Source organism: Phoenix dactylifera, unplaced genomic scaffold, assembly GCF_009389715.1.
Source record: "Phoenix dactylifera cultivar Barhee BC4 unplaced genomic scaffold, palm_55x_up_171113_PBpolish2nd_filt_p 001435F, whole genome shotgun sequence".
Lineage (NCBI taxonomy): Eukaryota > Viridiplantae > Streptophyta > Magnoliopsida > Arecales > Arecaceae > Phoenix > Phoenix dactylifera.
In genome coordinates this window covers 21,536-92,772 of record NW_024068756.1, presented here as the reverse complement: position 1 = coordinate 92,772, position 71,237 = coordinate 21,536, and the positions used below count along the sequence as shown (strand labels likewise).

The following is a 71,237-nucleotide window of genomic DNA, read 5'->3' as shown; positions in this document are numbered from 1 at the left end:
GGGTACGTGCTCTCATGAGAAAAGATGTACAAGGGGAGCTACTTAGGCCAGGGTTGACAAGATTTGCCACTAACTACATAGCATTGAAGAGCCTCCTTGATAATAAGCTTGGTTTGAGGGCTATGATGAGTTCTGATGAATGGAGGGCTTCTAAATATGCAAGGGCCAATAAGGGATGATGTGTTGAGGGTATTATATTGAGTAATGATTTTTGGAACAGATGCTCCAAGGTGGTTAAGGCAGTAGAGCCCTTGTATGTAGTGCTGTGGGTAGTAGATACTGAGAAGTTCTCTCAGATGGGCTATGTACATGCCAAGATGTCAACTTGCAAAGAAGAGATTATAGGAGCAGTAGGACAAAAGAAAGCAGCATCATATTTGTGTCACGACCCAAATCTGGACACGATTTGCCGCGCCCCAGATTCGGCCCGTGGCACGACCGTGCTACTACAGGCTATTGCCCGCAATAGCACGAAACCACAAAATCAAGTCATGACAAAGATAGTATTTATTCATAAAATGTTTTATGAAGGCATTGGTATAGAGCTTCTAAAAATCATCCGGATTATCCAAAGTACACCCCAAACCTTAGACTTCGGGTTCCCTGCTCCTAGCATCTTACTGATCTGAAAAAAGGAACTGTATTGGGTGAATGAGTTTTATGACTCAATAAGTAACCATGTACTATCTTATTGGATCAAGTATAATATTTCTCATGCCAATGCATCATTTAAAGAAGATAACAATTATAACAAAGTAAAGCATTTCATAGGTAATATACTCAAAACAAGTCATAAAGCAATGCATGCTCCAGCCATGCAAGTTCATAAAATGATAATGCAATTCTTATAAAATGCTGCCATCTATCCATGCTTTATAAATCATGCTCTCAGACGGATGTGCTGCTATGGTCACTATAATCCCGTGACATGGCCGTATTTGTAGTCGACGAGTTTTCATAAATCATATTCGTTACCAACTTTAACCCATTGGCAGAGGGCCGTATACGTTGGATGCTAGCTCCAAAGTGTCAACTGGCCTCTATTTCTAGAGGCAGGCATAGCTATCTGAGAGTTCATAAATTATTATTCTTTTTCATAAATCATACCTTCATAAATAAGTTGAAAAATGACAAATGACATCGTAAAGTTTTAAAATGCATAATCATACCAAAAATATCATTTTCATACAATTTATCATAACCATAATTCATACCCAATTCGTAAAGAATGCAATTTAATCAAATTCATGAATCACATGCAATCATATGCTTGATCCTACTTTTGAAAAAATACATCATAACAATATATATTTTTTTATTTCATACTTACAATTAAACAGTGATTTGAAATCAATAAGATTTGTACTATGGTTACTTTGGTTCGTTCACAGAACCCTAATCTCTTCCGACAAATCTTATGTACCTATCAAATAGTTCAAAATGCATTATTCATTATTCGTTAAATTAAAACCCCGAAATGGACTTGAATAGATCTCAAGTCCCGACCAGGTAGTTCGAACTAAAACCTACTTATTGTAGAGAGAGAGGAGATACACCCAAAACGTGATCTCTCTCTTAATTATTATTTTATTCACTTATTCTATTATATATATATATATTTATTTATTTCTTTTCTCTTTTTTTCTTCTTTTTTTTCTTTTCTTCTTTTTCTTTTTTTTTTCTTCTTTTTCTTTTCTTTTTCTTCTCTTCCTTTCTTCTTCCCGAAGCTTCCTTTTTCTTCTCCTTTCTTCTCCTCCCTTCTCCTTTCTTCTCCTTTCTTCTCCTCCCTTCTCCTTTCTTCTCCTTTCTTCTCCTCCTCTCTTCACCTTTCTTCTTCTCCTCCTGCAAACACAAAAGAGGGGGATGATCCTCGTCGGAGAGCTTGGGAAGGGCTGGGCTGAGGCTGGCAGCACCCGCGGTTGAGCCTGCGGCCACTTCTCGTGACGGCCGCAGCGCTCACGGCCGGGCTACCTGCAACCGGGCCGCCGTGACCGAGGCCAGCGGTACCTGCGACACTCGCGGCCAAACGTGGATGAGCCCCCCCTCGTTTTTTTTCTTCTTTTCTTTCTTCTCTTCTCCTTCCGTCTCCTTTCTCTTCACCGAGGCCCTCTGGCCCACTGAAGAGAAAGAAGGGGACTAGACTTCGGTTCGACTGGAGCCCCCGGCCGAGAGCCGACAGCGACTGCTGCCGAGCACCGTGGAGTCCCTCCTCTGTTTCATTTCGGAAACAAGAAAAGGAAGGCAGGGAAGAAGGGAACAAGATCAGACGACTTACCTAGCTCCGAGAAGAGTTGCGACCTCCTGCTCTGGCACCTCAGTTGTGGGTTCAGGAAACCCTATCCTTGACGGATGCCATTTAAGAGGCCACGGCGTCTCCATCCCCGTAATGCACGGGCAGAGGATGACGATCGCGATCCTTTGTTTTGTATTTTTTTTTTTTGGGGGGGGGGGGGGGGCCTTGGCTGGGCCTATCGGCTTCAGCCCTTTTTGGGGCCTATTCTCATATTTTTTTAAAAAAAATTTGTCCTTGAAATTTACATATCCGAGTCTTCAAAAAGTTGTGGATGCCTCACTCGCATTTCATCTTCAAGTTTTCAGGTTGCCTTCCTTTTCGAATGGTCACTCCATTGAATCTTCACAAAGGGAATGGTGCGGCGTCTCAAAATCTGCTCCTTGCGATCAATGCTACGTAGAGGAATTTCTTCATAAGTTAAATCTTTTTCAACTTGCAATGGCTCATACTCCACCACGACTTGAATCCGAAATATACTTTCACAGTATAGAAACATAGTAGACATTGTGTACATTGGATAGCTCTGGTGGCAAAACTAATCTGTAAGCAACCTCTCCTGCTCTGTTCAGAATCTCAAAGGGGCCAATGTAGTGAGGACTCAGCTTACTATGTCTCGTAAATCTCATGACACCTTTCGAGGGTGAAACCTTTAAGAAAACAAAGTCACCCTCTTAGAATTCCAATTCTCTTTTTCTTTTATCTGCCCGACTCTTCTGTTTGTCTTGAACTGGCTTGAGCTTTTCTTAATAAGTAAAATCTTTTCTCTAGTATTTTGAACTAACTCAGGATCCAATAACTTCTCTCCAACATCATCCCAATGTATAGGAGATCTGCACTTTCTTCCATACAGGGCTTCATAAGGTGTCATCTGGATGCTAGAATGAAAACATTATTATAAGCAATTTGCACCAAGGTTATATAATCATCTCAACAACCTCCAAGATCAATTGTACATGTCAGCATATCCTTCAAGGTCTGGATCATCCTTTCTGGGTAAATATATACTTCAAGCTTTTATGATCAGTGAATACCTCAAATGACTCCCCATACAGGTAATATCGCCAAATCTTTAAAGCAAAGACTACTGCTGCCAATTCCTAATCATGCGCCGGATAGTTTTGCTCATAGGGCTTCAGCTGTTTAGAGGCATAAGTTACCATTTTATCATTTTGCATCAGTACACAACCCAACCCTTTCTTGGAGGCATCAGTATAAAAGGTGAAACCTCCAGCACTTGACGACAGAGTGAGAATAGGATCAGATACTAACCTTCGCTTTAACTCCTGAAAGCTTTGCTCACAATCCTCGCCCCATTCAAACTTTGCTTGTTTCTGAGTTAAATGAGTCAAAGGAGCAGCTATCCGAAAAAATCCTTCCACAAACCTTCGATAGTACCCAGCCAAACCCAAGAAGCTTTTGATCTCGGTCATGTTTGTCGGACGAGGCCAGACCACTACTGCTTCTATTTTCTTTGGGTCCATTGACACCCTTCTTTGGAAATCACATGCCTGGAGAATGCGATGCTGTCCAGCTAAAACTCACATTTGCTTAACTTGGCATATAGCCTCTTCTCCTGTAGAGTCTGGAGCACCACTCGCAGGTGATCATCATGTTCTTCTTTGCTCTTAGAATAGAGCAATATGTCATCTATGAAAACATTGACAAAATGATCCAAAACTGCTCGAAGACCCTGTTCATTAAATCCATAAAGGCAGCTAGTGCATTGGTTAGTCCGAACGGCATAACCCAAAATTTATAATGCCTATACCTAGTTCGAAATGCTGTCTTAAATAGGAGGTAGCCCAAGTAGATCCTCCGAAAAAACATCTGGATATTCCCTCACAACAGGAATATCAACCAGCCTTGTTTCTTTTTGAGTATCAACCATATAGGCTAAATAGGCCTGACATCCCTTTCTTAACGCCTTCCTTGCACTCATAGTAGAAATAATGTACAAAGAGGGCTTCATGGTGGGTGCATCACCTTGATAGAAGAATTCCAGCTCACCAGGTTTCTAAAACACTGCCCTTTTTCCAAAGCAGTCAATATGAGCATAATACTCGGACAGCCAATCCATCTGAAGGACAACATCAAAGTAATGCATATCTAGTTTCATCAGGTCTGCTGACAACTCTCTCCTATATGAATTATGCAGTTCTTAAAACCAGAATCTACCACTACTATCTTCTTGAGAGGAGTAGCAACATGCAATGGCTCATCTAACTTATCAGGCATATAATTCAAAGATGCAGAAAAAGATGCAATGCCTTCTCTGCTCTCTTCCACTCAACCTTAACCTTCTGAGCTCTTTCTGGTACATCTCCATAGCTGGTGAAAAGATGAGATGACAACTGGGATCGTATCCCATATCTCCGGTCCTGCTTAAATCTATTTGCCTTACTCTTTTCAACCTCCATGAGCTGGGGACAAAATCGACCTAACTCATTGAGCTTCTTAGCATACTCCAGTACTGTCATATCTTCTGTCTGCCTCAAAGACAAGAACTCATTCTTTTTTGATAGCCTTACTGACTCAGAAAAGTACTGATCATAGAATATTTCCTTGAACTCATCCCAGGTCAGCTAATCATCTTCATTTTCGGTTGCAACTTTCATGGCCATCCACCAGAATTCTGCATTTTCTCTCAGCATCGGTACAACCAATCTAACCTTCACATTCTCAGAATACTGCAATGCATCAAGCATCTTCTCCATCTCTCGAATCCAGGCCTCTGCGGCTAGAGGATTAGCTCCACCATTGAACATGGATGGATTGAGCCTCCGGGATCTCTTGTAGTAAGACTCCATAGGTGGTGCAGGTCGGGCAGCGACCTGCATCTGTTGTTGCTGCTGAAAGAGCTGAGCCACTATCTGGCAAACACCGCCTATGTCTGCCTGGGTGGCTGCAGAGTTAGGAGCTTGCTCAACTGGCTGGCTGGCAGCTCCATTCATAGTAGCTCTTGCCCCTCTTTCTAGCTGCGATCTCGGCCAAGGTTTTAGTAAGGGGCAGTTAGAATTAGTTTAGCTAGATCATTTTCATTGTTTAATAAGAATGGAAATAAATAATTAAAAAAATCTTAATTACTGTCCTTGACAAATATTGATATTTGGGATAGGCAAAACAATGAGCTCCATGGAGTAGGAGACCCTAGCCAAGATTGCGGCTAGAAAGAGAGGGGCAAGAGCTACTACGAATGGAGCTGCCAGCCAGCCAGTTGAGCAACCTCCTAACTCCGCAGCCACCCAGGAAGACATAGCCGGTGTTTGCCAGGTAGTGGCTCAGCTCCTTTAGCAGCAGCAACAGATGCAGGCTGCTGCACAACCTGCCCCGCCTATGGAGTCTTACTATGAGAGATTCTAGAGGCTCAATCCATCCATATTCGATGGTGGAGCTGATCCTCTAGTCGCAGAAACCTGAATTCAAAAGATGGAGATGTTTGATGCATTGCAGTATCCCGAGAATGTGAAGGTCAGATTGGTTGTATCGATGCTGAGAGGAAATGCAGTGTTCTGGTGGACGGCTATGAAAGCTGCAACTGAAAATGAAGATGATTAGCTGACCTGGGATGAGTTCAAGGGAATATTCTATGATCAGTATTTTTCTGAGCCAGTAAGGCTATCAAAAGAGAATGATTTCTCGTCTTTGAGGCAGATAGAGGACATGACAATACTGGAGTATGCTAACAAGTTCAATGAGTTAGGCTGGTTCTGTCCCCAGCTCATGGAGGTTGAAAAGAGTAAGGCAAATAGATTTGAGCAGGGCCTGAGATATGGGATATGATCCCAGTTGTCATCTCGTCTTTTCACTAGCTACGGAGATATACTAGAAAGTGCTTTGAAGGTTGAGGCTGAGTGGGAGAGATCAGAGAAGGAAAGGGGTGACAAAAAGAAGCCCAAAGTGATAGAGAATTAGATTAGCCGGTCGAGGAACTCTGGAGGCAACCCAAACAAGAAGAAATTTGAAGCTTGTCACTACCGTGGTAAGTTTCATGCTGGACCTTGCCTGAAGAGGATGGGAGCCTGCTTCACATGTGGACAGCCAGGACACTTGGCTCAAGACAATCCGGAAAGAAGAATGACACTGCACCTACTAGGCCGGCTGATCAAAGACAGAGAGGAGGTGCACGGGTTTTCGCACTGACTTGGCAGGATGCTAGTGCCAGTGACAGAGTTGTGACAGGTATGGATCCCATCAACTCTGTAGATGCTTCTGTACTGTTTGATTCTAGCTCTACTCATTCCTTTATATCCTCCAAGTTCTCTGCATCTTTGAATTATATGCCTGATAAGTTAGATGAGCCATTGCATGTTGCTACTCTCACGAAGACAGTAGTGGTAGATTCTGGTTTTAAGAACTGCATAATTCATATAGGAGAGAGTTGTCAGCTGACCTGGTGAAACTAGATATGCATGACTTTGATGTTATCGTTGGGATGGATTGGCTGTTCGAGTATCATTTTCATATTGACTGCTTTGGAAAAAGAGTAGTGTTCCAGATACCTGGTGAGCTGGAATTCTTCTATCAAGGTGATGCTTCCACCATAAAGCCCTCTTTGCACATTATTTCTGCTATGAGTGCAAGGAAGGCGCTAAGAAAGGGGTGTCAGGCCCATCTAGCCTATGTGGTTGACACTCAAAAAGAAACAAGGTTGGATGATATTTCTATTGTGAGAGGATATCCAAATATTTTTCCGGAGCATCTACCTGGGCTACCTCCTGATCGAGAGATTGATTTCAAAATTGATCTCATACCGGGTGTTGGACCAATCTCCAAGGCTCTTTATCGGATGGCCCTTGCAGAGCTGAGAGAATTGAAGATTTAGCTATAGGAACTCTTAGAGAAGAAATTCATCAGCCCAAGTGTTTCTCCATGGGGAGCTCCTGTCTTATTTGAAAAGAAGGATGGAAGCTTGCGGCTATGTATTGATTATAGGGAGCTAAACAAGGTGATTGTAAGGGATAAATATCCTTTTCCTCGGATTGATGATTTGTTTGACCAGCTGAAAGATGCCCAAGTCTTCTCAAAGATAGATTTGCGGTCTGGTTATCATCAGTTGAAAAGCCAAGCTGAGGATGTGCCTAAGACAACATTTCGAACTAGATATGGGCATTATGAATTCTTGGTTATGCCGTTCGGACTAACCAATGCACCAGCTGCCTTTATGGATTTAATGAACAGGGTCTTCAGGCAGTTCTTGGATCATTGTCATTATTTTCATAGATGATATATTGACCTATTCTAAGAGCAAAGAAGAACATGAAGATCCCTTGCGAGTGGTGCTGCAGACTCTACAGGAGAAGAGGCTATATGCCAAATTGAGCAAATGTGAGTTCTGGCTAGACAGCATCGCATTCCACGGGCATGTGGTTTCCAAGGAAGGGGCATCAGTGGACTCAAAAAAAATAGAAGCAGTGGTGGTCTGGCCTCGTCCTACAAACATGATTGAGATCAAAAGCTTCTTAGGTTTGGCTGGGTACTATAGAAGGTTTGTGGAAGGATTTTTCCGGATAGCTGCTCTTTTGACTCGTTTAACCTTGAAACGAGCAAAGTTTGAATGGGGATAGGATTGTGAGCAAAGCTTTCAGGAGATAAAGTGAAGGTTAATATCTGCTCCTATTCTCACTCTGCCGTCAAGTGCTAGGGGTTTCACCATCTATAGTGATGCTTCCAAGAAAGGGTTGGGTTGTGTACTGATGCAAAATAATAAAATAGTGACTTATGCCTCTCGACAGCTGAAGCCCTAGAAGCAAAACTATCTGACGCATGATTGAAAATTGACAACGGTAGTCTTTGCTTTAAATATTTGGCGACACTACCTGTATGGGGAGTCATGTGAGGTATTCACTGATTACAAAAGCTTGAAGTATATATTTACCCAGAAAGGATGATCCAGACCTTGGAGGATATGCTGAGGACATCTACAGTTGATCTTGGAGGTTGCTGGGATGATCAATAGCCTTGGTGGAATTTGCTTATAATAACGTTATCGCTCTAGCATCCAGATGGCACCTTATGAAGCCCTGTGTGGAAGAAAGTGCAGATCTCCTATACATTGGAATGATGTTGGAGAGAAGTTATTGGATCCTGAGTTAGTTCAAAATACTAGAGAAAAGATTTTACTTATTAAGAAAAGCTCAAGCCAGCTCAAGACAGACAGAAGAGTCGGGCAGATAAAAGAAGAAGAGAATTGGGATTCTAAGAGGGTGACTTTGTTTTCTTAAAGGTTTCACCCTCGAAAGGTGTCATGAGATTTGGGAGACATAGTAAGCTGAGTCCTCACGACATTGGCCCTTTTGAGATTCTGAACAGAGTAGGAGAGGTTGCTTATAGATTAGCTTTGCTACCAGAGCTATCCAATGTACACAATGTCTTCCATGTTTCTCTACTACGAAAGTATATTTCGGATCCAAGTCATGTGGTGGAGTATGAGCCATTGCAGGTTGAAAAAGATTTGACTTATAAAGAAATTTCTCTACGCATCATTGATCGCAAGGAGCAGATTTTGAGGCGGCGCATCATTCCCTATGTGAAGATTCTGTGGAGTAACCATTCGGAAAGGGAGGCAACCTAGGAACTTGAAGATGAAATGCGAGCGAGGCATCCACAACTTTTTGAAGACTCAAATATGTAAATTTCAAGGACAATTTTTATTGAGGGAAGAATAGGAGAATATGCCCCAAAAAGGGCTGAAGCCAGGAGGCCCAGCCGACTTCAGCCCAAGGCCCAAAAAAAAATAAATAAAAGTATAGAACAGAGGATCGCGATCCTCTGCCTGTGCGTTATGGGGGCAGAAACGCCGCGGCCTCTTGAATGGCTTTCGATTCTGCTCAACCACCGCGAGCATCACAACGGTGAACGTGCCACGGCCATTTCAAAAATCCGCCTATAAAATAAAAAAATAAAATATAAATAAATAAATAATATATAATAGAATAAGTGAATAAAATAATAATTAAGAGAGATCATGTTCTGGGTGTATCTCCTCTCTCTACTTAATATGTAGGTTTTAGTCCGAATTATCCGGTCGGGACTTGAGATCTATTCAAGTCCATTTCAGAGTTTTAATTTAATGAATAATGATAATGCATTTTGAACTATTTGATAGGTACAGAGGATTTGTCGGACGAGATTAGGTTCTGTGAGCGAACCAAAGTAACCCTGGCACAAATTTTATTGATTTCAAAACACTATTTAATTATAAGTATAAAATAAAGAAACATATATTTGTTATGACGTATTTTCTCAAAAGTAGGATCAAGCATATGATTGCATGTGATTCATGAATTTGATTAAATTGCATCCTTCATGAATTGGGTATGGATTATGGTTATGATAAATTGCATGGAAATGATATTTATGGTATGATTATGCATTTTAAAACTTTACGATGTCATTTGTCATTTTTCAACCTATTTATGAAGGTATGATATATGAAAAGATTAATAATTTATGAACTCTTAGATAGCTATGCCCGCCTCTAGAAATAGAAGTCAGTCGTCACCCTAGAGCTAGCATTCAACGAATACGACCCTCTGCCAACGGGTTAAAGTTGGTAACGAATATGAGTTATGAAAACTCGTCGACTATGAATACGACCCTGTCACGGGATTATAGTAACCATAGCAGCACATTCATCTGAGAGCATGATTTATAAAGCATGGATAGATGGCAGCATTTTATATGAATTGCATTATCATTTTTATAAACTTGCATGGCTGAGGCATGCATTGCTTTATGACTTGTTTGAGTATATTATCTATGAAATACTTTACTTTGTTATAATTGTTATCTTTTTTAACTAATGCATTGGCATGAGAAATATTATGCTTGATCCAATATGGTAGTACATGGTTACTTACAGAGTCATAAAACTCATTCTCCCCATATGGTTCCTTTTTCAGATCAGTAAGATGCTAGGAGTAGGGAGCCCGAAGTCTAGGGTTTAGGGTGATGTACTTTGGATATCCGGATGATTGTAGAAGCTCTGTACCGATGCCTTTGGAAAACATTTTATGAATAAATACTATCTATCATGACTTGATTTTGTGGTTTCATGCTAATATGGGCAATAGCCTGTAGTAGCACGGCCGTGCCACTGGCCGGATTTAGGGTGCGACAAATCATGTCCGAATCAGGGTCGTGACATTTAATGGTATCAGGGTGAACCCAGCTCATAATCTATGTGGACTAGGGACACAACAGCACAGATCTATTGGGGCTGACCATGGGTTGATCGTGGTACTTGTAATTAGATTTGAATAGATTGAACCCTTAGCCTGACGAGAACGTCAGAGCTTAAATGGAGTGAGTATGTGAGGATCCATGCGGGTATGTGTTTAGTCCCACATCGGTTATTCGCTGGATAGATCTTGGGCACTTATATAGGATCAAGGAACCCAAATAATACTTTTCGGCTAGCCATTTTGGATGAGGTCCTGGGTTGTTACAATTTGCACGTCATCGAGGATAGGTGGGATACTCAAATGGGGAAGAAATTGCACTTGGCAGGTAAAACTTGCTTGAATCTCAAATCTCATTTATCCTTTATCAATAATCTGTTGATGTCTTTGCTCTTAATCAATATTGTCCTTATTTTTTGTACAGCCTACTATTTAAATCCTAAGTACTAGTATGACAATAATGTTGCCTTGGATGAGGAGCTGCTGATGGCTCCGAGGAATGTGGTGTATACTGTATAGGCTACAAAGTGATCCAAACTTGGTTGCAGAAGCTATAAGTGAGGAAATAAAAGAGTACATGCCTAAGTAGGATTGCTAGTGTATTTTTGAATTATATAAGTTATTGAAATTAAATGACCTCCAATGAGAAGTCTATTAATTGGGCAGATGAAAATTTTTCATGAGAGGAAAGGGAGCTTTGGAGAACATGGAGCACACAGATCCATATCTAAAATGTCACCCGGTATAATTATGGGACTATTTTTTATTATCTTTCAATCTATGTATAGCTGAGGAAATAAGCATTTATATAGATACGTATTATTTACATGGGAGTGGTGGGTCCAATGGGGCACATCCACACCAAATCTAAGAAAGATTGCCATTCGGATCCTATCGCAAACTGTCTCATCAAGTGGATGCGAGCACAACTAAAGTACATTTGCTCTGATCCATATGAAAATTGGAAACCGCCTAACCTCATAAAGATTGAGAGATCAGGTTTTTATCCACTACAATATGAGATTGAAGCTCAAGTATGTGAATAAGGGGAAAGAGCCTAAGCAAGATGACTTATTCGAGGAGGATTTTGTCCATGATGAAGAGGATCCTATGCTGGGCTGGGTTGCAGCTCAGAAAGCACGGGACCCACCGATGTTGGATGAGCCAAGAGATCCTCCCCAACCATGCAAAATAATAGCACATAAGGCAGGGGTACAAGATGGGGTTCAATGTGTGGCCTCTCATTTATCTCCGGTTCAGAGTGGAATGCAAGATGCTGAGGAGATGATGGTAGCATGTAGTTGGCGATTTGAGAATTCTAATCAATGATTTGATTGCAGAATGTTTTTAGTGCAACACATTACACATGGGTCTCCAGAGATAGCCAAGGCATTGAGAGCAGTAGTAGAGGTAGGGTAAGTCAACAGGTAAAGGTCAGTCAGAGCTTGAGAGGGAGCCAGAGTTGCAGTTAAGGAGAGTTGTGGGAAGTCCGAATCAAAGGGAAAGGCAGCAATTTATCCAGTAGGGTAATTCATGATAGCGAGAGAACTGAGCCGTCAGATCCTAAATTGCCTAGATCATCTCATGATAATAGCGATGATGATAATGATAGCACGAGTGATGATGGATCTGAGGAGCATGATGGTCAGGGTAGAGGAGATGGTGAAGCATATGGGATCAACCTTTTACTAGAGGCATAGAGTTTACTCATAGGATTAATACCATGGAGCCCGACCTAGATCCAGATATCAGAACGAGGAGTTGCTGGCCTATAGAAGGGGGAGAAGAATTGTTGCAGGACGTGGCACACAAGCTGCGGATATTTTGAATCCTTTTCATAAGGAGTTGAGAATAACTGAGGAACGTTGACATCGAGCATATTTGGAGTTTATGGCATGGATGGAGCAAGTTGTTCCGAGAAGCAAGTTGGAGTTTGATCAAGTTAGGTCGTCATCATCATCAACTAGAGCAATCCATTGGAGAATCAGATAGTCAAAGTGCATATTATAGCCCTTCTCCTACATATGATTCAGATGTATACTCCCAATAATCATATCCTGAGGAGTATTCTCATATGCAATATCCATCTTTACATAGGTACATTCCAAGGCCACAGTATGATACTGCCTCTCATTATCCTGAGCAAGGATGGCCAGTCTCTTACCCAATGTACTATCAGGAGGGTTATCTCGGACAATATCAAGTACAAATGAGCAATAGGGATGGGCTCAGTATCAAGATTGGCATCATATTTGAGGACCTGATTATAAGTAGGACCCAGATGTTTACGAGCACCATAGGCATTCCACCTGCGATTAGCAGTAAATTTGATATGTTTATCTTAAACTAATGAATCTATTTTTTGTAATATTGAATATGATTATTACATAGTATTAGCATAGTTATATTTTCATTTACAAGAGACCAAGCTCAGTATAGTAAAAATTGCAACTTTTTCATCAAACTTCATCATTTTGCTTTATCAAGTACTCGTGCAACACCAAATATAAGAGATCGTTGCTTAGTAATCAAAAAAGGATTTCCATTCTCCAATAACCTGGAAGACCATAATGTGTTATAGTGTTAGTTTTAAATAGAGCCAATTTATCATAAATATATTACTTTAGAAGTTCAAATATGTTTAAACAACAAATAAAGCAGTAAAACTTTGAGATAAATTTTAAAAAATAAAAAAATAATAAATATATAAAAAAGGGCATCGTGGGCATATATTGGGATGCTCGATCAGGATGGCCACTGAGATGGGGCGGGACACAGGGTGTCCCATTATGTGGGAAAAATTGGGACGCCTCCGTCCCACGGGATTTAAAATCTTGTTCTTAATTGATCAACTGTTACTCTGTTAGAGGGACCTATAAGAGCCTTGCCTGTCAAGCATGCAAATCTTTTATAAGGATTTTTTCATGTGAAATCTGCATTTTGTTGAATTTCTTTCAGGGATCATCAAGACTTGTGTTTTGCATTGGTGGTCCTTATGGTCATGGGCAGCAAGTGCGTGATCGTGCTGATGTGATCATTAGATTGTCCTCCATGGTTTTGAATCACCAGATTGCATTAATAGTGCTACTGGAGCAACTATATAGGTAAGCTTCTGTATTGTTATTATATTTTTTCTGTTGAGTTCTTCATGTGGTATTGATTATGTAACAAAACATGAAACAATATTTTATACTCTTGTAAGAGGGTGCAATGGGCCAAACATGGTAAACCTATCTAAAGTTTTAATTTCATGACCCACTGTCCTTGTCGTTAAATTCATGTGATCGTGTAAATTCTAACAGTATTGTCTGAACTATTGATCTCTCTATCTCTCTATAGCAATTGCAAAAGCACGAATCCTTTCTTTTCACTATATGCTTTCGAAGGTTTTGTCTTTCTTTAGCTGAAAGATAACCAGATTGGATAGGAAAGGGCTTGTTCATTATAGTTATTCCTGTGATATAATTCTGTACTTCTACTAACCTCTCACTTTAGGTCGACTTACAGACTCTTCCGCATTTGCTTTTCAGAGCATGGACTATTATCAAAGGGCAGAAGTACCACCACTAGTACAGGCAACAAAGTCAACTAAAAGCCTGTGGTCTTTTCTAGTGCAAATGTCGAGCATGCCAACATAACATTCATGCTAGCTATTTCTCAAAAACATCTTGCTAGCTGTCTTTGCAGGTGAGTATGCCAATTATAGTTGCCATTACCATTCGTGTTTATATTAATACTATCTCATGCTTTTCCACTACAAAATATTTTGTTAACATTATAAGTTTTAGTTAGTAGTTCATGGAATTGGCCCCACAAGTTAACAAAAATATAAAATCACTTTAGCAATTGGTTATCCTATTATGGTTCATGTGCTACTTTGCACTAGAAGAGTTCCCAGCATCAAAGCATGCAAGTTGTAGATTGATTAGTGTATTGTTAGAAGGATTCATTCACTTTTTTACCATTCATACTTCGAGGTTGCTAGTGCTTACATACATTTAGGCAAACCTATTCATGTATCCGCTAACAATGTCTTGAAAGTTGCATGAAGTGCTACAGAAACATTTAAGAAAAGTCATTTTTTCTAATTCCCACCAAATACTTCAATATATAGTTCCAAATTCAGAGGCATAAGTAAGACTTTTCATTCTGGTCTAACAGATTTTCCTAAATATTTTCCCCTTTAGCTGTAATTGATCATATTATACATTTTTCCTCTTGTAAATGATCACATCATACTCTTCCTTGGCATTAAGATACATACCAGAATGAAAAGGTTAAGATCATTTTTGTTCGTAATGTCATTAGGCTGAGTTTTTTTTTCCTGATATGAGGTTTTATAATCCAGTTGCATGTGCTACCTGATTAGTGCTGCATGGATACAGATGCAATAGTCAGATTTCGACACATGTTGGAGCATCTAATTAGGCAGAAGGAAAGAAAAAAAATGTTGAAAAAGGGACAGCATAATTTTATGTAAATTGAAATAAATAGTCTTTTTTCAATATAAGCAAAATATACACTAAGACATATTATTTGTTAAAGACTTGTCATAAATATGTTTCAAACTCCGAATTTACCTTAAGGATATAAGTAACACGACATTGGAAAGCTATTTTTATACCCATGTACTTTACCAACATCAAAAATAGCAGAAGCCCACTTCTAGTGACATTATGGTTGGTTGAACTTATAGTGGGGCACAGACTGGTGCATGAGAGCTGAATGGCTTGAGACATGTCTCTACAATTATGATCGAGCATTAAATCATGTAAACTGGATTTATGGAGCAGGTTAGTTTTCACTCTAAATTGATTTGCTTATGTTTTTGTATAAGGGGAATAAAACATTAGAAGTAGGTTTCATTTGTTGGTCATTAAATCTGATATGATATGTCTGTCTGTAAAAGGAGTTGGTAATGACCCAAGAGAATATTGGGATCTAGTGTCTCAAAACAAGCAATCACAACCTGAGATTATTTTGATGTTCAGATCAATGTTTTCTTTCTCGTTCTAAAGTATAGGATATTGCGAACTTGTCCTACGGCACTTGTACCAAGCTTTGCTGTACCAACCTGTACAGACTGTGCTATATCATATCAATAAGGTACCAGTATGGTACTGAGGCTCAATTCAGTATGAGTCAAACTAGTCCGTACTAGTCTAAATCGAGTGGACCCGCCCCAAACTGCCTGGTATCGTCCGAAACCAGGATGTGTACCATAAGTCACACCAACTTGTACCGCTAGGTTTGGGGCAGTACCATGATAAAAAGAAAAAAGAGGGACGGGAGTTAGAGAGTACTTCGGTAAGGGGTGTGTATGGTACTTTACAAAACTAGTAATATATCAATATTACCAGTACATTTAAAAATAAATTTTTCCTAGATTATTTCCTACTGAAGAAATTGAGTTTTAAATAAAAAATGTTTTCATAAATCAAGTTCACGTCTCAGACTTCAGAGAACCAAGATTTAATTTTGACAATTTTGTGTAGGCAAAAACCTATGATCCTGAAGCTGAGTTTGTTGCATACTAGTTTCCAGAGCTATGAGCTTCCAAAGGAGAGCTTTTTTCCCAGGACAATCATATATCAAGCAAGTTATACCTTTAAAGTTTGAGAGCACAAATCAGAGGAATGATCATGCCAAAAGAGGGGAAGATGGAACAATATGAGAAGCTCAATACTGAAATAATAAATGACAGCAAACTTTTTTTTTTCACTAGAATTCAGAATTATTTGGACAGAAATTGAAACGAGACAATTGTTTATACTACCTTTTCATTGAATATAAACTAAAACATCAGTAGTTTCTGATGATTCATTACCAGAATTCAGAATGATATATCATCATGCCAGGACATAGAAGAGTCTGATGATTTCTTAACTTGGTATGAGGTACATAAATGTAGAACTGACTTCATTACTTGTACTGATGGATTAGCTCTACTGCAGTTTGTCTGCAGATAGCTACCAATCCAATTTGGATCCTGATAAGGATTGAACCATAACTTGGTTGCAGAATTAAGTTTTCTGGAACTTGAAAAGAAAAACATCCTCTCATTAGTCAGATAAAGAAAGAAAACATTTCTCCAAAGACTTAAAAATAAATAAATAAGTAAATAAATAAACAAAACAGATTATGGTAGTGAAAAAATAATGAGGCATAGATAAAGTTATAGTGGAATTTAAACAGAAGACTAGGCAGAAGAGAGAAGTGAGAGGGAAAAAAAAGAGGTACTCAAGTTGAATACATGCTGATTATCAAATTTGCAACTGGAAAGCCCTCCTTTTGCAGGATTAAATAAGTGCCCCCTGTATTTTGTACTCTTTTGTTTTTATGCTTCCAGCTCCTGTTTTCTACCTCAAACTTGTGACAAGCTACTTTTTTAAACTAGAGATTGAGCACAGGTTTGTTAAATTTAAGACATGAAGCAGCCTGCTGTTTAGTTGCCAACTTTTATGAAACGAGGCCGACACAAAATATAATGGACGAAATTAGCATTACAAAAAATAATGTTTGATCGCTTTTCTTTAAGGCCAGTTTAACAAAATGACAAATTATAAAACCTGGATCATTAACCAGAACTATAATTGGCACTTAGGAGGCCTTTTTGCACCCTTGGCTCATGGAAATATCTCAGATGAGAGGATTGCTTGCTCTGATTGGTGGAGAACCAGCATAGCAGGGAGGTGAAGCGTGCAGAGTACTGCAGCAAATATCTTCAGCTTATTATCTAGCTTTTCTAGTGCTTATGTACTTGCTGATCAGCCAATGCAGACAAAATTTAGAAAATTAAGAGAAATACTAATAATTCCAACCCACATATATGGGATGAGGCTTGTAAGTCTTCCTCTTTTTTATTTTTCTCAACATCGCAGATAACTATTTTCCAATCATATAGCATATCATAATTTTCTTTAATAATGAAATCCATTATTCTGTAATTTAGTGACAAGGAATTTACAAAGAGATGGATCTAGTGTTTTCCTGTTCTTCTTGATAGATTATATACCTTGATTTTTAGTGCCAACTCCAAATATAGATGGTTCATCCTGTGCATCTAAGTTAAGCTGCAAGCAGCTTGCTTCGGATCAATCTGTGCCTCGATCTCAGGCCATGAATCAAAGATTCCTCCTAGCGAGCAGGACCATGAACGTGAAGGAAACGGCAAAACAAGGTTGCTTGCTCTCAACCGCAGCCTCCTTAACAAAATAGAACGTTTCTTCTGTAACACAAGGCTGATATGTTTCGTAGCAGCCAAGAATTAGTTGATCTATTAGGTTCTTCGATTTTTTTCTTGTTTGGAGAAGAAAGATCCAAACAAACAAAAAAAAACATCTTTGATTATGAGGAAGGCTCCCGTTTCCGATTCATGTTTGGACCTTCACCATCAATCATGAAGCAATCTAGAAAATCCTTGCTTTTAAATTTCTGTCAATTATGTGACGGTTGCAAAAAGATACACCTGGTGTTTCTTTTCTTTTGTACAGGACAGATGACGACTTCATTCCTGCTCAGGCATTTTCCCATCATAATGGCTGTTCCCAATTCTCCGAGCTCCTTCGTTTCACGCTCACTAAGTAATCCATTGCTAAAGAGCAGCAGGACCTAAAATACGTCTCTAGGAAAATACCTTGTGGCAAGAGTGCATCACTTAGAGCATCAAAAACTATAGAGGAGAAACCATTCTCCACAATTAAGGGAGATAGCTGATAGTATGAATTAACATTCTTATTATTCCATCTCCAGAAATTCGAGTCCAACCCACGGCCTTTGAAATCGCACAAATTAAATCCTACTGAACAAATTTTCAATCAAAGAAAAAAAAATCCTACTGCACAATTCAATAAACTGTTTTTTGATGTTCCAAATCAGCAGATTTTTACCATGAAAAAAAAGAGAGAGAAAATATGAAGAAAATGAGATGCCATCACTAAGAAAAGGTACAGCATGTTCCGAGCAACTCCAATCCGGGCAATTAAATAAACTTACCTACACGATACATAGGGTATTTCTTTTCTAATTTCATCGGAGAAACCTAATCTCTAATTGCCTCATTTTAATGGAAGTAAGTTACAAAAATTTTTTGATGTTAGGGATAAATTATATTTTTCTTCAATAATTACAAAATCTATGCTTATCTTTTTGAAGTTTATATTTATCTAACATTTTAATTTACAACTTAACAGAGTATTAGTTAAACCGTTAATTTCAAATGAAATATAAATATCATATTAGAAAAAAGTTTCAGAAATGATCAAAATAATCTTAGTGGCATAACAGCCACTCAAAAACATAAGAAAATATGCACATCTTCCTAATTTTAATTTTTCACATAAGGTAAATAGATCCACTACCATCATTAATTTAATTCGGTGTAAGTAAAAATTTTACAAACTATTAGATATAAATGCAATGATTATAAATCTTAAAGAATTTTTGTAATTGATTTTTTAAAACAATTATAGGCTTTGACCAGAACTCTATCTTCATGTAACGGGCGATTGATTATATGGTGGGTAAAAATCCCTGAGCAAAGTTGCGGGATCTGGAGACGGCTATTCGAAGCACGTATCGTGGAGCTGCATCAATTCCTAAGAATGGCATTGAATATGCCTGTAAAGGAGGATGGAAGTGGAGGGACACTAAAAGGTGAAACCATCGCACTATTGTTCGTACCACAAGGATTTCCTTGTAGATTTAGGATCCGCATCAACAGTTGTTTCGTCGCAGTTTCTTTAGGATCTCCCTGCAGATATAGCATTTTGATCTGGACGATTGATAATTTTTTTTATGCATATTTCTTTATTGTTTCGGTTTTAGTTTCTTGTGATATGGTTTGATGGTGTTAAGGTTTTGAGGATTTGTTAGTTGTTTTAACAAAAACAAGGTCATCATGTAAACATCATCATCCCACATAACACAAACATCAAACTCTTATTTAATATCCATACTGCTTGTCAAAATAAAATTTTACGATCATGGTTAAATATATATTTGGGCATTGTTCTATCTCATGGGTAAAATGTATCTGTGCATACGTACTGCTTCTTTGAATAAAATAATATTTAAAAAATCAAGATTATTGCCAATTTTCTCTCTAGATGAGCGTATACATCTGAAAAGGAAAATAATATTTTCTTATTAAAGTGTCATTACTTTTTCCATTATTTTCGATTTTATAACCAACTATCGTAAGAACTATTATTGAATACTGAAACATATGAATCATGTATATTGTAGGACAAATAACAGTCATCATAACTATTATAGTAATCAATGTTAGACTATAATAGGTGAATGTGAAAATAGGCTGCAAAATGACCCACTTGAAAGGGTGCTTCTTAAAAGAGGTATGTCTCTTCAAAAGAGTTGCATCTTTTCATTGATGCATCTTTTCATTGCATCTTTGTATGAATGCATCTTTTCATTTAAAAGACATGACTATTAGCATGAAAGACAATTATTCATAGGGATGTGTCTATTCATTTGAATAGAAAAGACATGTCTCTTCACTTGGTGTCTATTCTGAAAAGTCACCATGAACTCTATAAATAGAGCTTTCCTCCAACCATTCTACACACCGAATTTTTCCAATTCATCTAGTTCTCTCATTCTAAGAGAGCATAAGTGAGTTCATTTTTTTTTTTTTTTTGGTAAACCGGCTTCTCACTACATACGACGATGAGAGAGCCCAGAACTGTCACAAAGCAAAACACGATCAAATGCCTGCGGCACATGGTCGGAGGAACCCCAAAAAACAAAACCAGAATGGTGAGCTGCATAGAAGGTGACCCAGTCCGCAGCCCTGTTCGCCTCCCGAAACACATGTGAAATCCGGAGTAAGTCTAGCTCCTCCCCCATGCTCCGGATGTCCCGGAGTAATGGGTGCAAGTCCGACCTGGCATGTCGGCAGCGAATCCAGTCCACTACTGTGGTCGAGTCACCCTCTAGAAGAATCCGTCAGGCACCCAGGTGTACTCTAGCATATACAAGACCCTCCCATGCCGCGTGCAACTCCGTCACATGGACAGATCCCTCAAAAGTGCGCCGGCCTCCTGCCACAATCAGTCTGGAGTCATGGTCTCTGATAACAAAGCCCACTCCACATCTGCTCCCGCCCTCCGCTACGCTGCCATCGAAATTCACCTTGAGAGAACCAGGGGGTGGGGGCGCCCAGGATACCAGTGGTATCATCGCATATCTATGCGGGGAAGAAAAGGCGCCCCAGGTATCCCTATCCTCTCCAGATGAAGAGTCAGCTGCAGCGCTCACCAACTCAGCTGCATGTGCGAAAGCTCTAGTAACCACCGATCGCGGATAGAAACCTCTACCCTCAAATATCCTCGCATTCCTATCCAGCCAGATGTGATATGCCACGTGAGCCCATACTACTCCCCTGTCTGCCATGTCGACTCTCCGAGCTGAGTCCCTCACCTGACTCAAAAAGGCCTTAGTAGAGATGAAGGACTGCCGGCGAGTCGCTACGAGGCCCCACACCTGACGCGCCCGCGGGCATGTAAACAGAACATGACCGATGGTCTCCTCCTCCCCCGGGCATCCCTCACAATCAGCTGGTATCGGCACCCCCCTCCTTGCCAAGGTCCCTCGGGTAGGTAGAATGCCCCATGCCACCCTCCACAGAAATAGGGCAACCCGTGGGTGCACACGTAATCGCCAAATCCAGCGACCCTCCAACCGGCGTACAGAACCTATGTCCACTGTCGCCTGGAGATCACTAACTGTAGCTCTCGCCCTCCCAGTCGAGCTCCATACCCTCCTATCTGTCATCCCCTCAAGGGGTATAGGTGTGGCCAGTACCCTCTCGGCTAGGTCGTCACCGAAGAGGAGATGGATCCGATCAACATCCCATCTGGGCTCCCCGGACACTAGAAGATCGCTCACTCTGCTCCCGGCTATAGCTCCCGGATCGAACATAGTGGGCCATCTGGATAGCGATAATCCGGCCAACCATCTATCCTCGACCACATCAATACTGCGACCATCGCCCACCGCCCAAGAGATACAAGGAAGGACCCGAGGAGCTCGGGTGCACATCTCACGCCAGATGTAGGAGCACTGGCGCCCTGGTCTGAAGGAGTCTCCAGCACACCGCTCCCCATACTTCGCTCTCATCAGCCTGCTCCACAGCCCATCCGGCTCCAGAAGGAATCTAACCACATGCCTCGATGCCAATGCCTCCCGTCTAGTAATAAGGGAGCGAATGCCCAGCCCCCCGATAGCCGTCGGCTGACAAAGAACCTCCCAAGCAAGCAGATGAATGCCGCCTCCCGGTGCTCGCCCACCCCAAACAAACCTCCGCATCCATTGCTCCAAATGCCGTAGACATGCTATCGGAACCATAGTGTTCGAAAGCAGGAACAAGGGAATAGAGCTCAATACTGACCTCACCAATAAAACTCTGCCCATCATGGACAAGGCGCTCGCCTGCCACCCCTCCAGTCGCTGTCGGAGTCTGAGCTCCACCCCGGAGCAGTCTGCTCGGCGCAGTCGCCGACCGGTGATGGGAACCCCTAGATACCGCATAAAACCGTCCTGCTCCTCAATCCCCAAAATCTCCGCGATGGCTGCCTTCACCTGAGGATCAATCCTCGGACTGTAGGAAATGGACGACTTTGCTAAGTTGACTCTCTGCCCGGAAGCACTACAGTACTCAAAAAGGATCCTCCGGATTGTCCCTGCCGACCTCGTACTCGCACGTGACATCAAGAAGCAGTCATCAGCAAATAACAAGTGGGACAACTGGAAAGTACCTAACCTCGATGAGTAGGGCTCCAGCTCAGGGGTCTCAGCAGCATGTCGAAGAGCACGGGATAAAGCATCCGAGCAAAGAATAAAAAGCAGAGGTGACAGCGGGCAACCCTGCCGCAAACCCACAGAGGACCCGAAGAAACTCGTAGGCGTACCATTCACTAAAATAGCAAAGGAGGGGTCCTGATGCAACTCAGCACCCATCTGATCCACTGGTGATGAAACCCAAAAGCCTCCAAGGAGTGTGCCACAAAGTGCTAGTCCAATCTATCATACGCCCTCTGCATGTCCAACTTAATGCCCATCAACCCCCGCCTACGTGGGGCCTGCCTGAGATCACACATAAACTCCTGAGCTATCAATATATTATCTGAAATACTCCGGCCCCCAACAAAAGCCTCCTGCTCAGGACTAATCAAGTCAGTCAGTAACCCTCTCACTCTCCTTACCAGAATTTTGGCTATGATTTTGTAGAGGGTGGTGCAAAGGCTAATGGGCCGAAAATGGCTCGGCTCTGTAGCATCCTGCTTTTTTGGAATGAGAGTAATAAGAGTCTGTTTCCACTCACTAGGAACAGTGCCTGAGCTAAAACACAACATGATAGCCTCTGTCACATCTGTCCTAACTATATGCCAGTACCTCCTGAAAAAAAGAGGGGGGAAGCCATCCGGCCCGGGGGCCTTGTCCTCAGCTAAGGACCAAAGGCTTTCCTGAATCTCTGATACTGACACCGGCCTGATCAACTCATAATTCTCCTCATTAGAAACCTTCCTGGACGGGGGAGGTTGGGTGGGCAGCTCCCCCCCACCGGTAGGCTCAGTCCATCTAGATTTGAAGAAGTCTTTTAATATCCTCCTAACCAAAACAGGGTCATCAGTCAACTGCCCACCGCTCTCTCTGATGCTATAAATCCTGTTCCTCTGCCGGCGAATAATAGTGGCCTGATGAAAAAACCTGGTGTTACGATCCCCCTCCATAATCCACTGAGCTCGCGATTTTTGTCTCCAAAAGGTCTCCTGCTGTCGTAGCAATGAATGATGCATAGCCAACTGCGCCCGGAGCTCAGTCTGCTCCTCCTCTGACAGCCCACCATTCTGCTCTTCCATTTCCTGAATAGCTGCAATCAAACCTTCAGCCCCTTCGATCCTCCTGAAAATATTCCCCACCTCCACCTTATTCCATTTCCGCAGGCGTCGTTTGGTCATCTCAAGCCTACGTGACACCCTATGAATAGCATCCCCGCGAACGGGCACCTGCCAAGCTTCCCTCACCACCTCCCAAGATTGTGGGTATGAGAGCCACAATTTCTCAAACCGAAATGGGCCACAACTATGGACAGTGGGGGAAGTACATACCAATAAGGGGCAATGATCTGACGCAATCCGTGGCAGATGACATACCCTGAAATCAGGCCAGCTCTGAACCCACCCAGCTGTGGCGAAAACCCGATCAATACGCTCCCATACCCTAGCACGACCCAGTCTGTTGTTGCACCAAGTGAATCGCGGCCCGAAGAACCCCAGATCCACCAATCCATTACCCATAATGAAGTCCTGAAACTCCCTTACCTCCAGTTTATTCGTGAACGGTCTACCTCCCCTATTCTCCAAGTGGCTGTCAATACAATTGAAATCCCTGGCCACTAGTGTTGGATAACCATGCTGGATAAGACTACCTACCTCATCCCATAAAATTCTCCTCTCCTGATAGTCAGTACTAGCATAGATAGCAGAAAACACCCATGGCTGCCCATTCCCCTCCGATATAATCATCACAACATTCTGATTACATTCATTGAAGACATCTAATTTGCAACCATTCAACCGCCACATGACAATAATACCTCCTGACAGTCCACGTGATTCAATAGCATAAAATCCCCATGAACTGGGAATCCTCCTTCTTGCTTGTTCCAGGCTTCTACCAGAAAGTCTGGTCTCAAGGATTACACAAACGGTTGGTTCATGTGTATGAACTAACCTCCGAAAAGCCGGCCTAAATGACGGTTTCCCGGCACCCCGGCAATTCCAAACAAGAATCTGCATATCAATTGTTAGAGAGGGAGTGACAGCCCTCCCCTGGCCTAGATCCCTCAAAAGAAGCCTCCCAGCCTCGCATGGCCTTCTTCACCTTAGAAGCAACACGTTGATGGGCCGCCACAGTGATTTGCAGACTCTCCGTCTCAGCACCAGATCCACCTTGTTCACCCAGTCGACCACTCACAGAGCCACCTTCTCCCGCTCCTCCGCATGGTTCCTTCCTCACCAGCCCCTTCTCCCCCGCCTTCCGCGATGCCAGTTTCTTCCCCTTCTTCCAGGTGCTGTCAGTCTGCTTCACTCGGTGATCACCTCCAACCCCCTTGCCAATGTCATCCGGGACAGTGGGCTCCTCCTTAATAGCCTTCGCCTCATCTTCCCGAAGACCCTGATCACCTCCGGCGCCGCCCTGGGATGTAGCCGCCACCCAGTCCTTCCGAGGCTCCGACCCTGCAGCTTGCTGCAACCGTTCACAACCCCTGTTTTTGCCATTCGTGGCTATCGGCTCACCCACCATCGGCACCCACAGATCGGAGGGGGGTATCAGGGTTGGCTCGATGAAGCTCGGGCAGTGTCATCGCCGGTGGTCAGCACTGTCTCCCCCAGCTTCGGAGTGATTAGTCTCAGGGAAAGGGAGAGGAAGGAAACTTGAGAGACCCCCGTCTGCCCGACTCGGGCCCGCAAGCCCCATCTCCCCTTGGTGTCTTGGGCTAGCAGTGGGTTTGGATAGCCCAGCATCAAGGCCCACAGCCTCATGAACCATTGTCCCCTGGGCCTCCATCACTCGACCCAGTTTATCTCCCGAAAGCCCATCAGCCAACTCGCCGAGTTGGACCGGCTCAGACTCAGTAATAAAGGGAGGGTCAACCAGGCTTACCTCGGAAGAAGAGGCCGAGTCGCCGTCGTTGGTACGTACTTCCCCCACTGTCCATAGAGAGTACAAAAACTCAGTTTTTAGTTCGCCGTACAAACAAATTGGTGTGCTCCTTTTGTTTGTGAAGATCATTGTATCCTGGGAGGCAGATGCTCACGAGATCCAAAGCACCTGTGTGGAGGGCGAAATCTGTCTTAAGGACATAGTGTCAAACACTAACCTTGATCTAACATAGTTGAATCTTCATTTGAGATCAGATTTATTTATTCATATATTTATTATTCAATTTATTTTATAAATTCACAATACACACAAACAACAATCAATAATGACTGGAACGAGCGTGGATTAGAACAGGATAAAACCTACTATTAAAAGCTTAATATATGCTGAATTCACCTGTACAAGTCGTTCCCTTTATTTTCTCTCAAGTTGATCGAGGTCATCCGACTGTGCCCCCATAAGATTCCAAGTCCTCTTCAAAGTGGAGTTCGGATCGTCGTGATTCGAATCACAACCATGGTTTTGCCTTTCCCTTTGTTTGTTGGACATTATTTTCGATGTTGTGGTACTAATGGTAGCAAAAGCAGTAACCTAATCTGATTAAGTTGCAGCACCTCACAGGCATATGAAAATCGTAAAATCTTAAGAAGAACATGAGGCCATCCCCAACTATAAGCCACCTATTCACAATCAATTCAGAGACCATAGCAGACACCACCATTTGCTTCAAAACTTAACCACATGTATTGAATCCACGAGTAAAATAAACTGTGCAATTATTTTCCATAAATATTAAGCCTCAAAGTGCTACCAGTGTCTCAAGGCAACCAAATCTATAGATCCACAACATCCTAATGACATATTCAACTGCCATCCAACTCAAAACCAGATGCTGCAGTTTCTTTGTTTTTTCGGCATATGATCCTGCAATTCTTTTCAAGGACTTGGCTTATCACCATCTTCACCCACCTCACTTTCTCCACATTCAGATTGATCGGCAGTTTCGGGGCTCTCGGGAGTCAAGTAACGGCCAGTCAGGGGATCAACAGGACGGGTGTCACGCGGCCCACCTTTGCGGGTCATTGCAAGCATTGGTGGTGGTGGTAGAACACCTGCTCTGAAGAGTATGCGTTGGACAGGCTCTGAAGGCTGTGCACCAACTGATAACCAATACCTACAGCAGCAGAAACAAATAAATAAATAAATAAATTGCTGACTTGCAAGCCTGATTGAGGAATGCATTTATTCATTATTCTAAAGTATGAAACAATATTCCATGACTAAAATCATTTTGTGTATTTCCTGTATATCTCTACATAATTCATGGTTAACTTGTGAGGAAAATGCATACAACTGCTTCAATAGACACTCGATCATCACGGTGCCATTTTTTAAATAGTCCATAACATCACCAAAAGTAATAATATATTCTGAGACCACGACTCCTTATCTTTTCATCACAAGGACGTGCATATCTGGTTTTGGTGTCAGCAAATTACTTGTTCTCAGGTATCTGACTGGTAAATAGATACACCGACTGCACGTGGTGTATCTTATCACCCATATATGGACATAGTAAGATCTTATCATTCAAATCCCACAGGAAGTCCCTAAGACATTGCGAATCATATGCAAGTTAAAAAAATGATGTACTAATTAGTTTTTTCTTTTAGAAAAAAGGAAAACTGATATCGTTCTGCACTGCGGATGACGAAATTGGTGAAGGCACATTTGCTGAAAACAGATGTATGGGTATCAGACAATTCCAAGCAACATGACAATGAAAAAAATGATAAACACAAACGGTTCCATCTATTTGGAATCTGAAAAATGAAATTCCTTTTTTTACTACGATAAAATTGTAAAAAAAAAAGCAAAAACAGGCCTTAGAATCAGTCTCTGAAATGTCACACACCCCTGGGTGACCGAAAAAGGACACTTTGAAAAAGAATTCATAGATGTTGTTTCACACTCCTGCCCCTCCCATTCATAGGAATAAAAAACTTATCAGTTATCAAGGCTGTAAGACAGAGTCTTGATTATAGGATTTTGCAGAGAACGTCATTGTTGTGTCTAGCATGTAATCGGTAGCCAGAATGGGAGCGAGGCATCCTGATCTATTTATCCTCCCAACTGTACCTCAACTGTGTTGAAACCTTGAAATATGAAAACTTACAAAAGATAAAAAAAAACTTATTACTCCTGTACGAAATTACAAATGAAATGATAGCAAATAACATTGCAATCAAAGTGACTAAACAATTGGTATGAAAATGCCTATGACATAAACCAACATGACAACCATAGCAAGACAAATCTCATAAATATAAGAAACTGCGATGCCAAGAGTAGTTTCCTTCTTACTTCCATTAAATTGCTAAGAATTCAGAAGTGGCCTAAATAGCACACTTTTGTAATTTGCTATTTAACCTACTGCCATCCAGGTAGCTATAGCTTGAGTTGGTCCAGTAGAGGCTGGTACGCATTGATGAATGTTAACCACAAGCTCATAGAAATGGAGGCTTTTGGGGGTTAACAAATTCCATATGGTGCAATAATTGTACATGATTGCTTGGAAGCGAGAATAGAAAGAATATGAGCTAGAACAAGGCATTAACAAACAATGTTTTACCATCTAGATGTAAGCTATGCCAGGCAATTGCTTTAAATAGTTAATCTGTAAGTTATTAAACCATTTCTTTGCAAAATTTACATGCATGTTTAAAAAATGTTATGACAAGAATAAGCCCATATTAAGATCATGGAGCAAACATCTAACATCATAATGGCAAGGATTTTGTTACAGTTGTCACATGTCTTTTTCTCTTACCCAACTCTCATACTCCTTAGCATTTTATACATCATACCCAAATGTCTCATTGCTTACATCAAATTTGACAAAGAATTTGCAACCCTAGCAATTCCCGTACAACCATAAGTCTGCAGGTTTCTTAACTCCTATGAGAACATCATATACCAGGGTATTAATTTCTCAAACAATGAAAAATGGTAGCATTGTCAATGTGATGAAAAGAAAACAGGTTCATCAAAGGGTAGACCTTGTAAATCCCTATCATGGCTAAGAAAAGTGGAAGGAGAAGGTCTCGAGAACAGGAGTAAAGTCTTAAAAGTCTGGAGAGGCCATAATGCATAATGAGAGCTCAAGTCACCTGGACATGTCAGGAAACAAGCCCAACATCCTGGAATCGTAGATTCAATGTGGCTTTCTATAAAGGAAAAAACATACAACATGCTAGAAGGGCAACTGGTTCTCATAACATCAACTGATTTGTCTTTTCCAACTTACCTTACGTCACTCAAAGCACATTGCTTTTGATTTTATGCCAAATTAACTATACTGCATTTGTAACTATTCTCTAAATTGCATTGCCATCTAATCTTTATGATGTTCTCTAGGGGTATATATTGAGGCAATGGATCTACAAGAGCATCACCTGAACCGTTTCTTATGGGTTTTAGCATCAACAAAATGTTCTTCAGTACATGTATTTCATTTCATAACAGAAAAAACTACTGATGTTGCCTCTGCTTTTCCTTCTCCAACTGAGCACTCAGCTCAATTGTTTTAATATGGACATAATTTTTGTGGCTTGGTTTTTGGATAGACAATATGACTGAGAATTGACCAATCCTAATTTCAATCTCTTTCTGAAAGAAATTTCTACTTAACATTTTCTCTCGGACAGTGACTTCCTATTCCAATTTGATGGAAGTGGTACATGAGTTACCAGCGTTAGCCAGAGAGCAACAATTTGCAGCAACACTCATTTTCTGTGGACTTTATAGTAATAAATGAAATGAAGTTGACAGTATTTTGTCACTAGAAAACATAAACCATCATAAGCATATACATGTCTGCATAAAGCACTCTGCAGACAAGTTTTGAAAATACACACATTATACCTTCATAGAGCAAAGCAGATTAGCCAATGGAACGATAAGTAATGAAAATATAGTAGAAGCAGATCCTAAAATCCAAACAAAACTTATTTCATATACACTTATATTGCTTGTAAACAATAACAACTTAAGTCTTCACATTCATGGGCTAAGAACTTATACTGAAAAGAAAATCAAACATTATTAAACATCAATAGCGACACAAGTGTTAGCTGTCAAGAAAGCTCGTTGGCTAAAAAAAGAACGAAAAAAAAAACACTTACTTCACCCTGTCAAAATTCAGCCCCATTCGTTTCCCACCATCCTGCCCTGAAATAGCCACCAATATATTTGTTCATTCAGTGATTTCACAGGAGGGAGGAGGGGAATTCATCTCTGGAAGTCATAGTGACATCCATACGAGAAATCTAATAAGTGGGTGATGCCGTGATTGTTACAACCGATGCACCACCTCTACCCCAACTAAGGGAAATTTACCAATATAGCCAAGAAATAGGGGAAAACAATTTCTTTTTTTTTTTTTGGGAAAAATGTGATTCTATGTGAGAGATCCAAGAAGTGAGGGATAGATAGATTACAAGCTTGGAATCTAGGCAAAGGGGGAAGTAAAAAAAACCTAAAAGATACCAGGTAACGGATTATAGTAGCCGAGGACTTCGAGATGCTTCCCATCTCTTGGAGACCTGCTGTCAGCGGCCATCACTCGATAGAATGGCTTGTTCCTGCAACCAAATCTTGACAACCGAATCCGCACAACCATCTTTCCTCCTCCTTCGATCCCACTTCTCCCTTTCTCAGCTGTTATTAATCCAGGAAAAAAAAAACCTCTTTTTACATTATATTTCACCCATATATCAGAGATTAAGAAAGAACCCTAACTCGGATATGGGTTTAATTTGAGAAAATATCTGAAGAAAAAAAGAGGATTTAATCGATCACCTGGTGTGCAGCTTCTTTTTTGAGAAGAAGAATTACGGCGCCCCTTCCTCCTCTCTCGCTCCTTCCCACCCCTCGCGAGAGTGAGAGCACCTCATAAACCCGCTCAACGGGGTTAGACCCGCTTCGTTCGGTGCCAGTGCGGCTCGGCACGTACCCAAATTGAAGAGGGTTAGCCATGAATTTAATTGAGGGCTTAATATTCAATTGGTCCCCAACCTAGAACAATCCAAATATAGATTTCACTTGATCTAGAAAAATTCTTGCACCACTCCATTGTCCCCATACGGCGATTGGTAGCAGCAGGCAAATGGAGTGGTGTTAGGAAGAAGCAATCTTTAATTACAAATAGAAAAGGAGAGAAAATTTTTGGATTGAATCTTAGAAATGTGGATCGAACCAATGAAAAAAGATAATCGACTTGACGTAAACCCAATCTACTTGGAAGGAAGGATAGGGGAAAAGAAAAAGAAAAAGGCATCTATTACTTATGTAAGCTACTTTGCTAGGAGGGACATCGAAAAATAATTTTCCATCGATTGGAAATTGGGATGTTGTTTTCTAAAACTACCCTTCAATTCTCAAAATTTATATATTAGACTTTTTTTTATTAAGGATATAATAAATATATCGCAAAATCTTCTCAAAATAAATGCTTAACCAAACGTAAGCCACTCTGCAATGACCACTTTTTTGTGGTCAACTAAATATGCCGAAATTATTTTCTTAAGCATCATATTTCTAAAAACCAGAATTCAAAAAAAATATTTCGATGAAGAAAATTTGTTTACGCGAACCAAATGAATCCTTACATACTTGCTCTTCTGCTCTTCTTTATATCCTTTGCTCTTTCAAGATAGTACCTTTGATACAATCTGGTTGATGTTCCAATAAATTGTGATTGTCTTTTTTTAAATTTAAAACAAAAAATATTCATGTATTTTTTAAAAAAAAAACCTTCTTATTTTTTAAAAGAATTCAATTTTTTTTATCAAATTAATCATCGTTTTGTTAGGCGCAAAGGATGTTGTTTTAGGGCTCAAAGACTATTGTTCTATCCAACAAAAATGCTGCGTTCGGGTTATTTATTTAGGAGGGGTAATTTATTCTATAAAATAAGTTATCTTTTGGCGTTTGGTCGAAGGATAAGTGAAAGGATTCATCACAAGAACAAAATTATCTTCCGTCTTTTGGTGTGTTTAAAAAATGGATAGGGGCAAAATTATAATTCAAAGGGAAAAGTCCCTCTCATGTCGTGGATAAATTTATTTCACTATTTTGACGGAACAGAATTATCCAAATAAATGAATTTGTTTGAATAAAATTATTCCATGACCTTTGGGATGTTTAGGGGATAATCCCTACTTGGGGAGATAAACCCCATTTATCCCCCTACCAAACGCAGCCCAAAGGGAATAAGCGCGGGCCAAGCTTTGGTGACAACGGCCCCTCGTGGCTGCAGGTGTTCCAGCTCAAGTTAGCGTATCTTCAAGTCATCAGTTCTGGGACAGAACTCAGGGCTGTCTACGACGGTGTTTCTAATACGAGCCGAGTTCTAGAGTTTGAGTGGATTCTACAGAAGGAGCCGGAGGTTTTCGACCATCCGTTTCTAGAAGACGGCTAGTGGCTACTGCAAGAGTGTGACGTCTTTTAGGCTAGGCATGTGTTTCGAGAGGCGAATAAAGCTTCTGACTTGGTCACCTCTTTACTGCTCATCATTTTGAAGAGGTTCTTTGGATTTGTTTTGTATCTGTTCCGCTACTTTACGAAGTATTTTGTCTCTTGACTCTATGGGCTCGTTTGGTTTGCGAAAAACATTTTTCCTCCTAGGAATATGATTTCTGAAAAGCAGATTCTTAGAAAGAGGATACCTAGGAAAGTACTTTTGGCATGTTTGGTTGACCATGGGAAAATGATAAATTTCCAAAGTACTTATGTTTGGTTGACCATTCACTTTCCTGAGAAAATTATGTATAATTCCTATTATACTCCTAATAAAAATTAGGTCTTTAATGCCTGTTTAAGACTTCTTTAATGCTGAAGGGTTTTTTTGGGAAAAAAATAAAAATGGAGTGATTCCCGTCGCCTCATGGGAAAGTAACTTTTTCATGTTTCTCATGGAAAAGACTTTTCCATAAAATGTGGGAATCATATTTTCATGAAAATATAACTTTTTTATTTTTTTTTTTTGTGTGAAAACTCCAATCAGACATCTCATTATTTTTTTGTTAATGATATTTTTTTTTTCCCCGAATCAAACGAGCTCTATAGGTAGTGCTCATGCAAGAGGGAGGGAGAGGGAGGGAGGGAGGGAGGGAGAGAGAGCAAGGAAAAAAAAAGAAAGAAAGCAAGAAAAAAAGAAAGGTGGAGGGATCAAGAGGCTTCCGTTACCGTATGCCCAATTTACTTCGTGCCATGGCCGCATCCTTGCTATTTTCGTGTCTTTTCTCTTCCCTTCCATGCATTTGTCCAGCGACAGAAGTTTGGTCCCGAGAAAAAGTAAAAAGGATGACAGCGTTGACGCTTTGACAGCGCATCTAATAATATCGGCGTTGATAGATTTCTGCTTGCACGCATTCCAAAGATAGCAATACCCTTCGACTCTCTTTTTCTTTTACCGCCAATCTCCGTCTTTCTTGTTTTCTATTCTTATTTCGTCCTCATCTTTATCATGACTTTCCCCTTCCCGACAGAAGTTCTCCAAAAGCAAAGAAAAAATAATCACTAGATATTTCCTTTTCTCCCCGTCAAAAACCCCATAATTCTTTCACAAAATACGCCTTCTTTTCTTCTTCCTTCCCAAATTCTCCTTCAGTTTCTTTCTCCCAGGAATCAAAAATTCGGCATTTGGGCCTCCGGTAATTGGAGACAAGGCCATGGCCACGTCTCAAGGTGAGACCGCGTTGCCCGAGCCCTTGTCTCCGTCGCGGTCGTCGTCCTCCGGGTCGAGATTCTCCAACCTCCGGGGAGTCCGATGGCGGATCGATCTTGGGATTTTGCCGAATTCTCCTGCTTCGGTAGATGATCTCCGACGCGTTGCTGCAGATTCCAGGAGGAAGTGAGCTTACAATTTAAATCGATGAAACTTTTTTCTTTATTGGTTTATTTTTTCCTTGAATTTTACTGCGATTTCGATTGATTTTTTTAATTTAAATGTCCAAATGAATTAAAAAATTTCCTCCTTTCTCGTTCTCATGTAAAAATATCCTTTTTATGTAAATCTCTATCGATTATTACCTTAAATTCTAGGGTCTATTTGCTTTGAAGCATAAAAATGTTTTCTTTATTCGATTATGGTTCGTACATGAGCTAAATTAGCTTATCTCAACAATCATTTTTCTCTTTTTGTTCCATGCATCTGAATTAAGACCTCGATTACTAAATGCTATGGAAAGCATACAGTTCTGTATACACTATTCATTTTTCTTCACAGATTTCATAAGAAGAATTTACTTTGTATTGATGGAAACTTCACGATTTTTATCTAATCTATTAATCTATGCTTGTGCCTCGGATAGATATGTTCAATTGAAGCGTCGTCTTTTAGTCAATTCTCATCCCTCTAAGGATGAGAATAGATCATCTGGTGTTGTCATGGATGATCCGCTATCGCAGAGTCCAGGTAAATATATGTGTTTCTATTTCCTTCTGAGGAATGTTCATAGCTTTCCAGTTTATCTCAATGCACATTTTGCTTTAAGGTCCCACCATAACCAAAATTGTTCAGGGTTTTTTTTCATTTTTCTATTGCCCATCTGACAGTTCATTTTCTAAGAATTTGACAGTTCTTCATGCATTTATATTTCATGGTCATGAATCTTATACTGTCAAGAATTCTACTTCATAGTAAAAGATAAAGAACATCTTGAGACACACATTTCACCATACCAGCTACAAATAACAACAGTAATATTAGCGTAACAAAATCCTTGCAATCTATTTCAACAGTTCAAAAAAGAAAAAGAAAAAAATGCAAATTTAAACTGGACACCCTTATGTTACATTCAGCATTAACATCTGTTCACCTTTTAGATTTAAATATGCAAAGCTTGATTATATCATTCTTTCTTTTATGGTTTAATTAGATTTAGATGCAAAATTTTTTACCACCAACCACTTCTATCGATCATATGCTTCATAATGACCCAACCCAATCTGTTAGACTTCGACTGTTAAAAGTTTATCACTGTCAGATTAGCTTTGTCTGAGCTATTATTGGTAATCTTGCATACTTTCTTTTCAGACAGCAAATGGGGTCGCTTTTTCCGGAATGCTGAACTAGAGAAAATGCTAGATCAGGATTTGTCACGGCTGTATCCCGAACTTGGGAGCTACTTCCAGAAAGCAGCATGCCAGTCGATGTTGAGACAAATATTGCTTCTGTGGTGTCTCAAGCACCCAGAGTATGGATACAGAAAAGGCGAGTTCTCCTTCTTGTTTGGATAATTTGCATGCATTTCTTATTGGCTCAACACTGAGAAGTATTACTCAATCCCTCCTTTTGGAATTCTGAAACTGAAACAACCAAGGTACTGTGATTTGCAATTTTTTTCTTTTTTAAAGATATGAAAGTTCCTATTTCCAAATAGGATCCCCGTACCCAATTCTTTACTAGCCTGAGCTAATATTTCATAATAGTTATATATTGCCGTGTGGATACTTCTGTAAATATTTCTTTAGTTATTTCTTAATGGTATTTTGATATTGCGTGGATAAAATTCAAGAATCTTTCCTTCAAAGTTATGAAAGAGGCCAATAAATTTTTATATTGTTTTGCTTCCTCTCCAATAGTTGCTCCAATATATTTTAAAAATATAAAATGCATTCAAGAAACTACAGGAATGCAGTTATAAGGAAAAACATTTTTTGGTTTGGTTCATATGGATTTGTACCTTGATTGACTATTTGTGTCAAATAAAAAAACCTTTTAGTGGTTAACAGTGTTATCACATATTAATGTGTGATACGTTTTGGTTATTGCCATATTTTAAGTAACACATATACGCCTTTATTTGTTGACATAGCATGCTTTACATGCCACTTTTCTGAGTATAAAGAATGGCGGATAAGCTATTCATAAATATTTGATCCAACTGAAGTTTGCTTGTTCATGACAAAGGGTGCCACTTGTATTTCACAGGAATGCATGAACTATTGGCTCCTCTGCTTTATGTACTTCATGTTGATTTGCAGCACCTTTCCCAAGTTCAAGAGCTCTATGTAGACCATTTTAATGATGAATTTGATGGGACCTCATTTTCCGAAAGTGACATGGTTTCTGATTGCAGTTTTAAAAAGACCGCAAACATGAACAGAGGGACTGACAGTGAGAAGCATTTTTATGGAGGTGCTGCCAAAGTAAGTTGCCTAGATAAGCTTGATCCTGATACAAGGGAGTTATTTTTGATGAATGATGCTTATGGAGCAGAGGGTGAGTTGGGTGTTATCTTATCTGAGAAATTTATGGAACATGATGCCTACTGCATGTTCGATGCTGTAATGAGTGGTTCCCATGGTGTTGTTGCCATGGCGGACTTTTTCTCTACCTCTCCTGCTATGGGATCTGGTACAGAATTACCTCCTGTAGTCGAAGCGTCAACTACATTTTACCATTTGCTGCATATTGTGGATTCATCTCTTCATAATCATCTTGTTGAGCTTGGGGTAGAACCTCAGTATTTTGCACTCCGATGGCTTCGTGTTTTATTTGGACGTGAATTTTCACTCAAAGATCTTCTACTAATTTGGGATGAGATATTCTCTTCTCCTAATCATGTATCACCTTCAGATATAGCAAATGATGCAGACTTTAACTTAAGTCTACTTTGCTCTCCTCGTGGAGCCTTTATTTCAGCAATGGCTGTCTCCATGCTTCTTCATCTAAGATCTTCACTGCTAGCTACTGAGCATGCAACCACATGTCTCCAGAGGTTGTTAAATTTTCCTAAAGATATGAGTGTGAAGAAGCTGATAGAGAAGGCCAAGTCTTTGCAAACTCTTGCTTTTGAAACAAATCTCTCATCATGTTCACCCTGGGGAGGAACGGTCAGGAATAAGCGAGCAGTAAGAAGAGCACATAGTCTTTCATTTGATTCAGCTTCTCCTAGAGCTTCACCGAGCTCATTACCGGAAAGTTACTGGGAAGAGAAATGGAGAGTGTTGCATAGAGCAGAAGAAACTCACAAAACAAATGGTGTGTCAATTTTAAGTAAGATTAGAAATGGTTCGTTAAAAGAAAAATTTGGTTTATTTCGAGTCGAATTGGATGCCTCTATGATGGAGACTGCGAGTGAGAAAAAGGATGTTCAGTCTTCCATTAGGCATAAGATTTTAGATAATGCATGCCAAGAAGGAGACCCTAGGGTGAATCTTGGTGAGATTGGATGCAATGAAAATCCTGATATCTCAGGCACCAAAGAATCTTTCTACATGGATGCAGAAGTTGGGAGAGATAGCCCTGGGGAGCAGGCTGATCAAAATTTCATGGGAGGGAGTTCAGGTGTGGCTGAAGAGGCATGTTTGAGTGCTAAGCAGTTGTCAGTCTTATGCACGGCCGCTGGTCCTCGTAGAATGGCCAGTGAGCATGACTCAGAGAAAAGCAGCGTCACTTCAAATTCTTTTGTTTCTGATAATGACTGCAAAACTGGCCACAAGGAGGAGTTATGCAGTTCCAATTGCCGCAAGAAATTACTTCAAGACTCTGAAGCTACTTCTGTTACTGATGTCAAACTTGGACAAAGAACTAGTAGCACACAGAAACATGCAGCAGTTTTAAAAGAGCAGAGACCTCTATCTGGTAAATTTCAATGGCTTTGGAAGTTTGGTAGAGTCTCTGGTGAAAGGAACTTGGATGATGGAAAATGTGTAGAGCAACAAAAATTCTCTGATGTTGGAGGAACCTGCAAGGACATATCAGAGCCTCTGACTTGTGATGGGTGCTGTAACTCCTGTGGAGTCAGCAGAAAATTAGAAGCGGAACACAAGGAGGTGCCGGGCACTCTGAGGTCTCTTGGGCAATCCATGCTTGAAAATATCCAGGTTAGATATGTTTAGTTGATTTATTGCTGATGCATTTTCACCACAAACCTCCACTCTCAGCTCCAGTACGAGGTGTCAAAAATTTGCGCACAGAGCATTTGTCAAATTTTTCCTTTTCCCCGTTGTGACATACCGACTTTTTAAGATTTGCATGATGATTTCACTGGAGGTTTTATAATGATTCCTTTTAGAATTGATACATGCTACTACCAACTCTAAATTTTATGTCTACCTTGTAATAAATAGTGAGGCCAAGGCACAAAATGGATCATATCATTAGGTACCATGGCTTCAATTAACATTGAGATACTAAAAACAGTGCTAGCCTGTTGTTTGATTTCTTGTTCAGAAAGTGATAGTGTTCTTTAGGTGTTTGGCCTGTCACTTGCTGGTCTAGACCTTGCTCTCATATTGTTGTATCCTTTCCTGAAAGATCATCATGTTGTTGTATCTTGTATGTACTAATTGCTTCCCATCCAAGTATGCTAATTGTTGTAAATATCTCTTGCCGTAGGTCATTGAATCAGTCTTCCAGCAAGAACAGCGCCAGGTCGGCGTTGCGGATAACTCATCAAGCACCATTCTCGAAGCTCAAGGACAAGTCAAAATAGCCACTGCTCTCGAGGAGCTTCGGAAAATAAGCGGCTTACTACTGGAGATGTGAGGTCTGTTGTATGTATTAAGACAACTTTAACCGCCATTGCGCCATGCTCGATAAATAATTGAAGTTTGTGGATTTCCTTTTTGCCATGCCTTACATTATGTAAATATTTTCCCCATTCCTTGGGGTAGCTATTCAAATCTTCTTTGAGATTCATCAACTCCTGCAAACAAGTTGGCAAAGCTGGTCCATCAATTAGTCTGGCAAAGGCATGCAGCTGTTTCCATGCCTATTTGTTCTGTCAACAAAATGTATCATGCAACGCAACTCCCAGGAAGTCAATCTCTTTGGTTAATCTTGTGAAGAAATGGTGGTATGAAACAGGATTGAAGCAAGTAGAGAATGGTTACATGCACAAGTTGGATGGTGAGTTGAAAGGATCAGTTACATAGGCCATAGAAAATGTTTTCTTCTCGACAATAGATGCTAGTAAAAAATATCAAAAAGAAGAAAAAAAGAGTACAAGTTACAATGGCAACAGTAATTCCTCATATACACACACACACACACACACAGATATATATATATATATACACACACACACACACATACACATATATATACATACACATATCTATACATACACATATATCTATACATACATATATACATATACATCTATACATATACATATACATAGATACACACACACACATACACACATATATATATATATATATATATATATATATATATATATATATATATATATATATACACATACACACACACACACATATATATATATATATATATATAGATAGATAGATACACACACATACGTACACACACACACATATATATATATATATATATAGATACACACACACATACATACATACATACATACATAGATATATAGACACACACACACACATACATAGAGAGAGAGAGAGAGAGAGAGAGAGAGAGAGAGAGAGAGAGAGAGAGAGAGAGAGAGAGAGGGGGGTGTTAATTTAGGGAAAAAAAAATTACATTAAGTACATGTGGTATAGAAGACGGGTGTTGCCATGATAGCACGTCTAGACAGAAAACCTACATGTGTATCTAAATTCTCCCCCTTCTAAGATATCCTCTTGCAAGCCATACAGGAGCACCACAATCTGAATTGCATTATCGATTTCCTTGTTGACAATTTGTTTTTTAAATCAAAAAAATTAAGAGTGTCTTTCTAATTGCAAAAGTAGCATTCTTAAAAAAAATGATTTGCAGAGATGGTCTATTTTTAACTACACTGAACCTCTATCAATTTTACATCAAAAAAAAAAAATGGTGGTCCGCATGAACGTTTATAGCATCATTTTATAAAGCCTGCCAATAGTCATCATGTATGTATTGACAGAAATAATTATGTGGAAACTTTTTTTTTCAAAAAATAAAGTGCAAGCACCTGAGGGAGTGATTATGTCAAATAAAGTACAAAAAATACCAATTCCCAAGGAATAAAAATGGCGCACCTTAGTTTTTCAAAAATATATCTTTACAAATATGAAAAAAGATTTTTTTTTTCCAATGCAAAATCGCCTTGTGTATTCCAGTCTTTTCAGCTAAATTTGTTTAGAACACCAAATTGTTTTTTTCTTAAAAAAAAAAAAATCCAACAGAAAGCTCCTACCAGTCAATAAGAAAGCTTTAGGACAGAGAACTAATGATTCAGTCTTTTTTTACTGAAGACGAATCTGGCTCGCTCATGACATCCCCTATACCCATTGTCGAGTCCACATGTAGTAGTTACTTCTCAAAATAAAAAAAAAGAGCAAAGTTTTTTTTCCTTGCTAACTTAGATAACAGAAGCAAACTTGTCGGCATGATGACATCATTAAGATCATTTTCACCCAAAAATTAAAGCAATATAATTACAGGCATCACTCCTCAAACATGCTGAATACGTTAAATACAAAATGACCGGAGGACTTGATCATCAACCAAAATCATATTTCGTAACACAAGGTGAACAAGAGGAACAACGATCTTGCTGACCAACACAGAAGCGACATCACTCGAGTTAAAAACCATGCAAATGGATATGCCGTTGCTAACAAATATGAGTATATACAAACATATTGATCAAAAAAGACATTACTTCCTGTAAAACAAGAACTTCTTATTGTTCTGCTTATGTCTCAGTTGCGAAAAAGCTACATCCAATAGATTGCTTGCTTTGGGATCACAATATGGAACCTAATCATTGTTATGATAACCTGGAAGAAGAGAAGCGACGAAACCAACAACAAACAGCTGGATCTCTTTCACAATTCCCCACCAATTGAAACCATTCCCCCCCTCTGGTTCTCTCTGGTTCTCATTTGCTGCTGGTGGGTCCTGGTTTTCCATAGGCTGATCCAAATTCTGGTTTTGGTTCTCATTCTCAACTGCAGGATTTTCCCCTGCAAATGTTGTAATCAGTACTTGATTTTTCTTTTTTGTGAAATTAGTTTTGACAATGCACGTTTAGGTCCGTTAACTGTCATAATGCGGCACCATTTCTGTGTTAAACTAACAAACTTGCAGATGTGCATCTAAATTTGTATTGGCATTATATAGCAATTGTGGATAGAGAAATTACCAGGCTGAGGATTATTCGCATCACCCCGGGCAACTGGAGGGCCATTATCTGGCTGGACAGGGGGCCGGGGTTGGGGAGGAGCTCCTGCTCGTCTAATCCATCTTATAACAGGGTTAAGGGCTCCAGTCTGATACCTGTAGAATGAAGTAGTGAATAAACAAGGCCAGCACAAGTCAAAAGGAAGCGGCCAGCCAAAATTCTTATACAGTAAAAAATGAGAACAAGGTCAAAGAGCAGAAAAAAAGTCTAGATCATCACTGATTAACTGGCACTAAAATAAATACTTTTTCAGAAATTTGTTAGTATCAGTACTATCAATGGAAATGCACAGGGCAACATATCTGGGTAGTGCTCACAGGTACACAAGTGAAGCAAAGAACATGAGAAGAAAGAGCCTCTGTCTTGATCCATCCGGGTTGAGCAGAAAAACTACTGCAGCTAACTTAATGATGAGAACCAAGTCAAGCTGAAATGCAAAGTGAAATCTCCTCACAACTACTTGTCTCTGAGGCCCCTGTTGCTGCCTAGCTTGTCCTTGCTGTTCACCAGCCGCTCCAGAATTTTCCCTCCTGAAAGTATGCATGAGCACAATTGATGAAAAAAGAAAAAGAACTTTACTAGCTCATGATATTCTTTGCATCACATATTTATGTACTTCTTACTATGAAGATAGGGAGGAAAAGAAAAGGAAAACTATACAAAGGATAGTATAACAGTATCCTTTATTTATTTTTAATTGGAGAAGAGAACATGCATAAACTGTAGAAAAAAAAAAAGAGAGACATTTAACGCTAAACGAAAGGCATTGTTACATTAAAGGATGAATGACTGCAAGCCCTAAAGAGCATGAAGTCCAAATCAATATGATAGCTAGAACCCATAAAATAAAATTGAAACATATTCACATCAACATCAATAATGATTTGTCTACAACTTGTCTGACAACCCCATCCTTGGAAAACTGGCATGCAAAAGCAATCAAGGTCCATTTGCTCTCTCTCTCTCAACCCACCCATACAAACCCGCCCACTTTATCCTTTCTTTCCTTTTCCCTTTTCTTCTTTGTTTCTTCTTACCTTGTTAGCTGACATAAATGGAACAATCATCTTGCTACAACTTGCTATACCCTGGTCCAAGCATTGCAGTAACTTTTTTTTTTGGTAGAAAGAGGCTGAAAACTACATTACAAATAACAGTATGACAAAATATAGACATTACATCATAGCCCAGGAAGACCAAACATCCAGACATATGACCTGGAAAAGGAACCAATAATTGCAATAACTTGTTAAAACCAGTCCCACGTACAAGCATATACTGCCATTCTAACAGGAAAAAAAAGAATCTAACATATACTTCTCGCATATCTGGCTGCAATAAACTGCTTTCTTTCAGCTGATTGGATCATTAAGCCGATCAACAATCAGACCTAGATCCTTTAGCAAGCCTAGGAAAAACCCCGAAGTGCTTTCTAACCACCAGTTGACCTAACATTAATTATCCCTTCAATTTTCAACAAAAAGATTGATTGTTTAGTTTTCCGAATGGGATTTTCTTCACAATAGAATCTCGATTGCGTGTTTAGAACTAGTAAAAACATCCCTTTTCCAGTGCACGAGGGAAAGTAGATCCAGAGTTCTAACTTTGTTCCATTCATGAACAAGTTCAGAAGGGTATAAACTTACAATACCACTTACAGTCTCTCTTAGTTTCGCTAGTCTAGTTTACAATCTAAAGCAAATTATCTCATTTGAACAAAATATTGTGTTAGCAGGCAATAACCTCGGGGCATGGTAAGGGGATCTTCTGTGAACTTCAAGGGAATCAAGGCATGCTAGCATAGCTTGTCTTGCCCAAACAAGCCATTGATTGTAAAAGCCAAGATGTCATGAAGTTTCAAGGCGAACGATCATTAACTATGGCATCTACTATAATATAGAACCACTGAGGAGATTTGTAGCATGTTGTAAGTCTACTTAATGAACAATCTACATATCTTAGGTGATTTTTCATTAATGTGCACTAAATATTTATTTTATCTAACTTAATTTTACTTTTACATGTAAAGGAAATGAATAAAAGCATGAAGAAAGAAATGGGCATAATTTCAAACCGCTTCCATTCTGATGAAAACAAATTAGATAAAAAAAAAATCAGGGTTCAACAGATTAGAAGGAAAAGCTTACGTGGGTATATTATATTTCAGCGGAATAAGAGTGTTGGGAGGAAACCCAACCATCGGCCCCATGAATGGACGAACTGGAACAGCATAGATCCCTGGACCATGATCGTTGTTTTCTGTATTCTGGAGAGGAAACATTCCTGGCATGAGGGCAGGATACATCATGGGAAACATCTGGAGAGCAGCATCTGGAGAGCGTTGGTAACTGGATGCATTTGGTATCTGAAAGCAACATGCCAACAATCACTAGATGCGATAAGAACCAGAAGACAAGGAAAGTAGATAGAGCCTGAGAACACTTGATTAGAAAGCTAAAAGAACGAAGAATGTCCGTATGGGTTAGCTGGGAGACGGAATAGTTTGTAAACTATTGGAAAAGACCTCTAATTAGCTCAAATATCACACCAATGTTTATAGCGAAAGGAGAGAAAAAAAAAAAAAAGACATTGCAAAGGCCTTTTGAGAACATATCAAAATGAGAGAGTTCTTCCATAAGCTCCAATTCTACCACGCAAATTTAATTTCTAGTCTGCCTATTCTACTTCAACGAAACCCATCATTGTGACCTCATATTCTTGATCATCCACAACGCCACCTGCCTCAGATTGCTCATCACCGGTCAGAATTGTCATAAATCGTTCGTTCATAAAAACCTTCATTCCCAATCCGTGGCATGTCAACTCATATATAAGAGAAGGACATGCAAAGGGAGAAAAAAAACTATAAAAAAACAAAAAAAGGAGAGAGAAATTAGTAAAGATGATCACACCACCGCGGGCATTCCATCATGGTAAATGGATTTGGAAAATTTTAGTAGCTTCAATTATCAACCTGTTCACTATAAAATTAATTCTAGGGCTAAATTTGTAGAAATTTATTCCAAAAATCCTGATTATGAATCATTAGAAACATACGCAGCAACTGAGATCCCTAGACGGACGCAATAGATAATGAAAGCAAGGTTAAAAAGGGGGAATTTGATGCCCTCGATGGAAGGATACGAACCCCAACCCCGTATCGATCTAACTGGGTATCGAGATCGGCGGGGGGGGGGGAGAGAGAGAGAGAGAGATTCGGAGGATCTAACGATTCCGCGCACCTGAGATTTCGCGAGACCGTCATCGGTCGGGGCGGGATGCGAGGGAAGGGGGTCGGAGAGACGGGCTTCGGCTTCTTCGTTGGCCATGAGAAGCGAGAGACCTTTCTTTCTCGAACCCTTCTCTCGCCCGGCAGAGGCGCGGCGCGGTGCGGTGCGGTCTGTTACTCCCGCAGTGAGAGGAGGAACAACATTAATAAGGTTTCCGTTTTCCTTTTCCAGCGGTGCCGAACCCAAACGCAGCCATCTAAGCACTGCGTCTACGGGCTGACGTGGCTGCGCGCCATTGGAAAAATCATGACATGGCAGCGTGTGATTGGAAGGGAGGCGCAAACATGGTGGGGCCGCAGCATTACTCTCTATTTTGAAATCCAGCGGTGGTTTGTCCTTTGGGCTAACAACTGTAAACTTTTGTTTAGGCATGACTCAAATTGCAAGATTGCCATTATGCTATATTTATTTTAGCTGTTTTAGAAATCCAGAATCGAATCCATACCGAGCAAAGATGGATTTGGAACAAAGAGAATCATAGGATATGCATAAATACATCCCGATGTTTATTAAACATATTTAAAAATATAATCTTATTACTTTTTTTTTTTTGCACTCAGAAATTCACTTCATGCATCCATACGCAACAATAAATAATTAATCGATCATATGGTATGATCGGCGAAAAAATTATACAAATTTGTATTAGCAAATAGTAAATTTATGTAAACATTCTTAAGCTCCTCAATAGTATTAAAAGGAGGCTTAAGTTTTTTACCTATAACTCAAATGTAACCATAATCAGATATTCTATCAAAGATAAAAATGTTTGTATAACAACCCTCATTTTGTTTTCCTCTTAAAAGATTTAAACATACTAGACTTGATAGAATAACGAATTCTCACGTCACTAGGCTTTGAGAACAAGAAAGAGAGGAGTATGAGAAAAAATCTCAATTTAGCTAAAAGAAAGAATTCAAAAACTACTAGAAAAAGTATATTTAGACGTTTAAGAACTTTCAAGCAAAAGGCAAAGGAGAGCAAATATAACACACTATAAAAAAAATAATTAAGAGACTATTTTGAATTTTGATTAAATTAAATTAATTTTAATTTTTCAATATTCAGATACATTTGCATATGCATTATAATGATTTCATGCAATATATATTAGAATTATTGTATAATATATATAAGAAAAATCCTTGTTTTTTTTCCTCTAGGTTTCTGAAAAAAATCATCCTTTCATATGCGAACTACATAAAGCACATCCTCCACGGTTCATCTGTTGAGCCCTTCAAACTTGTATGTCCTTGCCTAATGTGTTTTAGGATTCAAATATCTCATTATCGGCAAGGAGGAAACTTTGGTATGTTGATGTTGGTGGTGTTATAGAGGGCACAGATAGCAGCAGTGGGTTTTGAAAGAAAAGATTTGGTACTATTGAAGTTTTAGAAACTCTTGGGATCTTATCCAGGATGAGCCAAAAGATGGAAGGTAGGAGAATTTTTAGAATAAAGGGGATCTTGGGCAATTTATAATGATTGAGTATCATATCAACTACAATAGTTAAATGAGATTAGTTGCACTTGAAGGACTCGCTGTGATGTTTAGCAGTTAATAACTCCATAGAAATTGTTAGAGTAGGAAAAGGGGTTGCATCCCGTCACGAGGTATTGTCTGTTTTGAAAAGACCCCCCGTCTTTCCAGGACGGAAAATACCTCTCACAACTTTGTCCAAAAGGTGCGTCGCGAGAGAAAGAGGATGGAGACCCTTATAAGCACAATCTTTTCCATTACTCAAGCAATATGGGACTAAAGGTTTGTGGCCCCCCTTTACACCCCTAAAATTATCCCCCAAGTGGGAAGGATTGTACGGAGGAAGGTCCACGCACCCGAGTCGCCCTATATGTTAGAGCAGAACAAGGGGTTGCATCTTGTCACGAGGTATTGTCCACTTTGGGGAGACCCCTCCGTCTTTTCAGGATGGGAGATACCCCTTATGGCTTTGTCCAAAAGGCGCCCCGCGAGGAAAAGAGAATGGAGATCCTTTATAAGCACAATTCTTTCCACTACTTAAGCAGTATAAGACTACAAGTTTGTGGGCCTCCTTTACACCCCTAACAGAAACGTTAGTTGAAAACTGTATTCAAAAAAAACTTGAGATATACTAGTTGATGGATATTAATCCTTTATAAGCCAGTGTATGAACAACCATCATATTATATTTGTTGAGCAGCAAAAGCTAAAACTTTACGGAACCCATTGGGTGCTCCCATCTGCAATTTAGTATCTTTGACCAAAATAATTTTAAAAAAAATACTGTAGCACTGCAGTTAAAAACATGTCCACCAGGATCGATTTTGCTTGATTCGTTGTGCCAAAATATTGGTGGCTTGCAGATTGATTGATCAAAGCCTAACATTATAGAGATTATATTATTCACTTTTTTCATCATTAACGTCATGGAAGTGATAATAAGTTAAATAATTAAAAATAATTTGTTATTTATTTGACTTTTTAAAAAATAAATTCTATTTTCGTTCTACAAAATCATATGCCCAAGTTTTGACAAATCACAAAAAAAAAAAAAGTTCTGCTTTAGTCAGAAAAGTTGACCGTTACATGCTGTGTCGGGGACGATCTGCTCTTCAGAGAAAAAGCAATCAGATGCCAAAAAAAAAAAAAAAAGGTTGACTATTTGCAAAATTAATTTTGTACGCCACGCCCACGCGCTGATATCTACTTGAGGCACGGTAACCTGGGATTTTACTTCAACTGTCAAACATCGAATCGTAGTTGACAAATTGTCAAAGTTGCTGATTGACAAAGAACCGTGAGACCATGAAGTCCAAGCAAACAGTGTAAGACTGGAGCCTGTAATAAACACAAGCTTTAAGACTGAGACAAACAAATAAAACAAGATATGAAGGTTTTTGTCTGTAAAATGTTGACAGGTGAGTATCATCTTCTGAATAATCACGCATATTTGTCTATGATGAATGCAAACTTGGGCTTGTCCCACTTCTCACACCCTTCCGCCTTGCAATCAGAGGTTCTGATATCAGGAACACAAGATTAAATGATCGTGGTTTGGAAAACAAATACCATTAAGGTGAGTCTACCTGCACTTCTTTCTGATAGACAAGTCCAACTTAGATCCTCTTTTTTCTGGGAAAAAAAGATCAACACATGCACCCGGAAGCAATTTACATGCTTGCGTCTCGATCAAATCATATTTTTGCTCAAATCAGTGCACCACGTCTTCAAAAAGTTCACATATATAACTTTACAAAACACGAGACAAACCACAATTTCACATTTGACTGGTTGCGAACATGAAAATAGCTCACAATCCATTCCCTATATGGATCAGAAAAGCATAGACGAGCAAAGACATGTGAAAAACAACAATATTATCAACTCAACAAAAAAGAGCATTATCCACTCTTACAAACATTTCCAAAACTTCATAGAGGTAGATATACATACTGAGTCTCCTTCAATAATGTGTTTGAAATGAAAATATAGGTCGTAGAATAAAAGGCGTTAGATCCACTTTAAGATTTCAAAAAAGCAAAAAAAAAAAAAAAAACTTGATCTCATCCTCATGGTCAAAAATCCATCCAATTATCACTATGTCTGCAGTGCCCCATCACATTTTTTCCTTCCTGCAAGGTACAGATTGGTCAATTACATCCTAAACTTTATTTAACTGGTATCTTGACGAGAACAGAATATTACATCAACAAAAATAAAAAAAGTCAGAACAGAACATGCAAATTGCATTTAAGCTTCAATATATAGGTTTATCAGCAACAGTCAGTGGAAGGATTTTATGATGTAGAAATATTATATCAAATGATTCCAATTACCATGTGTGCGAAGAGCATCATAACCTCCTTTCAAGCAAAAATGGCTTTTATCTTTCATTATATTTCCTCTTCCCCCAGCTTTCATTGACAATAATTTGCATTAAGAAAGAAAAATAACAAAGATAGTACCACTGCTTCAAAGTCGGTGAAAGAGCATTTGGTTACAAAAAATTATGTTATAAATTCTGTGAGCCAACCTAGTCGTAATGGGGATTGTGTATTTCCTACTACATTCATAAGAGCGATTTCAATTTTGTTTCATCTTCAAAAGATTCAGTCTACATGCCAAAAATTGCGTGTGTTCAAACTTTAAATTCTTCACAAATGGAAAGATTGTGCATCTAAAAGCACATTCCTTTAAAAAAAAGCCCATGCATGTCATTTTTTTTTAAAAAAAAGTAATATATGATTTATACCACACATATGATGCAAAGAAAAAAAATTTCAGCTTCATAGGGAAAAAGTTTATTCTGCACATCTAATTATAACATCAACTTCTAAAAAATTATGATGGGGTTAATCATTCAAAAACCTTGCAGTACTCTATCGTGCTCTAGAAATGTATGTTAGCATGTAGTCTCAATGATCAGGCGAGAGAATACATGTTACCCTATGAGTTCTAATTAATATTTTTTTTAATAATTATCAATTACCAGATCATGGCCAGCAGGATTTCAGTTCATGCTTCAATATTATTCATTAAAAAAAAAAAGGGTTCACAAGGTAAGCTAAGATCAAATAATTTTAACGACCACTGAAACTACAAATCAACGTCCACTCTATCAAGATATTCAAAATATTTTCTCATTATCAAAGTTTAATAAAGAAGCCTGCATTGTTTCTGAGAAAGAGGTAAATCCAATGTGAGAATAGCTAGGTTAGGAGTAAGCAAGGAATGGGGTAAAGCTTCAGAACATAAGTCATAGCATAACGGAAAAAAATTACATACACTTCCAACATTACATTTTTCCAATTAGTTGCGTGGATATCAAGTAGCAAGCTAACTATGTGGCTTGGAACAAAAATAGACAACAGCGTTCGCTAATATCTTTTCTCCTAGGTGAGGGCAGCAACTTACTGACTAGGCACATTAGTAAATTAGAAACAGACATTTGGGCGGAACTTCTAACCTATAATTTATCCTGCGGATATAATTATGTCTCCCTAGATAAATCTTTGCTCTCTTGTCTGACTATCTAGGCTCTTTTCAACTCCGCAGGTATATCTATGCTTGCACAATATGCAAAAACCGAAACCCCAGAACTGATAAAGCAGACCCCTCACTGGCTCCGACATCTAATGGAAAGCACTCCTCTTGTACAAAGCTACCTCAGCAAGAAAGATGTGCGTGCCAACCATAAAATATTTTAGACCTTGGTGAAATATAACTTGAACCATGACCCATATGGATGGAAAAAGGTTCTCCTGGTTCACAATTGATTGTGTTGTTCCCTTTTGCTTGACCCAAACTCCTAGTAATAATAGTAAACAAGCTCCTTTAAAAGTTTTTAAGTGATCTTGAGTGAAAACTCGAAAGAATTCTATAAAGTTGAAATTGTGAATGACCACCCAGTCCAATATTCTGAAAGCAACTTTCACAGTACACCTTATTTCTTATCTGAAATAAGAACCCTTGTCTACAAAACCCTGTGTCCTCTGAAACAAAGATAAATGGAGACCAAATTATACTTCGTTTACACTTAAAACATGTAAGATTTACAAGGAGAGATTCTTGTTATGTTGTTTATAGGAGGTACTCCTCCTTAAAGGCCTCCATACCATTGTTCTCCAGAAGCCAATAAACGCTAGTACAATCTCCATATTTATGCAGACAAAGATGGTATAAATTCAAGTTCAAACTAAATTCTCCATCAAATCTAATATTATACGCTTCGATAAAATCAAATTGTAAAGTAATTTTGTGTTTGGAGGATAGAGAACGCCTATTAAGGCCGTTGATTCCTATCAAGAGAGAATAGAACAAGGTAAAGCACCGAATCCGCTAATCATCCCAGGAAAACATCAAAATCAGTCCAAGAAGCCCTAACCTGAGAGCCGACTAGAACCGATGCAGCTCAAGCGACGACCAATTTAGGGCTGACGCTTGAGGGCGGGGGTTGCTTCCTCTCGGGATCGGGGAAATCCTCGGGGTTATAGATGACGGTGATGAAGAGGGAGCAGCTGGGGCAGCGGGCGATCTCCTCGCCGGCGCGGAGGTCCTCCCTCGTGATCTGGAACAGGTCGCCGCAGGGGCACGGGTACGTGAACACCTGCAGCTCCTCGTTCCACTCCATGTCCTCGATCTCCACCTCGTCGTACGCCGCCATCCCTTCTCTTCCCTTACCCTTCCCCTATCGGTATCCAAGATCGCTCCTTGCCGCCGCCGCGAGACCAACGGAGATGGAAAGACGCGCACGTCGGTATTCCCTTCTTTTATTTATACCCGAGGGGAAGAAAGGCGGTTACGAGGAACTGGGACTCTGATTCTCAGAGGGCGAGAGGGGCTGTGATTGGACGGTTACGATTGGTTTCTGCGGGCAAATAAAAATTTATATTGGAAAAAAAATTCTCATACCCAGGCTAATAAACCGACATTATATTTACATTGTTATTTTTTCAATCTAACAAGATATCTCCAAAATTGTCCGAAACCATCCAATCTATAGCTTCGAAATTGCAAATATCATATTCTATTAAAATATTGAATTAGAAGAGCAATTGCAGCTCGACTCCCGGCTTCGAAATTGTAGACATTATATACTAATGAGATACTGAATTAGGAGAGCAATTGTAGCTCGACTCCCGCTCGATCACGGCAGCACATGGGAAACGAAAACAAAATCACCAAGAGAGAGCCGAGTAATTAACAATTGATGCTTTTGGAAGAGCTACAAAAATTCACCAATTCCTTCATAAAAAGCCATCATATTAGAAAATTATTTGCTACTTAATGCAATCAAAGTCTTTCTTCGGTAAAAACCAGTAGTTAGTGTTTAGCAACCTTTGATTAGAATTTTTCCTTAAGTAGAACTAACACGTAAAAGCAACTTCAGATCAGACTAATTATCTAAAGCAACAAGGAGCATCAACTACAGAGTGCATTGCAGAACGATTTCTTCTTAAACTCATGCATATAAAAAATATGCTAATTCTACATGCGCTTCGCAATAAAGCAAGTTATAGAAAGTTAAATTATATTGTCAAGCCCAGGATTGCCTGTTTTCTTGCTTTTGATATGGAGAATGACGACCTTCATGACCAAAACTTGCAGAAATGTATCAAGCTTGGGATGTCAAGGATCAAGGATCCACATGGTAATAAACTTGCACATTTCTTCCAGCATTGCTGTCCTTTACTCCAGGTGTTTGTTCAAAGTAATTCTTTTGCCTTGTTTTATAATTTTGATTAGTGTTGCATGTGAATATGAAACAACATTTTTCAAGGAGCCCTGAGAACTGCAGAGAATGTGCCAGATGCCTGTCATATTGGAGGCTAATCCAGCAAAATGCTAGTCGCCCGGTGGCTTCTCCTCTTCTTGTGAGAACAATGGAAAGGATCCAAGCGATCGAGTTCGATCTTTTTCCAGTTATAAATGTATTGAGAAGTTCTAAATGTATGATGCTAATTATCATAAGTTGTTTGCAATGGTTTCTCTCATGCCACCTGATAGGTAAAACGTTTCATATGGCAGAACAGGTGCAAACAATCCTTTTCTCATGTCGCCAAAGAGGAAGAACGTAGCATTTAACTTCAAACCGAAACCTCGGCGAGGCAGCCAGGATATCGAACGAGCTGTAGTGAGACTAGGTCATGACACGCTGCCAAACCAAAGAAATATTTTCCATGGCACATCCTTGCATGGTCAGCACGAAGCTCGTGCATGGTGTCGCCGGTTTGCAGGACACCACAAGCCAACTCCTTAACGCAAAATAAAGTCACAATCAACCCACAATCTCTTCTAGAATAGAGTCCCAACGACTGCATCCAAATGGTGTAGAATTTTGATCGCAACTAATAACACGCATCATTCTTGCCATCTGGAATTTTGACCGTACCAACTCGCTCCTCTCCATCAACCCACCCCTATCCTTCAGTTGTAACTTATGACCGATCTTCTGTTGGATTGCGCAGTTGTAACCCCCCAACAGACACAGCATCATGTCCTAGATCCTCTAGCAACAAAATTTCACTTTCATTAAATTAAGGAACCGTTTTTTGTTTTGTTTTTTGTTTTTTTTTTCTACATCGATTACTCACACTGCTCTCGCATAAGCACAGCCAGCTACATCACTAACCGATCATCTTTTCACTGATAGAAAAATTAACAACATGGGCCATAAGCTTCCTTATTCTAATCATGGTTGCTTCCTAACGCCCAACATTAGATACAATAGCAAAGCATACTTTCCAAATCACATAATGAATCCAAGACCTGCCTGCTTCTCACATGCCAATCTCAACTATATCATGCAAGACAAATAAAGAAAAATCAGATATTTTATGCATTAAATTCAGAGAACACCAACACAGTTAAATTACATTATTGATCTTTATCGGGCATCAAGGTAAAGGAGGGTGATCTTCATGGGCATCCCATCCGTCGTCAGCCTCCCTTCCTCCCTATATGTACAACTTGCACTGAGCTTCTGGAGGGCTTAGCATTATCCAAAATCTACATTGCCGCAGAGCCTGCACATTAGAGAGAGATGGTTCAACCTCCTGGTAGCCAACCAGAACTAACAGAGCCAATGCCAGATATTGAATTCTGATATGCCCCAATTTCAACTTGCACAGAAGAACAAGTTTGTCTCTGTTTATATTGTCCGCAAACCAGAAAGATTGACAGGAATGCACAATGAAACAACTAATTGATGACTCCCTAACTCGCTCATTTATATTCACAACGCTAATATATCATCATTGTACTGCCATAAATCCAATGCAGGGAAGTTATCTCCCCGTCAAATCCATGGAACTAAAAATAAGATGATGGCTAATCCTAATGGATGCCAACAAAAATTACTCACCCTGCTTCTCAGTCCGATACCAGTCAGCTTTCTTCATCATCAGACTGTGCAGAAGCTTTCTCCAGGCCCTTCTTCGCTGGATGTGGAGACACGCCTGTAATTCATGAAGTAATGAGTCAAAGTACCTACAACAAAAAAGTAACTACTAGTAGAAGGATGGGATAAACATCTCACCTCTTCGTTTGTTCTTTAATGTTTACAAATGGAACACATGAATCAAAGGTGATTCCTTGTAACAGTAGAGTTTTTTTTCTAAGCACAAAAGAAACAAGAAAGAAACATGCTTTGTGCATGGCTATGAAACAACAAATGAATCATCTTTCTGACAATTTAAATTATTAAATCCTCTTTCTCAATTTCGAACCAAGAATTTGTATATTTCAATCATGATTCATCTTGATTTTGAGAAACTCTCACCTCATCCCAGCATCCACCTTCCGCACTCCCCAAATATTATAAATAAATAACCCCCCACCCAAACACACACACACACACACACACACAAAAAAAAAAGAATGAATGAATAACACTCCTCTCCCTTCCCCAACCCCTAGGGAAAAAATGGTGCTTCACATTATAGGCTGTATTACTTCCCTCGAGCATGTTTTATGCATGGCCTATGTTGCATCAAACACTTCCTTTACCTGGAACATGTCCCCAAGTTTTAGTTACCTGTTTCACTTCGAACTACAACCAAACAATCATGTAATTCTAATTTTCTTTTTCTTCTTGACATATTATTGGAACTTTTTTCCACCCAAAAAAAGAAAGACATATTATTGGAACATTTCAATTAAATCCCAAAATCTTTAAATTTATACTGATGATGGACTCCATAACAATCAACTTTAACTTCATGAAGAATAAAATCATAATAACTATTAAGTTACAAGAATGATAAAAGAAACATCACAAAGAATTAGATATGCCAACTTGCCAACAAAAGCAACCCTACTATTTTTAACCAGCCTCATGTGATGACCCATGCAGGCGTGTGTTTAGTTCCACATCAGTTATTCGCTGGATAGATCTTGAGTACCTATATAGAATCAAAGAACCCAAATAATACTTTTTGATTAGCCTTTTTGGGTAAGGTTCTGAGTTATGATTAATCCACAAGTCTCGGGATCTTGGGTACTTATATATTATCAGAGTGGGGCAGCGGAAGCATGGTGGACCCATAACCCACAGGTTGATACCATTAATCACAACTCAAGACTTCACTCAAAAAGGCTAGTCGAAAGGTATTATTTGGGTTCATTGATCTTATATAAGTACTCAAAATCTACCTAGCAAATAACCGATGTGAGACTAAACACACGCCAACATGGCTCATCACATACTATGCCCGTTTAAGCCCTAACGTCCTCGCCAGACTAAAAATCCAAATTCAATCACAAATATCATGATCAGCTCATGGTCAGCTCAAATATATCTATGTTGCAGCGTCCTCTTGTCCACATAAGCCATAGGCTGGTCCGCTCTAATACCATTTGTCATAACCCAAGACCTTACTCAAAAAGGCTAGCCGAAAGGTATTATTTGAGTTTCTTTATCATGTATAAGTATCCAACATCTACCAAGCAAATAACCAATGTTGGACTAAACACATGCTTGTATAGGTCCTCAAAGTACATCAGGCTAGTTGTTACCAAGATAACTTGTGGATAACAGAACAAGGATGGTCAATGTATCGCGAGTCCATAAATTCCAAATTTTAAATTACCGGGATAATTTTGTGGTGCTTGCCACATCTAGAAAAGTAGGAGAGCAAATTGAGGAAAAGAATTTATTGCAACTTGTCATAGGTTAAAGATAGAGAACCAATAAAAATAGTATCTACTCTTCATATCAGTATTCAGACGTTGGGACTTGGGAAGCATTTAGCAAAAATGTATCCTCAATAATTTAGGGATGAGAGACAAAAAAAAAAAAAGAAATTTTTTTAGTTATACAGCTTTTTAGAATAAGACAGCATGGTCGAACTTCATAGCTTCAAACGGCCCTATTTCCACTTGAGCAATCCAAGTGGTCTTGATAGATAAGCTCCAATGGCACCATTTGTGAAAGACATTTTGAGATTCATCACCTGTGTAAGTTTCAAATATGAGATTGAAACAGATATATCCTCAGATGAGTTATTCGTAATACTCACTGAGCTGGTGAAATACCGATCACCTTGCAGTATTGCCACAAGAGACTAATGCTAAGAGGTATGAACCAATCCCTTCTACAGTTTACCAGGAATTTTGGGGAACATAGGAAATTTATAGACAAATCCCAAGCTATATGATTCAAGAAACAGCAATAACAACCCCTAACACATATTGCCCAAAGCAGTTATATATACCAAAAACGAAAAACAGCTGCCTTGTAGTTAAATAGTAGGCCATATTCTATATATATTTATATATATAAATATATGCCAAATTGATAACAGCCACTGAATATGTTGTTCAAAGAGCCATGTCTATCATGACACACATCCAATATAAACAGGGTAATACTCAACATGCATGCATCAGCACAACATTGCACCATGAGGTGACCTAGTCTGCTCCCAAATGATATTATAGAAAGCAAATCTAATACAAAGATCCAAATAAGTAGATTTCTGCCCAGAAAAAGAGGAACCTCCGACTTTAAGAATCTATTCTTTCTTTTTTGTAGGAAGTCCGGATATATTTCATTCAACTAATATTCCATTACACAATTTTTTGGAGATGAAGAAAATCTAGACCTTTATAATCACCAAAACGAAACGCTACAAACCCATCTTGTAAACAGAATTGTAGCATCAAATAATAGGATTTCCCAGAGACCTGCCTGAAACACCACTCTTTTCCTCAAATCTATAGATCAATATGGTCACCAAACACAAACCAAAAGCCATTATTATCGTCCATCAGTAGTCCAAATGAACCAGCAGAAACTCCAAAATAGAATCGCAGAATAACGTCCCACGCCATTCAAGAAAAAGGTTGTCAATTTCACCAGGAATAATGAAATAAATTCTTATACTGAATAGATTAACAGATAATTAGCTAAAAAATATTTTTTTATGATTAAATCATCAATGAAGAAATCAGCCAATCTACGAAACCATCTAAGAAAGGGATCTGACATCTCGCAACGCTACCTTCCACGAAAAAGGCGGACGAGGGCCAGCCGCGGACGCTAGTGAGCGAGAGGACCTCCTCTTCCGTCATCGGATTCGCGAGCCTGCCGATGAGCTCCACCACGCCGTAGGGCCGCTTCCGCGGCGGGACCCAGTAGGAGGCGCCCGGGATGAAGGGGAGCCAGTCGGGGGCGGATCGGCGGACAATAATCCCGTGGATGGCGTCCTCGAGGCGGCGCATCCCAAGGACCTCCACATCCGGCCCGGCCGCCTCCGTCTCCAGGTCCACCTCCACGAGCAGGGCCTTCTCCGGCCGGCTTGCCCGGCCGCGGTGGCCCTCGAGGCGGTTGGGCGGCGGCGGGAGGAGGCGCGCTCTGGTTGGATCGTGGACTAGGGTTTGGGACTGCCGGGCAAGGGTTTGAGAAAGGATGCGCGCCATTGCAACGGGCAAGAGAGAGCGAGAGAGAACAGAGGGGGATATGGAGAAGAAACGACAGGCCAAAAACAGGAAAGGGAGGTATTTAATTATTTATAGGGAATGGGCGATCTCGAGGGTTCGAGTTTGTGGTTGGTTCCGAGAAGGAAGCGTGTAAGACACCTGGGTTTGGGTCACCCGGTGGTTGGAATAATGCGCGGCTCTTCTAAGGGGGCACGAGAGATTCCAGTCTTTCCAGTGGGTCGCGAGCTGGTAATGGTATCCGGCGCCCAGTGTTTTCCAATGCTCCCGTACGGATTGTCCCGTATACAAAATGTATGCGGGAAAGGAGGCCCTACCATACGCATGAACTGGTTGTTGATTCATGTGTCCGTATTATTGGAATAATGGTTTTGTGATACAAATAAGTTATACGCTGACGTGCAATTTTTTTTACTTTTTTTTGATCCGTGTTACACTACCATCTCTAGTACTTGGCTGAATTTTGAATGTAGTGCCTGATCTAGAAGAGAAACTAAATTTGAGTATGATGATTCATAATTATCTAGTTGCGCTAATGAATTTAGCTTGTTTTTGTAAAGATGGTTCAAAAGAAATGCGTAAATCTGATATGAATGGCTCGTACGGTAGCTCTCTTCGTGACATTATGTCGCTGGGTGTCTCCAGATGTACATCTATGCACTTGTTCGATACTTTCACATGCAACGAGGGTGCATGTAGTTCATGGATGTCGCATACGAGCCTGCACAAGGCTTCAATGGCAGGTAGTAAGTTTTGTTCCTATTGGGTGGATTCCATCAAGATTAGATCATATATGATCATTTTTTTGGGTAAGACTAGCACCATTGGATTTGCTGGATGAGAAGAGAAAAGGGGCATTGAGATGCATGTAGTTCATGGATGTCACATATGAGCCTGCCCTTCAATGCCAAGTAGTAAGTTTTGTTCCTATTGGGTGGATTCCATCAAGATTAGATCATATATGCTCATTTTGTGTTGTAGGACAGCATCATCAAGTATCATCATGGTTTTGTCATAGAAATGAAAAACCATCAATAGAACATGTCCCAATCACCACTCACTCTGCTCTACTAAAACTTGCACCACGGACTAGGAAACATGCGTCAGTCGGCTAATCTTGCGACCAATGTTAGTAGAAAACAGAGTGTGATGGTAACATGACATCCAACGTCAACAGATTTTGTTCATGGGTCGGTAGAACAGATATCTTTTGTCACACAACAAAAACGATCCTCAAAACAATAAAAACTCAAGTAATTGTTGCACACTTTTGGGATGAATTTATTGAAAGCCTCTTGCCAGGCTAGACGAGGAAGCGGATGAATGAGGTGAAATCCTGAATGGTCTTGCTATGTTAGAACAGAATGAATGATAATAAAACTGTCAGACGCCGGCATATATCAAAGTGCACTATTATGTTTGCCAAAGTATCATGAATACAGCCAAATGGAGTCCTGGATCGGTAGACAATGATTTACCGATTACAAAGAATGAAAGAATACTTGGCCATGAGAAACCTCTATAACAGGCTCGACTATACAAGAAGCTCCACTCAATGCACCACAGGGTGACCTTTTAGAATAATATTATAAAAAATAGGGAAAAAAATACAATGCTTTTGAAGGGGGGGGGGGGGGGGGGGGGGGGGGGGGGGGGGGGGGGGGTGGAAGGGGAAGGGGAAGGGGAAACAGGAAATGACCTTCTCAAATCAAATTTGAGTTTCCTTGTTGTGGAGCACCTTGAGGGAAGCTGCCAAATGGATCGCTGAAAGGATTTGCAGAGCCCATCTGGGGATAAGGATATTGAGGTTGAGAAGTGTGTGGAACCATCATCATATGCTGCTGCTGATGGTACTGCTGTTGTTGTTGTTGCTGCTGTTGCTGCTGATAATAATACTGTTGTTGCTGCTGCGCCATTAAAGCCATCTGGACATTGGGCGGAGGTGCGATGCTGTTGGACATGGCAAACGGGTCCCTGGAGTTGAATGGATTGGCATCTGCCCCAATCTGTTGTCTCCTGGATGCATCTTCATACAGGCTATCAAGCAAGAGCTTGTCAAACCCACCAGCCTGTTCGCGCCAAACAATATAACTGAATCAGAATTGGGGATTCATGTCCCTGGAAACTTTACCAGCTTCGTAAACTAGACTAAATAAATGATCTCTATTTCCTATGGAACTGAATTCGCACAGAAATGATGAATTTGGTAAATCGTTATAGAAAAGTTTGAGTGAAATTTCAATAAATGGAATGAAGTATGATAAAGCGCAAGAATTGCAAACCAATTTGCTTTCAACCACATAGCTGGTGTTGCTGCTTGGAGTAGTGACCAGTGCTAACTCCCATCCTGAAGAATCAGTTCCACCACCAAGCAAGTCACGAGTTGCTGTGGGCTTTGAACCATCCCCTGCAAATAAACAAAACAATGTTAAATTATGCAGAAAAGAATAATAGATCTGCTCATCTACTAGTGAAAAGCAGAGAGGATCAAATATCTAAATTAAAAGATTTTTTGTGCTTGCGCATGAATTTCTTTGGTTGAGGCACGCCCTCATATTCAAGTATAACAAAACGGAAACAGATCTCCATTTGCACATAGTTAACACTAGGCACATCAATGACTGCAAAAATCGAGGCTTGATTTAAAGATCAGTAAAAATTGCAGAGAACTACCAGGCTCGATGATGGCTAGAGCCAATGCATTGCTTTGCTCAAGCTCAGCTGCGGCAGGATTAATTTCGTCCAAACCCTGCATGATGACAGGAGAGATGACTTTAAATCTTGAATCGTAGACCCATCGCAAAATAAGATATAAAAGGAGATAAGAAAACCACCAATAAATCTCCAGTAGTCGCAGGTTGAGTTTCAGGCTTAGGGGTAGTTTCTGGTGGTTCTTCGGCCTCTGAAGGAGGCTCTTTCTCCTCTTCCACAGGAGCTTTTTCACTCTCTGAAGGAGGAGGAGCTTCTTCTTCTTCTTGATTGTAAGTTAGTAAGTTTGTTTCTTGATATTCCTATTCAAAATTGGTGAAGATTAAGTTACAATTAATTTATACATGTTCCTGAAAAGCCTCTATCAGAAGAATGCCATTATGTAAGAAATACGCATATGTATATTCTTTTTACTTTATTTCCTACTGATAGTAACAGGAGAGAGACTAATTATGAATTGAAATGACATAATCCTTCCAGCAAGCTAATCAAGAAAGACAAAAAAAAAAGTGTATGAGAGTTGCAAACTTCAAGGTTCATTATTACAATTAACCATATCAAGTGCACCTTAGTTTAACTGAGCCTTCTCTCAGAAGAAATAAGCAGAGGCGGGAAAAAAGAAAGACAATATGAATGCCAAAGAACTTAATAAACCAGAACAGATTGTTAATGACTGATATATGGGCCTTTCATGAAGCCATGACCAAACACCTTAAGAATGAGAAAATTTAAACAGTCCAGTCCAATAAGCGTAATAAATATGAAAATGAAATCTTATGTCAAGGTGCTCTCTTTATGCTGTAGCTCCATATTATTTTTTCAAAAAGAAAACACAAAGCACAACCACCACTAATAGGTGTATAAATTAATTTATATAATATAATATCCATAAAAAACCTGGTCTCCAAGGATTTCATTGGTGGGATCACATCCATCTATCAAATACTCAATTTCTTGATTCCGTCACACACACTACACGTCTAGTAAAACTATTAATAAACTCACTGACGCCAACAATTCAAAAATTAGGTTCACTGCAAAATCTATATCTAAAAACATTAATCAAGGAGATCACACAAAAGCCGTTGAATGGGAAAATCTAAGTATCTGAGAAGGCAAAAGAAATAGTATAAAGAAAGGACATGATCAAGCTATCTTCATCAATCCATGACCAAGAAGCAAGGAAGAATGAGAAGATTTTCACTTAAAACAAAATTATAATATTTTATTACGACATGCTGTTTTTTCCATTCATTACCTTTGAGGATCAGTCGTGGTCTTATAGACTCTACCAATAGTCTGGACGAATCTGTTGCTTCATCCAAATGTGTAAAAGATCATAGTCGCACTTAAAAGCCGAGTACTCTACCGTTGAGTTAGCAACCCGAAAATAAAATAAATAGGATATATATGTAAATAACTCCTATTTATTTATTATCTATGTCACGTCAGATGTTCTATGGATACAAGCTATTCAATGTTCCACACTCTAATTTTTTGGATTCTGGACCACGAGAACTATTTGTTTCAATTTGTATCTTTCTACCCGTAATAGGAATTGGTTTCCCTTTTAAGTTGAAAAATAAATACTTTGACATCTCAATCACCAGTAGCATTCTTAAACTCTAAATGCAAAACATGGAAAATATACTAAAGAATATCATCAAACTACTAGCAGCTCAAAACTGTAATACCAGTACAGAAATCTAAAATAAGTTTCATACATTCCAAACTTGAATGTACTTACAAGTGCCTTGCTTGATTCAGAACCGACTCGAGGTGCTTCTCTAACGTATTCCTCCATTGTTGCTACAAATGAAGGAGGTGGCTGTGGAAAAGGTCAATCCGCAAAAGAAATCACCATAAGCAGCAAAATGGTGGATAAATAAAATAATCTACCCATCAATTGGCAAGTAGGTCTCCAGACCTGCCAACTGGCCTTCTAAATTTCACTGCAAGCTCCTCTCTCGTCTAAAGATGCCTTAATCGGAACATGGCACCAATTCAATGGTTGAAATCACATTTAGAACCAGTTCTAGAATACTTAACCGTAAAGAGTCTAGTTCAGCCTTATATAAACCCCATATAAGTGGGTTGGAGCTTGTTAATTAAGAAATGTATATAACCATACATGAAAAAAGGGAAGTAAGTAAAACCTGTCTGAGAGTTGGAAACTGAAAATTCCTGGCAAGATCCAAACACTTGCAAAACTCATAGAAATCAGAAAGATTTTCTGCCTGTGAAGAATCATAAGACAAAGCTCAATAAAAGATAATTTCTCTGCCAAGTAAAATCATCAATGAGATAATTTCAACTAAGACTTCTGTTTTGATGGCATTTCTCTGCCACAAATGCAACAAGATTTTTGAGAAGAAAAACTGATACCTGCTGCCCGGCTCTTTTATAGATATCTAGGGCTTTGATGGCATCATATTTTGACATCTCAAAGAACTGCATCAAATTAAGAGGTTGAATGGAGAAAGAAAGCTAGAGATTGGAGATCCCAGCACCAATAAAAAAGATATGTAACCAGTTAAAATGATAATACCATATCTACGAGATTGATGATCCCATCATTAATCGCACAGTAGATTTTGAAGCTCTCTTTCAAAACCTAAATAACAAAGATTGGAAAATGCCATAAGTTTCATTTTTATATCTGAGAAATAAAATGATTCCTTTGTATAGTAAGTGCATCCTAGTCAATCCTGATTACTTCTTTTCATCCTTTTCTTTTTCACAGGGTATAATGTGGGAGTAGCTATTTTAAGAACCTGTAAAGTGAGGAAGAGTATAAAGAAAGGATAAAAAAGAACATGATTTGCCCGACATTCACATGAAATGGACAAACAAAAGTTTGACCAACCTCAGTTGATAGAGACAATGGTTGGCAAACGTTAGGCAAAATTAGTAACAGGGAAATCCTTGGACTATTTGGCAGACCAATGCTAAGAGAGAAGAAAGATCGAAACACTCTCTAAGCCTATATCAAGGAGAAAAGGCACTTTTTTCTTGATCTTTGAAAAATTACTCTTTTCCTTTTCCTACCAAATAAACCAGAAAAGATATGGAAACAGCATCCTGGCACACATAGCCTCGTGATAATGAGAAAGAAAACAGAGATCAAAATGGAAATCTAACATATTAGAAAAAAAAATCCTCTATAAAAGAAAATAAGGAAATATGGGCTAGGGTTGAGGTTTAGGTGATTGAAAAGCTTAATTAATGTCACATGTACTTCCCATGTAAGGACCCAGGTTAGAATTAAGACCGCAATAGGGATGGGAAAAGATTAGAATAAGGTTTCTAAAACTCGCAAAAAATGTAACACAAGTTCAGGATTTTGAAATTTTCTGAAAGGAACTGAGTTTCAATTAAAAGTGAAGTGTAAAGGGATTGCAACTAACGGCTTTGCTATTTTAGAAGGTACTTTATGGTACAAATTTTAAAACTCCAGAAAATAAAATGGTTTCAAAGGGCTTAGTTTAAGAATTACAGAAGACAAATTAAAAAATAAAACAAAATGTTAATACAATATGAAGAAAAGAAATAACTGGCTTGGATCCTCACCATCCACAGCAGTCTACACATCTTTATTTGTTGTTGGAGTCATCACTTCAAAACACGGAGTCCGACACCATAAGAAAATAGGAAAAAAGAAATTCTGAGACCACTACTGAATACTTATTCAGATTTGTCATTCCTTTAAACGTGCATCTGAAGACTTCTGATATTAATCTTGCAACCATGCTACTAATAATACAAATATACAATTAAATCTTCCTAGCTAATTGTATTATCAAAGTTCGAATCCTCACACTTCCTACTTAAAACAAACTCTTGATCCTAAAAAAAACTAAAGGACACATAAATCACCAAAAAGTCATAAGACAACTTAGAAAGCCACGGTCTGGTTTTAAACTCATTCTGCAAAATAACATTAAAAATCAACTGAAAAGAGAATGATACTGAGTAATAGAATACCTAAACTACAGTTGGACTGCTAATACAATTAAAATTAGTAAAGATAATTCAATTTTTTTTAAAAAAACCTACTTCTAGATCATAGTGATGCATAATCTAATGCTTATCACAATAATTAGATTGCTTTAAAAAAGATAAAAGGAATGCATACCAGAGCTAGTGCATACTGAATAAGGTAGTTTCCGCATGCTGCTCCTTCAGGCTACAATAAATGAAGATGGTAAATCAGGAAAAAGAGATAAATAGAATGAAGTGAAGAAGCAGGTATCAGATATACAACTAATTGACAATTCTTCAATTTTACTAATATTAAAATATAATGGTTATGCATGAATCACCACCTGGCAGCTGACAAGGCGAAATAATAGCTTTTGCAAGGCCGGCAACTGCTCTAGCAAATCCACGCAACCTAAAGTCCTTGTTCTACTATGCCCCTGAAAATTTGCATTGAAAATGAAAACAGAAGAATAAAATTATAATGATTTTTATTACATCACATAAAATCAGGAAAAATACAAAACATCCAAAGCACCTTGGGAGCCCCCTGAGGAGACCTCATCAGGCGCTCTGATTCAATATCATATTTTAAAACCCTAAAACACTCGAGCCGTTCCTCTAGGAAGAGCGCATAAGTTCGGACCCATGCAGAGCAATCCCAAGCTACAAGGGGAAAAAATGGCATGAACAAAACCAAAGTTTCTCTGGTAAATACAAACATATATATGTAGCAGACAGAGTCATAGAAATTAACCTAAAGGACTTGAATCATCCTTGAAGTTTGAGATTTGTAAAATATTTCCTCTATGAGAATAATTCAACATCTCCTCTCTGAATGTAGGATCACCCTCTCTCAATATCCTGTGAATAACTATTAATGCTTTCAATGCAACCTGTGGAATTTCATCAACATATAATTATTCATCTGGAAGAGAGATGGACACTGTCACACTATACTAACTTTGCTAAATCTGATAGTTGCTAAAACTTCATTACACATGATAATTATATGAAGCTCAAATTCAACTGATTTAAAGCTCTAGAATTAACTAAAGATTTAATTGGTGTAAGTTCATCCCATCTGCAATGGGAACAAGTCATGTTAAAGGATGATGGAGCACAGTGAAAGATCATTTACCCATTGAAATCAAAGAGTTAGCTTTGACCACCATGAAAGTTAAAAAGTATATCAAAAAATTATAATTCTTTATTAACTGTTAGTAATATAAACATCATATACCCCATATAAGAGTTCAGTAAAGAGCGGTTTAGAGAATAACATAATCTTTTCCTAAAACCTATATCTGTACCAAGATACTTGCAGACCCAAAAGTAATCCAACTTAGATGACAAGCCAAGAGCAACAACTATCATATTGATTATTGTCAACCTTGTATATGAATAGTTAACAATGGTCAAAAAAATATTAAAATACAAACTATCGTTAAGAAAGAAATGAAGCTGCATAGGACTTTGACAGGAATGAACAAATTCATCAATGCACAATTAAAATAATGTCAACTGTAATTCCTATTAAAAGCTATGCTAATGAAAAGGTCAAACTATGCTAATAATGTACTAACTACCACTACAGGTAAGTTCAATTGCTTGTCAGAAAAACTTAATTCTCTAGGAAAAATTTAGTTTTCCATTACTTTATTTCAACAAAAAATGACAATTTTGGAAAGCTTATTTATAGATCTCTAGAAAATATTTCCTTTTCCATAGAACATATTATCTTTTTCCTTTTCTTTTTCCATGTATTTCCTTGTAATCAAATATACCCCAAGGGAAACAGGTATGGAAAACGTTACATCAATGAGAAGCAGGAAATAAAGGTCCCATCAAGGAATCAGAGCAGCTTATCAGAATATGTGGGAGTGGGTACATTGCAGTGTTTTTCAATAATTACAAGGCTGTGTTTGAAGGTTTTTAATATCAAAATCACAACTTCATCCTTTCTGGTTGTCAAAAAGAGAAGGTTCAGAAATGAAAAATGGAAAACATGTAGAAGTTTTCATCAAAAAAAAAAAAAAAAAACATATATAAGTTTCCAGGAGAGAAAAATCTGAACTTGGTAAACTTTTCTCAAAGTGCAAAATTCCTAACTTCATGGTTTTAAGGCTTCTATGAAATTTAGTTCCACAATTTCCTCATATTATCAAATCATAACTTGCAACATTAAAGCATGTAAAAGTCACAGAATTTTATAATTTTTTGATGCATCAGGTGCATCCTAAATATTTGCACGCATTTCCTGTAATTCCATGAGTTTTTTCTTTGTTACTCCAGTCATTTCACAGTGTGTTTCTTGTCCATTCCTCCTGGAGAAACTGAATTATATCTAGTTCCTAGTCATTTTTCCAGAAAACACTGGGCCGAATGGAACACGTGTTTCCTGGCAACTGTGATCCAAATCGAGGAGTTTATTCATTCCAAGACTTATATTAAACTGTCACCAACACTCCTACCCCAAACACTCCCCTCAACAAATTCAAGGTCTAAATATTTATGAAGTCTATTTCTATCAATCACGTAGCATGATTAAAATACTATGTAAAAGAAAATTTTCAATAATAAGAAACAATTGTGCACCAAAAGCATAGTTTCAAACAAGTAAAACTTAGCAGGCACCTTATCTTTTATATTTGTTTTTGTTCTGTAAACCACCTTAACATAATGCCTGTACTCTACCTATTTTGCACATTTAATATCGGTATTCTTTCTTCCAAAGAGAAAGCATAAAGATTTGAAAAATAAATTGCCTTGTATTTGTCGAAGAAGATTTTAAAAAGATTATTCTTGCAAACAGTTTTGCAGAAAAATAGGAAGACCAAGACGAGTTTTCACTTAAACTGAACCTTGTCATGCCAGACACCATCTCCCTCCCCATTTTGTTATGCTAACCATCAGCCACAAACACGAATGACCTTCTTTTACAAGCAACACATTTTCAGATGATCAGATCTATAGCCTACAGAATTGGGGAAAAAAAGCTAGTTAATCAACTGGCTATGGGTATATAGTTACAGCACATCCCCAATAACAAAATAAAATATCACTAACAATATGTTGCAGCGATATACATATTAAATTAAAACGATTCTTTCTTTTCCGAAGAAGAATAAAAATACCGTCCAGTTGCGTGTCTTGGATAGCCTTCTCGCAAGGGCATATATGCAATAAGCTATATCACCCCGCGGGCGAACTGCCGATGTAGCAGCAAATATTTCTGGAGAAAAAAATTAAAAAAAATAAAACCATTAAATATAGATATCTACCTAATTACCAAAAAAGCTGAAACTTGAAATCATACTCCGATTTACAGAAGAACTCGGATAACAAATATTCAAAAATTTCAAGATTAATTTATCAATCACAACAAATTAATAATCTACCAACCAAATTTCACCATCATGGACCAAAAAATGACAAATTCCAATTGGTAAATAAAGAAAATAAACCAGCAATCGACAATCCGGCACCAAATCAACTCACTTCTAACATGCCGTTCCTTCGGGGGGCACTCGACATGGTTCGTCGCCTTCACGATCGCAATGTCCAGATCCTTCCATCAAATCAATCAAGAAAACACGAGCAAGAACAGATCAGACGCCAGAAACCGATCAAATTCAAAGAACTAGAGAAAAGAAGAAGAAGAAGAAGAAGAGATCGAAAGGAGGAATGCGACGAACCTTGAATTCGCTGTTGACCTTGGCAAGGCCGACCTTGGTGGAGTCCTTGATGGCTCCGTAGGCCTTCCGCCAGGTCTGGAGAGTGCCCATCCCCCCGCCCGTCGAAACCAAAATCCAAACCCTAGCCCTACCTTCCTGCCCTCTGAGACCGCCACTGAAGGAGGAGGACGAGGACGAGAGGAGAGAGAAAAAGCCCCAGCCGGTCTCTCCGGCGATGGTAACCGCGAGTTTTATTCTAACGACCACCTCCTCTCCAAGCCTTCCCTCGCCCTCCTCATATTGCGCAGAGGTTAAAACAAGAAAGTTGATAAAAGTACTCCTTTTTTCGAATACACGCACTTTAAACTGTCTCCTAGCAAAATAGGGTGAAAGGAGAGTTCTTGTCATAAAATGGCGTGTATCTAAGAATTCTCGACCTCGTTGTAGTGTCCTAGAGGAATAAGTTTAAACAAGAGTATTTCGCGGGAGGGATCATTAATAATGTGATGTGGTAGGTTCATCATGACCGTTGGATCACCATACATGTGATCGACTGTTTGTGTGGGGAAAACTCCAGAACCCGACTCCGGAACCCAAAGAGATCTATTGCCACCCATCATGGGGCAGCGGCCGATTCATGTACCGCATTTATTCGGCGTATACGTTTGTGCCGGGAAAACGAGCCTAATGACATGGCATCATCCTGTTGGTTCAACTTAAAGCTGATGTGGCACTCCCTCGAACTAAATTGACTTCATTCAGGTCGTGAAGGCGGATGAATAGATAAAAAGACCTTCGTGATAAAGCCTCACATGAAAGTTTTAGTTGGACCACATCCACCGATGAGTTGGTGGACCAGTCCAACCACGAAGCAACCTACACAAATGCGCTGGTATTGTGCTTATTTCCTTTTTGTTTGTCTTTGTTCATATTGCTTCATGATTGGACTGGTCCATTAGCTCAGCAGCAGATATGGTCCAACCAATAATTTCTCGAAGCCTCATAACTCGAACACTCTTTTAGCCCGGCATAAGCTCCATGATGATCTAAATCCTCTCACCTTGGCTAGCAGTTTTCCAGCCCTATATAGGAAACTATTTTCTCCATCAAGCCATAGATGAAGATTATCATAATAACCTCCGAAGATTATGCGGAATATTTGGGTGATTACATTTCAATCCTAGACGATTACAACACGACTCGAAGTTGTTAAGATACAATTTGCAGAATATTTGGAATCCTGCAACTATAAATAGGCTATGAGCCCCTATAAGAAAGATATGAGTCCTCTATTGACTGAAGCATCTCTAATATCGACATTCCTAAACTCTCTATTATCTTTATATTCCTCTTCCTCTTCTCCTACCAAGAAACGCTCTCTGACTTAAACGTTGGATGATCCAATTAGGTAGAAAGAAAGATCACCATGAATCTTTCAAAAAAAATTAGAAAATAGGTGGAAAATTGTGAAAGTAGGGTTTACGTTCTTTTTTTTTTATTAACGATCCACAACACTATAAACTAAGTGTCACGACCCCCGCCCCGTTCCCGGCGGGCCGCCGCGACGGTCCTAGGGTGCGGGTAGGCATAAGGCCACCAGCCACCGCGTAGAACCCTACTACCTATCAATCATCAATGAATCTTGAAAAATTTAGCATGATGCACGCACAAAATGATCACTTTTCCTATAGTGACCTGTCAGGATTATCTCAATACATACAACACACTACCTGTCAGAGCAGCAATCACATAATCTGTCACATATAAACCTGGACAATATATAGCAATACATTATCACAGGCACACAACTGATCTGCACACATATATATATACCTGCTTCCCAATCCATCCATGGTCAAACCCATATCCACAACAGGATCTATGACTGTAACTATGCACTATATATAATAGAAGGTTTATAATACACCAAAAGGGGATAAACCTCTATCTACATTATACTATACTATACTATGGAGCGGCACAGCTAGCAGGCAACCACTAATCCTGTTCCTCTCTATACAATACCATTCCTGCAATCAAAAACATCAAACTGGGGAGTGAGTATATAAATACTCAGTGAGTGGAGTAGAGAGTACTATGCACATGAGACAGAATATAATCATGGCTCGAGATGAAATCTCAAGATCAATAACAAGATGAACATGAACTCAACATAAAGAATATGGAGTAAATCATCAATATCACCACAATCAATATCAACTCATCTGAAGCATATATGGAATAATCAAGTCAACATATATGCTACTCACGAATATGTTCAACAGGTCATAGTACTGAATCATATAAATCAGGTGTCAATAGGCTGAATCATCAACAAGACAGCTATCGGGAGGTGGGTTTTACGCCCCAGGCGAACCAGCAACAACTCCCTACTGCCATATGCATACATCGAATATGACACCACACCAATATGTAAATCATCACTAGACAGCTGTCGGAAGGTGGGTTTTACGCCCCAGGCGAACCAGCAACAACTCCCTACTGTCACATGCATATGCAGGATAAGACACCATACCGATAACATAAATGCTAGACAGCTGTCGGGAGGTGGGTTTTACGCCCCAGGCGAACCAGCAACAACTCCCTACTGTCACATGCATATGCAGGATAAGATACCATACCGATAACATAAATGCTAGACAGCTGTCGGAAGGTGGGTTTTACGCCCCAGGCGAACCAGCAACAACTCCCCACTGTCACATGCATATGCAGGATAAGACACCACATTGATCATATAAATACAGGCCAGTATCCAGAACAGAAATCCATCTCATATCTACATACTAAACGGCACCTCGCGGGAATTCTACATCCGCGGAAAGCCATACTGCACCTCGCGGGGTCTTACTATGCCCGGCGGCAAGCAGAATATAAGTCGTAGGACCGGCCGATCCTACGCCTAGGGCCGTGTCCCCCCCTAGGAAGGGACTGGGCTCCGCCCACCCAGAAGGCTACTATGTGCACAAAGGCCGATGTTCAACCCCCATCGACTATAGGTGTCCTGCAGATACTGCCAAGCCATGCATAAATGCCATAATGCACCCTCCCAATACTCTACTAAAAAGGAGTATGATCAAGACTACCGCTCACTCGACTCCGACCCAATCATAAACTAACATCAGGGTTGGGAGTGAGGGGTCAAGGATGTACAATGCAACTCAATATACCACTGAAATGGGCTCTACAAATCTTTGAAATAGAGGAAATGAAATCAATTTACAAAAGAAGTCATTTCACAATTCAGATCCAATTTAATTACTCATAAAGAGTATAATCAAGGCTACCACTTACAAGTCTTTGAAATAGAAGAAATGAAATCAATTTACAAAAGAAATCATTTCACAATTCAGATCCAATTTAATTACTCATAAAGGAGTATAATCAAGGCTACCACTTACAAGTCTTTGAAATAGAAGAAATGAAATCAATTTACAAAAGAAATCATTTCACAATTCAGATTCAATTTAACTACTCATAAAAGAGTATAATCAAGGCTACCACTCACAAGTCTTTGAAATAGAGGAAATGAAATCAATTTACAAAAGAAATCATTTCACAATTCAGATCCAATTTGATTACTCATCAACCCCTCGTAATTCCTCTCAATGTTTCCTCAAATGCATGTACAGAATAATCAAGCATGGAGAATCAAGATTATAGAGGAATCTACTACAATATCAATCAATATGCTCAAGTGGAATCAATTCACACTTAGCGACATTCATGAAAATGAATTAAGGAAGCTCATGGTGCAAAGTACATGACTTCCACTCACCTGTCAATCCGGCACAGCCCTGATACGCCTCCAAAAATCTACAGCAGGCAGTGGAGAACTTCTTCCTCTTGTTCCCTAGCTTCTTGCCCAACTGTGACATGCATTTACAATACATTTAGTCTTGTATCAAGGGCCATAATCTACGTGCCAATTATAATATAGAGAACTTTAATTGATTCAACTCCCCCGTTCCCTAAATCTTTTCTTTTCTTTCTCTTTTTCCTTTTCTATTAATTAACTCATCATTTATGTGTATTAGGGACTCCCTTGCACGAGTACAAGGTTTCTCTTAGCCTAATCTAGGCTTAATACCCTATTTTGGCATAAAATTTCTTATTTTCCCACTCGGATGAACAGTAACCCGGACCGACAGCCGGTTACTTCATCCCGGGTTTGATCCACTTTCCAAACTCCAGATTTGATGAAATTTTTACCTAACATTCTACACTCATAGGGGATTCCAAAGAGGTAACATGCATTACTATCGGAGGTCGTTTGACCCCCTAAATAATTCGCCGAAGTTGGGACTTCGACATAGTTTTTCCGTAGTGCCGGAAAAATTTGTCAAAATCCGATTCTTCCTCTTTTAACCGCCTCTACAACCCTTATCCGACCCCTCTAGACTATATCCACCCTTTGTATAGCCTAATGTCATCAAAAGACTAGATAGGGACGGATATTTACCTTTTTCTTTTTGAAAATCGAGGTCCTTGCGTAGAGGGAAAGGAGATCTACGTTTTTCCCTTCAGCTGGAAGTGCAACCGGGATCCCTTTCCTCCTTGAATCCCCTTCCTCTTCTTCTTTCTTCTTCTTCTTCTTCTCTTTTTCTTTCTTTCTTTTCTCTCTGTGTTTCCACCGCCTGAGATTTCCCCCCTTCCTTCTCTTTCTCGGTTCATTCCAACGCCACAGTAAAACCCCTCTTTAAATCACATCAAAGCACTATTCATCCTTTGTTTAATATTATTAAATTCCCATTTTGCCCTCGCCACTTCGATATATCTGCAATTATGCCATTATCTTTTGATTCCTTCCAATTTTACCCCTTATA

The 71,237-nt window shown here is 39.3% G+C and overlaps 6 protein-coding genes across 7 annotated transcripts; 1 reads left to right on the top strand and 5 right to left on the bottom strand.

The window, feature by feature from the left end:
• Window positions 1–25,884: 25,884 nt before the first annotated feature.
• On the bottom strand, window positions 25,885–30,163 carry LOC103701474 (30S ribosomal protein S16-2, chloroplastic/mitochondrial-like). Its single transcript, XM_008783535.4, has 4 exons — window positions 30,022–30,163; window positions 29,710–29,880; window positions 29,346–29,391; window positions 25,885–26,335 (listed from the first exon to the last, which is right to left on the bottom strand). The coding sequence occupies exons 2-4, from the start codon at window positions 29,840–29,842 to the stop codon at window positions 26,098–26,100; spliced, it is 417 nt and encodes a 138-aa protein (XP_008781757.2). The 5' UTR covers window positions 29,843–29,880; window positions 30,022–30,163; the 3' UTR covers window positions 25,885–26,097.
• A 2,447-nt stretch (window positions 30,164–32,610) lies between these two features.
• On the top strand, window positions 32,611–37,877 carry LOC103701476 (TBC1 domain family member 5 homolog A-like). Of its 2 annotated transcripts, XM_008783536.4 has the most exons (5): window positions 32,611–33,076; window positions 33,537–33,640; window positions 34,262–34,438; window positions 35,159–37,056; window positions 37,571–37,877. In XM_008783536.4, exons 1-5 carry the CDS (start codon window positions 32,895–32,897, stop codon window positions 37,718–37,720), a joined length of 2,511 nt encoding a protein of 836 aa, XP_008781758.1. In that variant the 5' UTR covers window positions 32,611–32,894; the 3' UTR covers window positions 37,721–37,877. The 2 variants fall into 2 exon arrangements, with proteins under 2 accessions (XP_008781758.1, XP_008781759.1); XM_008783537.3 differs by lacking the exons at window positions 32,611–33,076; window positions 33,537–33,640 and having other exon boundaries at window positions 34,300–34,547.
• Window positions 37,878–39,692: 1,815 nt separating this feature from the next.
• On the bottom strand, window positions 39,693–43,990 carry LOC103701477. Its single transcript, XM_008783539.4, has 5 exons — window positions 43,565–43,990; window positions 42,470–42,687; window positions 40,640–40,852; window positions 40,284–40,417; window positions 39,693–40,104 (listed from the first exon to the last, which is right to left on the bottom strand). Exons 1-5 carry the CDS (start codon window positions 43,982–43,984, stop codon window positions 39,899–39,901), a joined length of 1,191 nt encoding a protein of 396 aa, XP_008781761.2. The 5' UTR covers window positions 43,985–43,990; the 3' UTR covers window positions 39,693–39,898.
• Window positions 43,991–49,474: 5,484 nt separating this feature from the next.
• LOC103701478 (diphthamide biosynthesis protein 3-like) lies at window positions 49,475–49,856 on the bottom strand. Its single transcript, XM_008783541.4, has one exon. The coding sequence runs from the start codon at window positions 49,752–49,754 to the stop codon at window positions 49,503–49,505; it is 252 nt and encodes an 83-aa protein (XP_008781763.1). The 5' UTR covers window positions 49,755–49,856; the 3' UTR covers window positions 49,475–49,502.
• Window positions 49,857–51,906: 2,050 nt separating this feature from the next.
• On the bottom strand, window positions 51,907–56,094 carry LOC103701479. The gene is made up of 3 exons (XM_008783542.4): window positions 55,594–56,094; window positions 52,455–52,548; window positions 51,907–52,116 (listed from the first exon to the last, which is right to left on the bottom strand). The coding sequence occupies exons 1-2, from the start codon at window positions 56,009–56,011 to the stop codon at window positions 52,478–52,480; spliced, it is 489 nt and encodes a 162-aa protein (XP_008781764.1). The 5' UTR covers window positions 56,012–56,094; the 3' UTR covers window positions 51,907–52,116; window positions 52,455–52,477.
• A 1,333-nt stretch (window positions 56,095–57,427) lies between these two features.
• On the bottom strand, window positions 57,428–66,670 carry LOC120108620 (putative clathrin assembly protein At5g57200). Its single transcript, XM_039122278.1, has 15 exons — window positions 66,415–66,670; window positions 66,218–66,287; window positions 65,854–65,951; window positions 63,474–63,612; window positions 63,255–63,382; window positions 63,064–63,156; window positions 62,874–62,924; window positions 61,287–61,352; window positions 61,124–61,189; window positions 60,895–60,975; window positions 60,486–60,566; window positions 58,864–59,040; window positions 58,703–58,778; window positions 58,312–58,436; window positions 57,428–58,098 (listed from the first exon to the last, which is right to left on the bottom strand). Exons 1-15 carry the CDS (start codon window positions 66,502–66,504, stop codon window positions 57,733–57,735), a joined length of 1,707 nt encoding a protein of 568 aa, XP_038978206.1. The 5' UTR covers window positions 66,505–66,670; the 3' UTR covers window positions 57,428–57,732.
• Window positions 66,671–71,237: the final 4,567 nt, after the last annotated feature.

Coding starts and splice junctions, on each gene's coding strand:
- LOC103701474 (XM_008783535.4), bottom strand. CDS start 29,842: ATGGTTGTGCGGATTCGGTTGTCAAGATTTGGTTGCAGGAACAAGCCA. Junction 29,392..29,709: donor CTACTATAATCCGTTACCTG/GTATCTTTTAGG, acceptor TGGCTATTTCAG/GGCAGGATGGTGGGAAACGA. Junction 26,336..29,345: donor CTGAATTTTGACAGGGTGAA/GTAAGTGTTTTT, acceptor CTGCTGCTGTAG/GTATTGGTTATCAGTTGGTG.
- LOC103701476 (XM_008783536.4), top strand. CDS start 32,895: ATGGCCACGTCTCAAGGTGAGACCGCGTTGCCCGAGCCCTTGTCTCCG. Junction 33,641..34,261: donor TCCGCTATCGCAGAGTCCAG/GTAAATATATGT, acceptor CTTTCTTTTCAG/ACAGCAAATGGGGTCGCTTT. Junction 37,057..37,570: donor CCATGCTTGAAAATATCCAG/GTTAGATATGTT, acceptor CTCTTGCCGTAG/GTCATTGAATCAGTCTTCCA.
- LOC103701477 (XM_008783539.4), bottom strand. CDS start 43,984: ATGCCTAAACAAAAGTTTACAGTTGTTAGCCCAAAGGACAAACCACCG. Junction 42,688..43,564: donor ACGGTCTCGCGAAATCTCAG/GTGCGCGGAATC, acceptor TGTTGCTTTCAG/ATACCAAATGCATCCAGTTA. Junction 40,853..42,469: donor CTGAAATATAATATACCCAC/GTAAGCTTTTCC, acceptor GCATACTTTCAG/GAGGGAAAATTCTGGAGCGG.
- LOC103701478 (XM_008783541.4), bottom strand. CDS start 49,754: ATGGCGGCGTACGACGAGGTGGAGATCGAGGACATGGAGTGGAACGAG.
- LOC103701479 (XM_008783542.4), bottom strand. CDS start 56,011: ATGGCGCGCATCCTTTCTCAAACCCTTGCCCGGCAGTCCCAAACCCTA. Junction 52,549..55,593: donor GTCCGCCTTTTTCGTGGAAG/GTAGCGTTGCGA, acceptor CATGAATTACAG/GCGTGTCTCCACATCCAGCG.
- LOC120108620 (XM_039122278.1), bottom strand. CDS start 66,504: ATGGGCACTCTCCAGACCTGGCGGAAGGCCTACGGAGCCATCAAGGAC. Junction 65,952..66,217: donor GAAGGAACGGCATGTTAGAA/GTGAGTTGATTT, acceptor TTTTTTCTCCAG/AAATATTTGCTGCTACATCG. Junction 63,613..65,853: donor CCAAGACACGCAACTGGACG/GTATTTTTATTC, acceptor GAAATTCCACAG/GTTGCATTGAAAGCATTAAT.